Below are 60,948 nucleotides of genomic sequence, written 5' to 3'. Positions count from 1 at the left end.
CAAAAGGATATAAGCACAAGATACCCAACGAATCACAGAAAACCAGATCAACTTCAGACCATAGGCCTATCAGAAAATAATCATCTCCTCCACTATTTATGGAGTACTCTCTTCTCCATTGGCCTCGATATGGCTCTTATCCTTTAACAAACTCCGTGGGCCCAAGTGAAGAAAGTACTTCTTGTGATATGGGCCCCTGTGAGTCAAAAATGGGAATGGCCAATTATCTAGGCAGTGTGTAGACAACTTTTGAAGGTGATTATTTGTTGGCATTAGCTTCTTTGTTTGTTTCTCCCCATTGTTGCATGAAAAAACTGGTGATTGGACTTTTGATGACTGATTAGTAATGTCAAGGTCCATTTGTTCTTTGTTGCTTTAATGACTCTAATTTTTTTAACTATATTTACTAAGCTGGTATTTTTCGTTGTTGGCTCCGTATATTTTGCTTTAATTACTTGATTTTTCTCCTTTTGTTTACCCGTGCCATTTTTTTCAATAATCTGTGCCTCATCCTCCTTTTGCATCCCATCATTTTAGTCCTCCTTATAATTTGTTTTCTCATTCTGTAACACAGAAAATCTAGAAAGATTCCATATTTTCATGCATTCCTTCATCTTACCACTACCTTCGTGATTACTTCCATATTCTCCTATTTTCAAGGTTTTTTGCCACGTATTGGCTTTTGCACAATCATTCAGGGCCCATATGATTCCTCTGAGGCATCAATGACCTTTTTACCATTATCTTTTTTCGTAATTCCACTGCTACCCCCTTCTTCAACCTCTTTCTCTCCTCCTTTGTTTTCTCCATTGCTGATAGCATTGCCTTCGTTTCCATTTATACCTTGATTCTTCTCTTGGCACGTATCTTTGTCGTGTCCCACTCTTCCACAAGAAAAGCAGACTTGATGCAAACTCTCATATTCCACTGCAAGTTTCATTCTATTGATCATGTAATGAGAGATCAGTGGCTTAGCCAAATCTAATTCCACACAAATTCTTGCATATTTACCCCTAGCAACGTCAGCCGTATTGCTATCAACCTTGATGGTTCTACCAATGATGTTGCCAATTTTTTTCAAAATTGGCTGATGGTAGTATTCAATAGCAACTCTCTGCAGCCTAACCCATGCTGCAATAGTATTAATGGTAGCTAAGGCTGGATTAAACTCTGGTTTCTATAAGCGAACAGCTAAATAGTGATCAAATATTTTTCAAGGACCCTGCATAATTGCATAATCAAGGTCTTCTGAATTAAAGAAACTCACAAGAAAATAGTCATTTCCTAAGTCTATCACCACTAGATTGCCATGCTTTCCCCACATTGCCTCCAATCTTCTCCTCATCATCATCAGAGAGATCCTTCGGCCCATAAGCTTCACTATTAGAGATTCCCACTACTCTTTCCTTGGGTCCCTCTTAATGCGCTCTCCTATTACCAAGTTATACAGCCCATTCGACATTTTCTTAATAACCACTTCATCATCTTCCTCCATTTCTTCATTTTCCTCTGTTTCCTCTTGGTTTGTGTCTCCTTCCATTACCTCCTCTTCGCCCCTTCCAGTTTTTCTTTCGCTTTTTACCATGTCTGCAAAAAAGCGTGTTCTTTTCTCCTGTGTCATCTGGTTTTTCTCTGCCGCTACAGGGACCTTTTCGACGTGGGCCTCCCTCTGTACCACATTATTCTCTGCCCCTTCCTCCATCCAATTCGCTGAGCATGGGAACAGAGCTCGTATGCCGGAGAAAACATCATTTGCGTTGGTCTTCCTCCCTTTTTTCAAAGATCTCTTTTCCACCTCCTCCCTTGGTCCAGGGGGCCAAGAGGCCCCACCCCTCACAAAACCACCTCGCATTCCCCTTACCGGAAGAATGAGATGAGAACTGCACAAGATAAAATCCTAGTAGAGCAAAATTGGGAACTTTCAATAGGACTTGAAAAGTAAGCGTAAAAAAACATAGAGCGGGAGATTTATTATTGACCTTTGTTGCTTAGGCATCAAAAGGCAGTTGGCTCGTCCAGCCTATTTAATGAAAAAAAGCGCCATCCATTATGAGCTTATAATTAACGCTTAATCCTCTGACCGTGATAGTACCACATCTGAAAAGCTATTATGCACATTGCTCCTGTCAAGGGATTGTCTGAAATGACTGCTTCCTCACTCCACGCGTCAGAGCTGTGCTAAGACACATGAGCATCCATACCTATGGATGTTTTTCACTATCCCTACCAAAGACTATAGTTGTCAAAACTGAACAAATGATAAAACCGATTAAGCTATTGATTTATTAATTTATTAGTTTAACCGATGAATTATTGGTTGAATCAGTAGAACCAGTCTTATGGAAATAAAAAATATAAACTAGTCAAAAATCCAAAATTAAAATTTAAAATACATATCTTCACTAATATTTTAAAAACAATCAAGTTTAAACAAATTATAATCAATAACTTATAATTCGATTATTATTAAATAAGTATATAAAATTTTAGTATTTTTTTATAATATTTTTTTATTTTATTTTTATATTAAAGTATTTTTATATTTATTATATTATTATATATTATATATATTTATTAAAAAATAATATTAATAAATAACATATAATCATATCATAAAAAGTAATTATATTATAATTAATAAAAATATTTAATATTTTTATTCATACATGTTTAATAATATTTTTATTAATAATTATGAATAATAAAAAATATAATTAATTTAAATATAAGTGAGGATAAACTTAAAATAATATCTAAAAAATTATTGTGTAGTTTTACTATATAATTAATAATTAATATATAAAATATTAAGGAATAACATAGTGCAATGACGAAGAAAGTATGTAGTAATAAGGAGGACTTGAGTTCAAACTATATTTTCATTAATTTTAGAAATTTCTCTTAAGTAGTTTAGTTGGACCGGTTTCTACCAATTTTCGCTGACTTTGAATGGTTCACACCGATTCTTGTCGTTACACAATCTAGAGACTAAATTAGACCGATCAAAAAATCGATTCACCTATTTTTCAGTCAAATCGATCGGTCCAATTCGATTTTTATAACTATGCCAAAGACGATCCCAACCCTAAATTTTAGGGATCAATCATGAACGTTCCCAAATCAAAAGAAGTTTTTATATTAGTGATCATTGGTAGACTTAAGTACTAAAACGAATATTATTGGCTCTTCAATAGGTTAATTGCTCATATCAAATTTAGTGTGGATAATATTGAATCTATTGAAACTTTTTTAGACTAAAATGAGACATTTAAAACGTTAAAACCAAATTAAAATCTATCTTGAAAATTAAAGACCAAAATAATACTTTAACCTTTTATATAATTAGAAATGTTAGTTTATATTTTAATATCAATAAAATATTAAAGGATAAAGTATATTTTTTGTCCTTAAAATTTACTAAGTTTTAAAAATACTCCTAAATTTTATTTTGGTTAAATTATACAGTTAGTCCTTATACTTTTAGTGAATTATCCTACACTTTAAAAGTTTTTAATTGAGTCCCTAAAGAGAATTAAAATTTATAATTTAGTCTCTGTCGTTTAAAAAATATTTGATTTAATAGAATATTCTCAACATATTCGCTATTTTAAATATTCGCTATTTTAAACATGTGAACTACACATGTTTGACAATAGGGACCAATTTGTAGTTTTAGTGAAAGTATAGGAACCAAATGCGTAATTAAAAAATTTGAAAATAACGAAAAATTCTCTAAACAGCAATGGTGAGCCAAGGTGAGAGGCAGAGAGAGTGGAAGTTGTAGTGCCATTTTAGAAAATGAGAAAGCGAGAATGAGAGACAGAGACAGAGACAGAAAACGCTTTGGTTGGGGTGCCATTTTAAAAAGTGCCCTTTTTAACAATTTGAAAATGACCAAATGTTAAGACCAAATTAAAGTCTATTTTAAAAATTAAAGACTAAAATAATATTTTAACCTTTTATATACTTATACAATATTAAAGGGTAAAGTATATTTAACCTTTTAACCTTTTATATACTTATACTTTTATTTTGCTTTAATTTTAGCTAAAAAAATTTTAATTTATATCAAATATATCCGTAACAGCTAAATTTAAAAAAAAATAGAACTAATCTAGTAATAATACATACCAACTATCTCTAGTTTGTTTGTGTTGATAATTGTTCTTGTAAAATTATTACTGAATTGATCCTAAGTTTTTTTAAAAAATTAGCTGCCAGGAATATATTTGATACAAATCGAAAACTTTTAACAAAATTGAATCAAAATAAATTTTAAAAATATTTTTATAACTTTTAATAAACTTTAAGAACAAAAAATAAAATATAAGTTATCTAATATTAAAATATTATTAGTCATGTACAAATTGACATTTTTGTATTCACATGCTGTGTATCAACTTTATAGTTTCTATCCCTTGTACCCCTTGTACCATTAGAGCAACTCCAATGATAAAATAAATTGGAACCTCATTCAGACAAAGATGACACTTCTGAAGTGGTAGAAATTCAACTCAAAGAGACTTGTTTTCTTTCTACTATAACCAATAATATATAGACATGTGTTAATTAAATTAAAAGAAATTAAATAATATTTTGTTAATAAAATTAAAAATTCTTTATATACATGTATAAGATGACCGTTACATAATATGTATTAACTTTATATATATTATACTTTACGTATATAATTAATTATCATAATTATTAATAAATTAAATATGATTTAATTATTTAAATAATAATTAATTAAATAATTAAATCATAAATAATTATGCTAAATTAATATTAAATATTATTATATTAAATATTATTTAAGTAATTTTACAAATTAGAAAACTTACCAAAAGCACTTCCATCCCCACCCCTAACTTTTGTTGCTACTGTCTTGAATGTGTCATCGTTGGCGCATATCGACCGATGAGAGTGCCAGTGTCATCTCTTCATGACCGAGGAGGAAGTGAGGAACCACTGCATACTTCCCCTGAAAAGTGAAACAACCATGTCCATATTATTGTATTACGTATGATGCAATACTTTGGACTTGCCTAACCAAAATATATAGACAATTTTGAATTTTTTTTCCCTCCGCGTTGTCAGGAACACTTCCACTTTACAACAAATTTCAACCATCTCATTTATAATGAAGTAACTTAGAACACAACCTGAATCATGAAAATCAGGCTGGTTCCATTAGCGGCATACATATGGTATTACAAAAGAATGAATGATTGTTCCCTGCATGGGCAAAAGACCAAGAGATCTAACTTAACTATCCTTTGGCAATACAAGGCGGTCTTGGCCTTCGACAAGCTTTGCAGAACGAATAATATCACCAGTTTTTATCTGGGGTAGGATATCTCTCCCATTAGTCGTGTATCTGCATATTTTAATGGCATAATAAACAATGGAGGACAAATTTGACTCTGAAATTGATTATATAGCAAGGTTACAAGTAGGCGCTTACCCGAAAACCGAAAATTGTCCTTCATCAAATGATATCCCTCCCAAGCCAGCCTAGAACAAAGAAAAAACTTACACGAAATAAGGAATGAATTCAGTGGGTAAAAAAAGCAACTACATCTAGAGAAAATCTTGAGAGCCAACATTGTGCAACCAACATTTAGCTTGAAGAAGAAAACATCTGAAAATCTTGAAAACAAGAACCTCTGAAAACTCAATTAGAAGAAACATCCGAAATCCAAACTCAACAAAAATTCATTTTTAGTAGATTTAATACTGGGTTTGTTTGGCAATCCATTGTAGTATTGGCTGAAATTGGTTGTTATAGTGTTGGTTCCCTAGTGTTTACTCTTGCATCTAAGCAAAGCAATTCAACTTCCACCTTTCACTAATATCTTGACTTTTATAACAGAAGTAAGTAAATCTAACGGATGCAGGGGGGAAAACGACGGATTACTTACACTTCGTTTATCATAGAGATAGAAGAAAAACTGATAAGGCGATGAATACTCATCAGAGACTTCATTATGCGCCATAGCTACTGCCCCGTAAACAGATAGAGGAAGAACTGGAAGTTCTCCATCCTTTTGCAATATTCATATGCAAGAAAACAAATGAAATCAGTATCACAAATGCCTGTCAAGTCATGTCTGCTGCAAAAACTCTCTACCAAGATATAAAGGTTAAAATAAAATCGTACCTGCACACTCAGCGTTGTTTTGTAAAGGGGCTCGAATTGTCCAGAGGGCATTATTTCCAAGGGAACACTGAAACCACTGTTCTTATCAGCTCCATTATCTGATAGAATAGCTTGGTTGGAAGTGCTGAGCTTCACACCATCATAAGCTCCATCCATCACCTGAAGGATATATAACCACTGTGAATGCTATTTCCAGCAGATTGTACAGTCCATTAATTTAACATTTAAAACACCAAGACTTGAAGAAAGGTAATGCAATATAAAATTTCAAGTGCACAAACAGAGCTTCTAGACTCTGGTCAAAAGAAATTCAAAATTCCAAACAAAAGGACAGGTTCAGCCCATGCGAAAATTTCTGTAACATTTGCACTCCGACTTGGGTTAGGGTCTTAAAGCAAAGATTTTGGTTCATTTCCCATCTAATTATTAAAGCTAACTTTTACACTTCAAAATTATACATATAAAATCATTTATGCACTTCAACTAAATTCTACTTAAAAGTTCAAGTTTTTAGTAGAAATGGTTTATAAGATGGTATGAGACTCTATGATCAAAAAGTCTAGAGTTCAATCTTTTTTGTCCAAATTCTTCTAAACAAAAATCCAAATTTCAACATAAGATATGGGTTGGACTATGCATGGTCCACACTTCAAGCCCAAAATAGGTTTTTGCATTGAGGGACATAATAAAAACTTGAGCTTTTAAGAGAGATGATTTATGATAAGGATAAATTTTCTGCAAATTTAATACTCAAAATAAAAATAAAAATAAATAAATAATTCTGAACAAATTAAACATGGTATTCAATCGAATGCAACTTCTCCTTACACGGAAACTGTTACTAGAGCCGTGGCAAAGGTTGAGCATTTGGAAGCCACTCTTTTTCTGTTTAAACCATTAACCCCATAGACCAGGATTAAATGGATGATTTAAGAAACCTCGAGTATTTTTCTCAAGAGACATTAGCCAAAGATACAAAACTATTCAAGTAAAGAGCATTCATTACTTATTTATTGCACTCAGAACTAGAAAAACTGAATGGATTAATCATCAGAGATGACGAAAATCAAGAGTGGGAAATGTCGTCTTTGCCAAGGAATAACAATCGACAATATTGATAGGGCTGAAGTACTGCTCAACTACCTTACCAGTTTTGCAAAATTCCCTGCAGTTAATGGAGCAGAGTATCCATCAATAACAACCTGACATCAATGGTTAATCATGAAGGTTAATCATATATGAACAACTGAACCAATTTTTTAAGTATGTTGTATACGTATACCACCTCTTCTGTCAAACAGCTAACCATGGAGGAAAGCATATGGAGTGAGTTATACCTGAATGGTGGCAGTTTTTTTTGATTCACCACCAACTGGAGAAAATGTTGAACCATCTCCTTTCTCAATGGTAAACTCAACAGTTCCTCTCCCTGAAAGCCTACAACAAATTTTAGAAAATATTGATTTTCCTCGCACACTATCTAATTCCCCAAAAACATGAGCTATGAGTGAAGTGTTAGTATATCATTTTTTATGTTACTCTGTCAAATGACACAATTTATGTTGAAATTTTAAGAGGTGAAGTGCTAGAACTCACAAGCATCCACTACAAAGGATCTATATACCATATCTAGGTAGTGAAATTTCAGAAGAGATACTGACCGTGGGTATTGCACATATTGCTGTGGCAACAAGAAAGATATTCCTGGTGCCTGTTGGAACAATATCAAATTCAGATTATGGACATGCTCATACTGCTGTTGTGCATAAATGCAGCTATCTTTTAGAAAGATCAACTAAATATTGATTTCAAGATATTATCATATTAACTAGCAGGGCCTGCCTGTAATAACTCTAGCTCTGCTACAGTATCTAGTGCAGAAGCAAGGTTCACAGATACTTTATCTGCATCCTGTTCCTTTATAGATTGTAGAAGTGCTTGCAACCCACCCTGCGAAATATTCCCATCATTCAGACAGATTCTAAAAACATAGCTACCTATTTGACATGATATGTGAATTATATAACATTAAGAAGATTTCATTACCAAACAAAATGAACTGAAATCACTTGAATAGGCAAAATTTCAGAGTCTAGTGATTTAAACAAATACTTTTATTGCATCCAACAAGTTTTAGGTGCAAACACAACATGTACTGGTTTCGATGTTTCCACTTGTTATTTTCTTTGGTCTCCCTTTTCTAGTTATTAAGCTGCAGCACATTGAGATATTTACGAACCTTCTCTACACATGTCCAAACCACCTAAGGCAAGATTCTGCAATTGTTCTCACAATAAGTGATACATCAACATTTTCTGTAATACAACCTACTAGGAAATAAACCATATTCTATTGAATCCATCATGTGATTAGGGTGTGACATTGAAAAATAAGGATCTTAGGAAATAACTGAGCGATAAGTTTTTGTTCTTGAAACTATGCATCTATTGACTCTTTAATGTGTCTATATATTTCACAGCTGGCTGTCTCTGGAAAGGAACCCAAGAACGTAGGTTATTGGCCACAAATATTGTTCCACACCTTTTCCACCGCAACAATTTTCTTCAAATTCAACACATGTATTCCCATTCCCATCTTATCTGAGTGTATTCAACTATCCAACACGTCTACATCTTTGTAACATTTGATTGAATTTTATTGTGTCATCACCTAACATTTAATCACATACAATATAACCCATGTAAAGTAGTGTGGTAAAATTCTCTTTAATCATGAGTGGTACTTTTCAATCACTTAAATCACTTCTACATTTCAACTATCCAACTTGAGTTCTATAGTTTATTATGGATCCAAGATACTTAAAACATGCGACTTGTGGTATATCTTCCCCAATTTTCACTTCTAAATAGGCTTTCTACACACCATATTAAACCTACAGATTATATACGCTGCAGTACATTACTTAAACTAAAACCATCTGCCCAAATTCTGTCTACTTCTCATTTATTTCCTCTATTATAATCTTATTGGGACTATACCATCTCCAAAAACTATGCATCATGGAATCAGTTCTTAAATTCATTCACTAAGAATGTTTGAATTTCATATTTATTGTTTCATTATTTGAATCCTCTTTTGAGGTATCCAGCATGCTTTTGTCTACAGACACAAGTTATATTGGTAAACAAGGTTTATGAGAGAAGCAATAAAGGAAAAATGACCTTAGTTTCAATATATGAATTATCCTCTAGAATATATTCTTGAAGTCAATTCAACTGAAATCATACTATTTTTGGTTTTTTTCAAGAAGGGAGGCTAACAAAGGAATGCTGGTATTTGAAATGCCTAAAGTCATAAAAATATATACATACAATCATATATTCTAGAAGTTCTCCATTTTCTGAAATACCTTTCCATTTATTAGAGATGCATGTACCAAAGAACCCTTTTCCTTCAATTCTGCTGGTATACTTGCAAGTATAGACTCCTTTTGATCTACTGCTATCTGAAGCAAGGCAGACAATTACCAAAATTAGAAGCCATCGTGCAAACATTATACAGGATGAGGTTATTGTCAAACTAAATAAAATATAAAAAATACAGGGAGATATTCTAAAGCAGTAAACACTACACAAGTTCTGTATTCAACTTGTGAAGTATTCAAGTGCTTAAGCTATATACACCAAGATTTTAAAAGAACATAGGCACACCCTAATTTGGGTTTCGGTCCATTCTGTTTAACAACTAGAAAATTTAGAAAATTTAGCCAACCAATCGTACTCCTTGACCAGCACTTGTCCATCAAGCAACAAGGTTTAATATTTGACCCTAGGCAACACCAGCCAGACAGCCATGATAGCAACTAAGCAAATAGCAACACCAACAGAAGATGATGCAGTGCACCAAGCCAATCAAATTGGCAGTGGCAGGTACCATCACCAACAGAAACAAAGTAGAGCAAAATCTTCACATATTAAAGTAAAGCAGAGATGAGAATCTACTAGAAGAGGGAAACTTCCACAAGATGGTCTGGATTGGATTTGTTTAACTTATGCAAGATGGGCATGAGTCACTACTTCTAGTTCCTGCAGCTAATCGTAGATGCATATTCTAGCTGCTATCTCTTTGGTTAGGCCGACAATTAGACTACTAGAGTTTACTTCTAGCTTTCTATAGGGGTCATAAAAGATGGTAACTCGGCCTGGGCAAATCAACCAAACCACCATTTTCAAGCAAGCACGTCAATCCCAATTCTTACCTGCAATTAGAACCTGGGAGCTAAATGTATCACATCTGACAATGTGAAGTGTCAGCTCACGATTTTAATAACTTTGGTCATAATGCATATACACCAAGCCAACAATCATCATTCATCACACTCAGAAAGAAGGTAACTAGAAAAATGTTCCTTGACTATAGAGCAATTTAATAAAATAACAATTAAGTACCAGTTTCCTATACGATGACTTGATAATATGCTTGATTTAGTGACTGCAAAGCTAATTTTCCCTTAAATATTGTTAATAGGATGTCAAGAAGGACATCAAATCTAATTAGATTCCCCGATTTCTTTTATGAACCTTTTTTGTAAATAGGATTAATTGTGATATTCTTATCTTTTTAGTTTAGCTTACTTTTTAGGAAGTTTTATTATTAGAAATCTTGCCGCTATTTTGGGCTAGAATTTTCCTGTTTTCTAATTGTTCCTATCCTCTATAAAGAGGATGTATTCTATACATTCAAAAAATACACAATATTCAAACACTTCATGTAATATTCATCAAAGTGGTTATCATTAAATCAGAATTCAATTGGGAGATGAATGGAAAACATCATTCACTACAAAATTTAGGGCTCTTGAGTGCTCGGGATGCCATGAGAGCTCACTATTTCTGTGCAATTTCACGAAGATAACATATTGCTTTCCGGCAATACATTGGCAGAAAAAATTTTGTTGTTTATTTAGATGATACAATCATTTAAAGCCACAAGAAAGAAGAGCATGCATCTTACCTTGGAACGTTCTTGGAGACTCTAATGGCATAAAAGCTCTAAATTAAGTTAAGAATGAGTTCTTAAGTGATCGAGTAAATTTCTTGGGTTTTACTATCTCTTCTAATAGTATGGATGTTGATCCACACTGTCCAACAAAATGTGGAAGTTAGAAGTTTCCATGAGATGGCAAGCTTCTATAGGCCTTTCTTTGGTGAAGTGGAGAATTGGGTGAAGAGTGAAGATTCTCACTAGATTAATATAGGACATGTGCATTACACATGATCTTCCTTTTTCTTTTTTTTTTTTTTTTTTTTACCTTTACTCTTATAAAAAGAACCATACTCACTCTTCATTCAAAAACACTCTTCACCATAGTATTACCCCAATTTGTAACTTTATTGTACAGGGAGGACTTGCTGGACATTTTGGAAGAGATCTACTACTTTAATTGAAGATCGTTTATATTAGACTCTACTAATGGACAATGATGAAAAAATTAGATACAAATGTTGTATATGTTAAATTTCTGAAGAAACAAGACTCTAGTTATAATAGAGATCCAGTCACTAACATAGTTTAACTCTCACTTGAAAAGTCATTGTTTTAATGCAAGTGTCCAATAAGTCCAGAAGCCTATAAAAGTATATCTTTTGCTGTTCTTTCAACTAAAAATTAGAACTCTAATCATAACAGATTTCTATCCAAGAAAGTGGACTCCTCCAACACTAAACTTTATCTCATTTAACTACCCATTCTATTTGCATTAATACATTTTAGTATTTTACTGAATCCTTAAATGTAAATAAAGCTGTCATCTACATCCAATGAAGTAGTTATTTTTGCCAACATGGCAATAAGTAATTGAGTGCACATATAGAACTTCTTTAACTATCAGTACATCAAATTAAAATTAACAAAACAACATTCACAAAGACAACAATAACAGCAAAGCCTTATCCCACTAGGTGGGTCGGCTACATGGATCAAACTATGCCGTTGAGCCATATCATGTTAAAAATAACACTTAACAAAATAATATTCACAAAAATCCATAAAAAAAAATCATCGTCCACAAAAATCTTAAGGAATTGAATGACGTTTCTCATAAAGATTAGATAAATTAGCTGTCATCAGAAATAAAAGTAAGGAAAGAAACCTCAGAGGGAAATATTTAAACCTTTAAATACCTTCAATGCTTTCTTCACGTTCCCCTCCATTGTTCCATATGGTTTCCTCTGTGGGATCCTTAACAAGTACGAAATATCTTCCAGAGAATCCTAAAATCAGTAAAACAAAAAAATGCACATTGCTGACAATTAAAAACTATGACAAACATGTATTTAATCTTCAAAAGATGCGACAAGTATCGACCTATGTTTAGATTGATGATAATGGATAAGTAATTAAGTGCAGTGGAATAGAGTCTAAGTCTCCAAGAGAGTGAAATGAAAAGACCAACGACAATATTTTTTCAACTCTATTGTTTAAACAAAATAATAGCGTCTTTAGCAGTCTTTGGATACGAAGGAAGGGAAAAGAGGTATATACAAGATAGCAAAGAGTCGAGAAAGAAAGAGGAGATATTTGAATCGAGTTAAGTGCATTAAGGACAAAGATGGTGAGGTTTCGGTCATAGAAGAGCGTATTAACGAAAGATGAAAGGGCTACTTTCACGAGTTATTTAATCTGGCATCATTTGATTCATGTAGTCAATCCCACCTAGTGGGATAAGACTTTGTTGTTATTTGTTTTTGTATTGTTTAAAGAAAACAGGATTCTATCCCCGACATTTTGAACAAACAAGGAATAAGGGATTTTGGTGAAACTTGATAGGATCACATTCATAACTAACCATTGCATTCCCTTGGTATCATTCAACAATATAGACAATAGAGTTTCAATATATCCCTCTGAACTCTATTCCATTTCACCCAAAATCACTAATCCAATTGTATCCTTAAAGTGTGATTGACTTCAAATAGAATTCCGAAAATTTAATGTGACATTATACTAAGCAAATTTTTTCATATCAAATATGTTCTTAAAAGTAAAAAAGAAAAAAGAAAAAAAAACGTGACAGCACTTCATATAACTTTACCACAAGTGCAATTAATCAAGGGTCATTACTACTACTATATATACTCCAGTTCATTATCAACCTTTTGCTCATGCACAATATCTATAAAATTAAGATAAAAAATTTATTACTATTTTTTTAGTTTCTCAATTACAGTTCCAAAATATTGATATAATGAGGCAGTTTATCTAGTTATTAAATTTAGTTGGAGTAAATATTCAATTCCGTCCTTGAGATTACAAGCACGATTCAATTTAGTTGCTCACATTTCAGGTGTTCAATTTAGCCCGAGACCATTCTTTGTGATTCAATTTAACTCCCAATGTTATAGTTTGTATTAAATCACCAAGAACAATCTAAGAAACTAAGTTGAACATCCTGAAAAACAATCGTAACTAAACTGAAATAGACGAACACAATTTCAACGATCAAAATTGCACATTTGCTACAATCTAGTAAAAAAGAATAACCTGAATGGATTTCATGTTAGCGTTTGCAGGAATAGCCCTTCTCAAAGCAACTTCTCCGGTTCTGGGAACCTTGGTATCCGGTGAATACAGAATCGCCATTGCAGAAGGTGACAGATACGACCCTGAATAATCCCATGGTCCAACTAAAGGAAGCAAAAGAGTGATCTGAACCGACACAATTATGGCGGGAACCAAATTCTTCAACTTCAACTGCTTCACAAAACTAGCTTCTGCTGCTACTGATGCTGACGTGTCACGCTGGCCTGCCACCAGTTCCTGCAAGCACCGGAACACAAAAAGCTTCAGAGAATACGAAACAAATTTGACAATGCAAGAGAGAGAAGTGCACGTGACGGTGACCTTTGCGAGCTCGATGGCCCTCGCAAGGTGGTTCTTGGAATTGGAGAAGCACGTGATAGTGGAAGGAGAACAAGCGGGTCTGGTGCGGTAGAAGAAGGAACGGGTGGTGGTTGCTGGAGAGAAGGATGAAGAAGAAAGCTCGCGAGTGAGGGAAACGGTTAAGGAAGAAGAAGAGAAAGAGAGTGACATTGTTGAAAAGTTGCAACCTTTTGCTGTGGTGATTGCGTTTGAGCGTCTAATCCATTAGAAAGACGAGGACGACTCGTGTGTGGAAGAAGGAACACGTCCTCCTGTGGCTGTCGTCGACGTGGATGCGCAACGACGTCGTTGCCAGTTTCCTTGAAACTGAAGTATAAAATAACTAAAAAATAAATAAAATAAAGTACAAATTACTAAAATAAAATAATTGAATTTTAAATTTATCATATTGTAACTTTTTTACATGTTTGCCAGGTTCTGGAAACCGGATTGGATTGGTCGGTTCGATCGGATTAATCGAAAACCAGTTATCTGACCAGTTTAATTGATGTCTAAAATTGACCTGTAAATAATCAGTAAAAAAATTGACTGAACTAATGGTTAATCGATGAACCGGTTGAACTAGTCTGGTGTTTTAGAGAGTCAATTTTTTACTTAGGCTTCAAAACGGCATCGTTTTGATTTTTAAGAAAAAAAAAAGCCCAAACGGGCAGAAGCAAAACTCACCCCTTTCCCTTCTCTCTCACTATTCATTATTCACCAAAATCTCAAATTGAACCCTATCAGAGCAAACATCCACCAGAAGCCCTAGCCGTCACCTTCTCTCTCTCTCTCTCTCTCTCTCGTCGCTGCTCCGCTCCTCACCGTTTTTGCTGTCGCCCCCTTCTCTTCTCCTCTGATTTTAGGTAACTCTGTCTCACACACTCTGAGCTCATTCTGTCTTCGCCGTTCATCTTTTTTCCAACTAATTTTGAAGATTCTGAGTTGAGTTTATATTCTGAGTTTGAAATTTGATTATTTATTTAATTTGCTGAATGTTAAACCAAATCTACTAAAATTGTTTGAGACAAGATATTTGCGCTCTATCACAGTAAATTCTACTTATAATTCAAAATCTTTCTTTTCCTATTGTAATGCTACCAAAAAAATCTCAATTGATTTTTACTAATGTTTTATTTAATTTCTTGATGAACAAATTGGAATAGGGGCATAAGGCTTATGGTATGCCAACAATTTGCTGGAATCAATGGAATTTGTTTCCAAAATTGACACTACAGAGAGGCTGGGATTTTCTTATATATAGTTCTCACTCTTACCCTAAACTGATAACAATTATTTCGCAAATGTTATTTCTCCAATTACTTACTTGAGTGGAACATATATATAGGGGCATAATAATAAGCCAAGGTTCATGAAGCAACACCATATTATATAATAAGATGATTCTGAGTATGGATTCTGAATTCAATTTGCTTAAATTGGATTATTTAATTTGTTGAATGTTGATGTGATTCTGAGTATGGATTTTGAATTCAATTTGTTGAATATTGAATTGATTCTGAATTTAATTTTAGATAACTATGTCTCACACTCTCTGAGCTCATTCAATTACTTTTGTTGTTGATATCTTTTTAGATTAGTTTAGATTTTTGAGATGAGCACATGTTGATTAGAATTCCAAAAACAAAATATGATTATATACTTTGGCTGTCTTATATTCGACGAATTTAGGAGTTTGTAATTGAATTGAATTTTGTTTTGTGTTACGATTATATTTGAAATTTTGTCTTATATTTTTTAATTGAATTTTGTAATTGAATTGAATTGAATTTTGTCTTATATTTGAATTTTGTAATTAAACTAAAATTAGTTTAAAAATAAAAATTTGAATATTTGAAATTGTATATTGAATTTTTAATAATTTTATTGTATATTTAATTAAATCGGTTCGATTCTAGTTCAACTCTGATTTAACTATTGAACCATTGAATCAGTCACTTGACCAGTTCGGTTCTTGCAACCTTGCATGTTTGTAAACTTTTATTTATTCTATATTTATCGCTATAGCCTTGTCTACGACAGTTAGGTATAATACGAGCTTTACTCCTTCTTCAGGTCTGGTAAGGATAGGTGATTGGCTCAATAAATTTTTAAAGTTTTGAAAAACTTATTCACATTCTTGAGTCTACTGAATTTGATATCCCTTATTGAGGATTGCAAATAAGGGTAGAAATTTCAAAGTCGATCTTGCTAAGAATCTACACAAGGTGGCCAATCAACCATTTAGCTTCTGAACTTTCTTTAGACATGTCAAGCTTTTCATCTCTATGATAACCCTGTATTTCTCCGAATTGGCTTTAATGGCTGTTTGAGTGAGCATAAATTTCAAGAACTTCTCGACTTCCACTGTAAAGATGTAATTTATGGGATTTAATCGCATCCCATGCTGTCTTATCGTGTCAAATTCTTCTGCAAGGTCGGACAGTGGATTGGCTTCCTCCTTGGTCTTAACAAACATGTCATTCACGTAAACCTCAATTAATTTTCCGAAGTGAGATGAGAACACTTTGTTCATTAAGCATTGATATGTAGTCCCAATATTTTTCAACCCAAAGGGCATTACTACGTCTAGAAGCGTTATGTTTTCTCCTGGTCTGGCTTATATATCAGAATTTGATTATATCCTGAGTATGCATTCATAAAGGATAGGTATTTATAACCCGATGTTGAGTCTACCAGAGCATCAATACTAGGCAAAGGGTAAGGATCCTTGAGACAGGCTTTGTAGAGGTTGGTATAGTCAACACACATTCTTTATTTTCCGTTCTGTTTCTTCATGAGTACCACATTAGCAAGCCATAACGGATATTTTACCTCCCTTATGAACCCATCTTCTAATCGTGTCTGGACTTGCTCTTCTGCAACTTCTGCTCTTTCGAGACTGAACTTTTGTTATTTCTACTGGACAGGTCTTGAACCCGAGTAAACAACAAGCTTGTGGTCGGGATAGATTTCAGGCATGTTAGAGGCTTTTCAAACAAAGAGGTCGGAATTTTTTCATAGGAGCTTAACGAGTTCTTGTTTTAACTGCTCTTCTAGGTTAGCCCCTACGTTTGTTTCCCAACCTCGTCCCCAATATGAACCTCTTCAATTTTTCCTTCAAGTTAAGGTCTCAATTCCTCCTGAACTCGGATACCTTCGAGCTCTATGGTATTGACTTCTTTCCCTTTTGCATACCCTCGTAAATTCAAACTTTCATTGTAACACCTTCTTGCTAGTTTCTAATCTTCTTGTATAGTTTTTATTCCCTCATGAGTAGAAAACTTCATGCAAAGATGAGGAGTTGAAACTACTGTCGCAAGTCAATTTTGCGTTGACCGACCTATTAAAGCGTTGTACGCAGATGCTACGTCCACCACAATGTAGTTTATGCTTAAGGTTCTTGTTTTTAATCCCTTACCAAAGGTAATGTAGAGAGAGACAAACCCAAGAGATCGAATAGGGGTATCTCCCAGACTAAAGAGAGTATCTATATATGCTCGCAAGTCTTTTTCTCAAAACCCAGCTTATCAAAAGCTGGTTTGAATAAGATATATGTCGAGCTTCCTTAATCTATTAAAGTTTTATGGAGGTTTGCATTGGTGAGGATCATTGTGATTACCACTAGGTCATCGTGCTTGGGTATTACTCCTCGTGTGTCTTCTTTGATGAAGGCAATTGTGGGTAGGTCGGGTATTTTAGCATATTTTCTGACATAATACACTTCTTTTAGGTGCCTCTTCCGAAAATATTTTGTTATCCCCCCTTCGACAAATCCTCCAACAATCATGTGGACATGCATTTCAGGAGTTCTTGGGAGTTGATGGGTGCCAAATGTCGGTTTAGAATTTCTCAAAAAGAATCGCGTTGCAAGTATAGTTCCAAACTAACAAATTACTCATATCAAAGTTTAATTTGTTTGTCACTAAGTCAAACCAATAAAAACTGAGAGTATTAGATCTTGGGTCGTCTCTCAAAAGAATTGCAATGAGGTGTGCGTATTTTAGTTTGCAGCGAGTTGCATCCGACGCGTTAGCCAAGTACATGCAACTCTTGAAGTTATTCAGATTGGTCGTTCCATCATAAATGTCTATGTCTGAACTTTTAAAATTTCTGAAAACTTTAGCACGCATGATGAAATTCTGAGCTTATTCTTCGTCCTCCTTGATTTGTAGGGTGACTATCTCCAACAATTCCTTTCCTTTTGTTAGGTCGAGGAGGTATGACAACCGTGCAATCGTGGTTGTGTTGTTCTTCTTCATAGGCTTCCGAGTTGGAAGTCATATGTTCGTCTTCTGGGATGTCATCCGCCATCCTATGGTATTGATTACCAAGTCTCCAGCAATGGTGCCAATGTTTCGGGTGTTACCTGAAACTGTGATTTGGGGCTGAACGTGAGGTCCAGGTCCTTTTCGTGATTGTATTTGACGTCCCTGCTAATGAGGTGCCGCCGTCCAACGTCTTGATAAAGGGAGAATGGTACCTGCAAGGGACTCTGATACTTAAATTTGCAAGGATTTTAGACAAATTTTTAGTAGATTGAAATTTGAAAAATACATGAAAATGTCAATATATTTATGAATATAAGGATAAAATTAATAACCACCTTTTAAATAGTTCCATATTTGATAATAGATTACTCCCTTTTGTTATTAAGAAGGTTGTCAATATTTCTTTTTTCAAGTTAATAGAAAAGATTATAAAAGTTAATTAATAATTACTTATTTAACTAAGTATGATTAGGCTTATGTTATCATGTGCGACTTCTGTGAAATCGGGTGATAATATAAATTTGAACACTTTTTATAAAATATTGATTGAGTTTTATTTTATTCATTTTAAAACTGATTAAGTTGTGGGTCACAAATATATTGTTAATATTTTTGGTTATTATTACTAATTTTTTAATATTAAATGCACGCAGTGAAAGCAACACATAAATTAAGAGTTAATTCAAAACATTCTAATATTATATATCTAATTGTCGGTATAATAGTTTCTATACTCTTTTAGATATGGTAAAATATTGAGTATATTTGTTGAATTTTGTTACAATGTAACTTTTTCAGTGCTTTTATTTTTTTACATTTTATAAAGTATCGACATAGTATTTAATATTATTTAACAACTTACAATATTAATTAGACTAAATACATAATAGTTTAATAATAATGATTTTATTTTGTTATTTTTAATATTTGGATAAATCACTCTTTTAAATGGATTGGTTTTTAATACTATTAGATTATCCTGTTTTAAATTACGTTTCTAAAAATAAAACGATCTAAAGCAATTTATTAAGAAATTTTAATAAATCGTTTTAACTTAAATTGATATACTATTTTATCATATTTGGTTCGATCACAATTAAATCTATATAAAACTTTGAAATAATTAAATCTCTAACTCCACTAATTAAATGACCTGATCAGTTTTTATATCTTTGTAAAATAGAGTAAAAGAAATAGAGTAACAACCAAAAGTCCAAGACCGCCCTCTGCTCATTAACTACAAAAATATTTTTAAAATATTTAAAATAAAATAAAATACCAAATGTTAAAATATATTTTCAAAAAGTACTTTTAAAATTTTACTTTTATGAGAATTTTTACGAATTTAACTAAAAAAAATTATTTTTATCTTTAAAATTTAATAATTTTATATTAAAAAAATAAAAACAAAAATCTAAAAAAATTTGATCTGACATTTTATGAGTTAATACTCAAAATGGTCCCTAAAATTTGAAGACAAACTCAATTTGACTCTCGAAATTTCAATTGACTCAATTTGAACCCCCAAATTTGAATAAGTGACTCACGTTAGCCATTTTGTTAATCTCCATTAACGGCACACTCATGTGGAACGTTAAGTGACACGTGGGCTTGACAGATGGCCTTATTAAACGTTGCTGACATAGGAAAAAAAAATTTAGACTCAATTTAGCCCCCTTTTAATGAATATAAAACCCTAACAAGTGACAAATTTCCAAATTGCTATCGTTGTTTGGGTGTTGGAGAAGATGATGAGGAGCACCAGCCAAGGTTCCGGAAGCTGCAACATATCTCATTCATATAGAAGTTTGGATAGGAATCCAAATCGAGCTAGATCTAAAAAGGTTCCACACTGGTGTGGTTGTGGAATGCGTCCCGTTTTTCGTTGGTCTGGGACAGAAGCAAATCCAGACAGACCATTTTTTGGATGTCCAAACTATAATATGAGTTGTTGAATTACTTCCTTCTTGAATTTACATCTTTTTTTTGTAATACATGCATAATTTATTTTGTGGTTCTTGTTGTGATAGACTTCTGGAAATAGATGGTGTGGATTTTTTGTGTGGACAAATGGCGTGGAAGAAGACGACATGATTGGCAGACATAAAATTGCAAATAACATTGAGTATTGGGAGATGAACGTGGGCTGAAAGATAACGTGGGCTGAAAGATTAGAGCAATAGAAGCTGAAATTAGGATTTTAAAAGTATGAAATAGTATTTTGAGTTTTTTTCTTGTTTTGTTTGTAGTTGTAACCATTGGCTATGTCTTGGGTGTGGGAAAGTGATGAATAAAATTGAATTAATGTCACTACAATTATGTTTTTTTTTTTCAATACAAATCTGTTTTGTAAATTATAAGTTTTGACTAAACCTAAAAATTCAATAAGGATAAATAGGTATGATTCTGTAAATTAAAAGTTGTGACTAAACCTGTAAAAGTAAAATGGTAAGAATAAACAAGAGACTGATTACAAATCTGCAAATATCAATAATAAAGTAACTTGTAATTTATCTACCAAATCTCTAAATTGCAAAATAAATTATAATAATAAACCTTGAATCTGATTTCATAGGTCAACCATAGTCATGACAATGACCATTGTAACATATGATAAACTAAGAGTGATATCTAGAATGTCATCATTACAATCACAAAAACAAAACGGCTATTTAAGAGGTTTCAAACCAAAGCCCTATACAAGACATGACAAAGGGCATAAACAACCCTGACACAAATTTCAGCCACAAAACAGCCACAAAATAACCTCAAAACATACAACTTTGGATTACATTTATCAATTTATCCACAAAAGATAACATATATGCTTTCAAACAAGTATGTATAAGTATTTTCTGGAGGGAGAGCAAGTCCTTATGATATATTAATAAGTCACGTTTAATAGTGTAATTAAAACTCTTAAGTACTCTATAGTATATAATTAAAATAAATTAAATTTGTAAACAAGTTGTATAAAGCTCAAGTTTAAATTACCTTTTGCATGTCCGATATAAAGCTCCATTTATCTTGTTCATAGTCTCCAAGATTTTCAAGAAGCAATTCTAGAAACTACCTCCAATTTTCCTTATTCTCGACATCTACAATCGCCCAAGCAATCGGATATATATGATTGTTAGCATTCTATCCTACAGCTGAAAGTATTTGTCTCCCGAAATGCGTCTTTAAAAAAGTTCCATCTAAACTAATCAATGACCGACATCCAGCCTTGAACCCCTTTTTGCAACCATCCAGACAAATATACATTCTTTGAAATATTGGGTCGCCTTCAACCTGTGGAATCACTCCAATTTTAACTGTTGACCCTGGATTGCTTTTAAGCAATGTCTCACCATAATCTCTAAGTCTATAATACTGTGAGACTGCATCACCATACACTGCATTTTTTGCATCTGTTAAAGCTCTAGTCAAAGAGAACTTGTTCAAATTTAGGTCACATCTCCTCTTAAAATAAGCTGCTGCCTCACAATGCTTCAAGTTAGGATATTTTCTTAACTTCTTGACTAAATTCTGAGCAAGCCACTTTCTATTTGCTACCCTGTTTTTGTTCATCCTAGGACATACATGTTCATTATTGAACGTCTTTAACTGCCAGCATGTCTCCTCATGGTCCTTAGATGCATATGCAACCCATGGACATTTAATTTCTTCATTCTTCCACTTGCAAACTGCCCTCACCCTGTAGCTTTCATTTCTTTTGAATTTTATTTGCCTCCCCTTTTGAATGGTAAAGTCCCTCACAACTTCCATAAATTCTTGTTTAGTGTTAAATTTCATTCCAACTTGGAGCATCAGCTGTCTAAACCGAGCAGCTTGTGAGAATACTGGAAACATGTCATCACTTTCTTCATCACTAAGTTCATCTTCAGTATCTGGGGTTTTTAACTCTTTCGAATTATCTTTTTCGTAAACTATACTGCCATCATTCTTTGTAACAAAACTGCTTCCGTGATGATAGATAATGGTTATCAAATCACCCATTTACAAATATAATTCAAACAATTAACAAATTAACATCAACATCCAAGGCCTTTCATATCATGCATCAGATAATTCTACATTAACATGCCAATCAATATTTTTTTCAGAACAGAAAATATAAAAATTCATATATAAAATTTATCCATGTAACAACAGCTAAACAATTTTTTGTTATCCATAATTAACAGCTCCGCGTTATCACATTGACAAGCATAATCTATTTACTCATTCATGAATTTCTCATTTTATATTTTCAGAAAAAAAGCTTAGCTATTGAAATCATCTATAGACAGAAACTGGTACATAAAGAAGTGGTAGACTTCACTAATTTAGATGTCCTTTCTTCTCTGTAACACAGTTAATGTTAATCATTAGTTTTTAAAAAGAAAAAAACCCTAACAGAAAGGAATTAATAACTAAAACTATCTTCTTTCACAATGGACCCAATCCATTTGAGTATCAAATAGAGTATAAATTAATGGCCTGTAAATCCCAACCAAGAGAAGATACAAAACATAACATTTAACCCAAACATAGAATGCTTGCGTTACTAACCTTTTTTGGAGAAATAGTGGTGCACAGCTTCTTTCTCGTGCTAGCAAACAAGAACGCCTGCGACAAGCTTTGTCAGCGCCCTACACTAGCAGTGACATTGATCTTCCACAGTATGGTGCATGCGAGAGAATGAAGAAGAAGAAGAGTTTCTCTGTTTTGAGTGGTTTGATCATTGGTGGAGTTGAATTTTAACCTCCAAATGGAAAATGCTGTCGTTTGAAGAGAGATTACACGCCAAGAAAAAAAAAACGACGTCGTTTAATAAGCCCACCTGTCAAGCCCACGTGTCACTTAACATTCTAAGTAAGCGTGCCGTTAACGGAGATTAACGTGACTCACTTATTTAAATTTGGGGTTCAAATTGAGCCTGTCTTCAAATTTCAGGGGTCATTTTGAATATTAACTCGACATTTTATATATATATTTTTAAATAGTTATCCAAATACTTTTATAACATTTTGAATCAAAAGTATAAATAATTTATCGAATATAAAAATATTATTTATTTATTTATTTATCAAATTAAAAATATTTTTTAATAAAAATTATTTTAAAAAATATAAATTATAATTTATAAAAAATAATTTTTTAAATGGTGAAAACTCATATGCAATCGACTTTACGTGATGTTAATATCTGAGAGCCGTTAAATGATTTGACTGATTTGACTAAATTTTTATTTAACGACTTTAAAGTATCAACTTCAGGTGAAGTCGACTTTAACTGAGTTTTCACCCAATAGCATTCTTACCCCGGGCAAGTTTCATCGCCTTTTCCTTCTAAAGTGGGGCCCACTTCCCCTATTAAAACAGCCTGTAAAAGTTTGTTTAGCGTTACATTTTAAAGTTTAAACCTCTGACGTTGAACTTATTCTTCCTTTTTCCCCTGAAAAAAAGGAAAATGTTTCTATCACTGTCACTAATAACTAATTGGTTTCATGTATTCTTAAACTGGGATTTAAGATTTTCCCTCTTATTATCTTCATAAACGGTTCTACATTATTGCTCCCCTTAAGGTTATAAGACTCTTACACCAACAGAACTCAACTCTTTGCTTTTGTGCTTCTTGTTACATTGGAAACTGCGTAATTTGTCTTTTCTTGTATAACACCTATGTCTGTTTCTGTGCATTGGTTCTGATAGATCCAGGTTTTCTGCAGGTTCTGTGTTTTTCTTTTTTCCGATCCAGAACTTTCAGCATTTTTTTTCCTTTTTTCTTTTCGGGAAGTGGAATAGTTTATTGAACTTGTGAAGAAGCTACAATGGGGAACAAGTGAAGATGGTGGTTGTGAAAAGGATTCCAAGTGGTTTTGCTCTTCTTGTTGTTTTCTTAGTGGTTTTGGTTAATGGCACATTTGGTTCGTACACTTTTACTGATAACTATCTTATTGCTTGTGGTTCTTCGAAGAATATTACATTCCAAGGTCGCAATTTTGTTCCTGACTCACAGCATTCGAAACTCACTTTGAAAACTCAGAACTCGGTTGTTGCGGGTTCAAATTCCAGTGCCCCTTTTCCAGTTTACAAATCAGCTAGGGTTTTCACTGAGGCAGCTTCTTATAAATTTGAAATTGGGCAGCAAGGTAGGCACTGGCTCCGGCTATACTTTTCGCCTCTTTTGAATTCCGGTCGCAATTTGAGTTCTGCTTCAATGACTGTTGTTACTGATAATTTTGTCCTTTTGAGTAATTTTACCTTTAAGAATCGGCCCCATGGTTCTTGTGTGTTCAAGGAGTATGCAATCAACGTTACTGATAATACCTTGACTCTTAGTTTCATTCCGTCCAATGATTCGGTAGCCTTTATTAATGCAATTGAAGTTGTGTCAATGCCGGATGAATTGTTTGTTGATCAAGCATTGGGTCTTAACCCGACTGCGCCGGTCAGCGGACTCTCTGGGGTTGCTTTGGAAACTGTTTATCGCCTCAACATTGGGGGTCCTTCAATTACAGCTCAGAATGACACATTGGGAAGGACTTGGGTGAATGATCAGAAATACCTTCATGTGAACAATTCGGTTGTTAATGTGTCTGTCAATCCTTCGAGCATTAAGTATCCAGTGGGTGTTACGCCCGAGACTGCTCCAAATTTGGTCTATGCCACTGCAGAAGCAATGGGGGATCCAAATGTAGGCAGTCCGAATTTCAACATCACTTGGGTCTTCAATGTTGATCCAAATTTCTCGTATTTTATTCGGGTGCATTTTTGTGATATCATGAGCAAGTCTCTCAACACTCTGGTCTTCAATTTGTTTATAAATACTGACTTAGGTATTGGAAGTCTTGATCTGTCATCCATAACTAATGATTTGTCTGTTCCTTACTTCAAGGACTTTGTTTCCAATGCCTCGGCGGGCTCAAACACTTTGACAGTAAGTGTTGGTCCGGATAAAATGGCTGACTTCCCAAATGCCACTATGAACGGGCTGGAGATAATGAAGATCAGCAATGCATTGCGGAGTTTGGATGGGCTTTCTTCAGTTGGCAGTCTCCTTCCTGGCTCATTGTCAAAGAAGAACAAGATAGCAATTATAGTTGGTTCTGCTGTTGGGGCTTTGGTTGTCGTAGCATTGGTTGGTTTGTGTTGTTGCTGCTTAATAGGGCGCAAGTCGAAGTCTACTGAACGGGGTAATTCATGGCTACCTTTACCCATCTATGGAAACTCGCTGACCTTGACGAAAATGTCAACAACTTCACAGAAGAGTGGAACAGCAAGCTGCAAATCTTTAACATCGTCGAATCTCGGACGATTCTTCAGTTTCCAAGAAATCCTAGATGCAACCAACAAATTTGATGAGAACCTACTTCTTGGTGTTGGTGGTTTCGGTAGAGTTTATAAGGGAACACTTGAAGATGGGACTAATGTAGCTGTTAAAAGAGGCAACCGAAGATCTGAACAAGGTCTTGCTGAATTCCGAACAGAAATTGAAATGTTATCAAAGCTTCGTCATCGTCATCTTGTGTCGCTCATTGGTTATTGTGATGAGAGGTCGGAAATGATTCTTGTTTATGAATACATGGCTAATGGACCCCTTAGGAGTCATTTGTATGGAACAGACTTGCCACCTCTATCATGGAAGCAGCGACTTGAAATTTGCATCGGAGCTGCAAGGGGCCTTCATTATCTCCACACCGGTGCCGCTCAAAGCATAATTCACCGAGATGTGAAGACAACAAATATTCTCTTAGATGAGAACTTTGTTGCTAAAGTTGCGGATTTTGGCCTTTCCAAAGCTGGTCCTTCTCTTGATCAAACCCATGTGAGCACTGCTGTTAAAGGTAGTTTCGGTTATCTCGATCCTGAGTACTTTAGAAGGCAACAACTAACCGAGAAATCTGATGTTTATTCATTCGGAGTAGTGTTAATGGAGGTGTTATGCACAAGGCCAGCCTTGAACCCTGTCCTTCCTAGGGACCAGGTTAATATAGCCGAATGGGCAATGATGTGGCAGAAAAAAGGGATGCTTGATCAAATCATGGACCAAAATCTTGTGGGGAAGGTGAGCGTTGCTTCTCTTAATAAGTTTGGGGAGACAGCAGAGAAGTGCTTGGCTGAGTATGGTGTGGACCGTCCGTCTATGGGAGATGTCTTGTGGAATCTTGAATATGCTCTTCAGCTTCAAGAAACCTCGTCGAGCCTCACAGAACCAGAAGACAACAGCACAAACCACATTACTGGAATTCAGTTGACTCCCCTTGAACACTTTGATAACAGTGTTACTATGATTGATGAGATAAACTCTTGCACATATGACAATATAGAAGATGCAGCTACAAGCACAGTGTTCTCACAATTGGTAAATCCTCGCGGAAGATGAGTTCCTCTTGTATTCACCATTCTAGCCATGCCATTAATTGCCGCGGCTATTCTTGCCTAGGAACTAGTCTGAAACCTCATGTTTGGCGGATGGTTATGCCTTATTTAATTACTGCTTCATGATCCATTTTTCGTTCATAAGCAAGTTTATACATAATGTACTTCAGTGATAGTGATGATTGCCAATGAGGATAGGAATTTTATGTATGGTACTCCTAATATTCTGTTGTACTTCATACAAACCAATCAGGAATTCAGTCTTCCTGATAATTCTTACACATTAAAATCATAAATAGGACACCACAGGTTGCTTGATCCATGTAACCAGTCTCAATTAGTGGAATAAGACTTGGTTGTTGTTACAACATATATGTGGGTTAGAAATTCCTTCTTCAGAGCTCAGGCAATAATAAGCTAAATCGCTTTCCATTTTCACTTGTCCAAAATCCTTGGTAAGCTGTTATTTATGGCTGCTAAAACACACTCATTTCAAAGTTATAATGATTTTTATAGAGTATTGTGCAATCAATGTGGAACTTCAATAAGCTAAATGTTGTTTTGAGATTATCGTTTAAGATATGAACTGTTATTTTGTCATATAGAGATTATAATGTAATTTCTTTTGTAGCTGAAAGGAAACCAATTTTGCAGGCATGTGAAGATGTTTTGTACTTGACAGGTAGAATCTATCCATTCTAGTATGAATATACTATGTGTCCAAAATTCTCTTGAGGTGTTCGCATATCTTTTGGTTGCAATAAATGAATCTTTGGCATGATTTTATAAGGGGTATGAATGAGAGAATCTTGCATTTAATCACACTGTTTGAAAAATTTCTTAATTAACAGACAAAATATCACAATTTTTATTTTTCCACTAAACAAAAATGATTACAATTTTTTATTCAGCATGAAATCTGGTAGAATAAGAGTTTTACCAACACAATAAACATGAAAACAATTAAAACTTTCTTGCAACAGCTTTGTGGATTCAGAATTTATCTCCTGCAAACTATACCATTCCCACTTTTTGCAACACCAGTGCAATCCAGCAAACCATACTCCAGCACAGAGGTCTTCCTTTCTGAAGGCTGTTTTGGAGAAAATACACAAGCACCACAATCCGGAGAAAGAAGCGATGAGGTTCTATACCTGTCTTCTCCTCCAACAACTGCCATTGCTACACCCGGCTTTGCCGGATTCTTGAAATCAGGCTGATAAGTCCTGCCAAGAACTCCTTCAACTTTGTGGGACAGGCCGTAGAATTTGAACTGAACCTCCAAGTGAGCAAAGCAATCATCATCAGGGATTTGATAGTTGTGGATTCTACTATCCTCCTTGGTTACAGGTACCACGTTGACTGATATCTCGGCAACTTCTGGTAGAGTAAACATGACACTGTTTTTGCTTGATGTTCTCTCCACTTTAAGCTGATTCTCTGTGGACTGCCATGTGGAGAGGTGACCTTCTGGGATCACAAGCTCCTCTCCGTTGTATGAGAGTTTCAAGTGGTCGACTTCTTTGTCCCAAATTGCTGAACGGGTGGCCTCGATAGAAAAGTTGTGGAAGTCAAATAGGATTCCCAATGCTTGAATCCAAGTATAATCCCTTTTCCTTCCTTCTGGCCTAAGGCCAATGAAACGTGCATTGACCTGAAGGTTCTCATCAGACACTAAGCTGAAATGCTCATCCCGCCTTCCATGGAAGTAGAAAACAATTCCATCTGCACCGACAAAACGAGGGTCCAAGCATGCCGATCCTCGACCATTACAATTCGGTTTGCGAGCTGTTATCACCAAACACAGAGTAAAAGCTTAGCATAGGTACGCTCCCATAAAAAGGTAAATGAAATTACGATGGCAAAAGCAAAAAGAATAGCGATGTTAGAGTTTTATGTGGACCAAGAATAAATGCACATAGGAATTAGCTTAACCATATACGAATTAGTTCTTTTGGAAGTTTAGCATTACCATTTATTTTATTCTCTGATGAACTAGTAGTATAAATTGGTTATGGATTGTATCAAATATCAGATACAATTCACTTAATATATATTATCAGTTTACCATTCTCTCTACTCTCTATTTCTATATCTACACCATGAATTCTAATATTCCAGAGCAGTTACCTTGAATCTTTGGTTAAATGAAGAAACATGGAGTTGTTATACATTTTGTAAAGTCATGTAAAGGATCTTACTTTTGCACTGAGCTTTGCATATGGGAGATTCACAGTCAATGTAGCAGACTTTGGCTTTTGGATCCTTTGGCGACGTAAAAGGGCACTCCGGCGGGCATGCTATACGCCTTAGAAAGCACGGGCTCCTGCGCTGCACGCAGGTGCGAGTTTCTGCACTTATTTGCATTACATAGCAAGCAAATAGCAGCAGCATCACAAACACTAGGCCATTGCTTCTTGAGATGGCCATGGTTTTTCTCTTGTTATACACACACACACAAAGGATCAATGTGATTCCTTGCTTTATATGCTCTCTTGGGTTTTGGAGTGTTCATAAAGAAAGTAGAAACTCAGCATGTGCTCGTTTTCTAATCTTCTTTGACTTGGTATAACCATTGTTACTTGAAGTTTCATCTATGCTTTGCAAATGGTAAGCCAGTGCATCGAATGTGTTTGGGTGGAATTCCTTGTGAATGCATTAACATACCTTCATTTCAACACATCTCATTGATCTAATCACTTTAAAAGGCTTTGGTGCAAAGGCTATAGCACCAATACTTTTATTAAAATTTAGTCAGCACTTAACTAGTAAAAAAAAGTGAGTAATTTTACATTACTAAAAATATTAATGATGACTACAAATCATAAAATTTACTAACCCTTAACACTCTTTTTTTTGTTGGTGACTAAAGTTTTGATGTTGTAGAGTATTTTATATTTCTAATAATAAGGTATTATTAATCTTATTTTTCAATAATACTATTAATTTACCTATAAAATTACAGGTAATAGTACATTTATAATGTATGTGGTTAAAAAATTAACATGTGTCATTGTGTCTCATTAACTAAAACAAACTATTTTTAAAATTAATGTAAAAAAAACTTAAAAAATAAAATTCAAAACCATTAATGAAATCTTCGATTTTTTTTATTTTGGTATTGCAGTGTGAAACATACATGTTGGATAGAATGGTGTTTAACAGAAAGTTGGAAATTGATAATTTGTCCCCCCAACAGATTGACAATATTCTTCCAGTAGATTATACTTTTACGAATAAAAAAAGAAATATTTTCCCATATAATATGTCCCTAGTGGATTGATAATACACTCCTGAAAAAATAACAATACGCTCTTGTTGGATTGTACTTTTATAACTAAAAGATATATATATATATATATATATATATATATATATATATATATATATATATATATATATTTTACAATACGTCTCTGGCGGATTAATTGTGTCACAGACGGCACCAGAAGTTTGTTAAACATTAAATTACCTAATATTTGAGTGATTCACCAACAATACAATACGTACAAAAAATTAGCCACCAATATCCTTATATAAAAAGGGTATCATAGCAATCTGTGAATTTTCATGGTTAACCAAGAGCAACTTCTTACTCTTTCCGTTTCAATATATATAACTTAAAAAAAAAATTAAAAGTACAAAATAAAAAATAATCAGATTTTTTTTATTTAAATTAAATAAATATAATAATTATGAAAATAAATATAATAAAAAATTACCAAAATACACTACTGGTCATATCTCGTATACAAAAAGAGAAAACATATTAAATACACAAATTAAAAACTCTATATCCGGGATAAAAAAAAATCAGATGCATCTGAGATAAGGCACAATGATGCAATCAGATGGACATAATATAAAAAACTTGTGGTAGATCCACGATATAACTAACGGGACACAACTGACAATGTTCATAGTATTACGTCGGATAGCGCTGCAAAGTGGATGATATGTGTGCAATAGCAATGTGGAGCCCCAAGACAACTGCCTACAAGTTTCAAATTCCTCTAGGAGGGGCAACCATCTAAGGGGGACGAAATTGGCCGACTTGTCCATAAAAAAAAAAAAAAAAACCGTACTAATGGAGGGTATATGCGTTTGCCCTCGACGAAATGTGGGTCATCCTGTTTCTAAGCCAAGTCATACTGATCTTAAAAACATGCTTCTTCTCTTTTAGCTGGGATGGAGGCCTATCACTCAACAAGTCCTCAATCCACTACTTGATAGGACGTCTGTGGAACTGCTGAAAATTTCTGGTGCATCCGCCTATTAGGTCATCGTCTGTGCACAAACTAAGATGGTATGCCACATCTTGGAGTGTGATAGTGATCTCGTTTCACGGTTCTACAAATGAAAAGAGTAGAACATTATTGAAGATAAAATCTCTCAATTGTACTGCATGTCCAAAATCTACCTCCCTGATATACGGTAGTAGCACGTCAGGCGATGGAATACTCAACATCACCTGACGTGGCAAGAGAAGCTTAGGTACCTGTTTAGAAACCATTCGTTAATCTTTTCAAAATTATTATTCTACTATTTTAAAACATGTTATATAAGTAATCTATTATATTATTTAACTCAACAATGTAAGCACGACAAATAATTAAATAAAACTAAGTATACTAATATTACACTATTTTACCATATTTTATAAATAGTTCAATTCAACTATAAATTACTCAAGTCAGAATACCACAAATTATCAAGTAAGTAAATACTTAAAATAATAGATAGACAGATTAACCTCAGAATTTTATTTATTTAAATTAAATAAATATAATAATTAATCAACTCATTATGTTCTACCATTTCAAAACATGTTATATATATAATATAATACAATTAATTAAATAAACAATGTAAGCACAAGAAATAATTAATTAACACTAGGTTAACTAATGTTACACTATTTTACTATATTTTCTAACTAGTTCAATTCAATTATAAATTACACAAGTCAAAATATCATAAATTATAAACTAATTAAGTATTTAAAAGAATAGATAGGTGAACTAATTTCAAAGTCTAATGTCCCTGCTACATGTCATATTGCATTCAACTTATTGATGTATGTAACCTTCTAGTGGAACCATCTATACTTTTTAAACTTGTAAGACTTAAAAAACTAACAAGTAACTGTTCACATCTCGAGTGCACTTCATATATAGGCATCCAATATATCTCGAGTACACGTTATGCACGTATTTTAGATACATTATATTCGATTTCAACCAATCTTTCATATATCGGATGTAACCAGAATGTGTATTTAATATATTTTTTTTCTGCTGTACCCGCAATATGATTGGTATTTTATTTTCGTACTTTTTTTATTAAATGCATTTTATAATTATTATATTTGTTTAATTTAAATAAAAAAATCCGTCAATGTTTACAATATTATACATGCTCGAAAAGTATTTATGTATGTACATATGTTGATTGAAACGAAGAGTAGAGTCTGTTTTTTCTTAGTTTATAAGTTCTTTAATTATTATTATTATTATTATTATTATTATTATTATTATTATTATTATTATTATTATTATTAGGGTCATTTTAGTATGATTATAGTGTTTTAAAAAGTGTAACTAAAATTAAAATAATATTTTTTAATTGTTAAATAATATTTTTTTAAAAGTATTACTAAAATAAATATTATCAAAATATAAAAAATATCATTTTTTAATTTTAATAATACTTATATAATCACCATCACTATTAGGTAGCGTTTGGTGGAGAGACAGAGACAGAAAGACTGAGACTGAGAGACAGAGACTGAGAGACAAGGATTGAAACAAATCTCAGTATTCTTTTTGGTGCAAAACGGGAGACAGAAATTGAAACAAGAATGAAACTCTAATTTAATTTGCACAAAAGGTAAAATTGGAATTAACTAATTGAAATGAAAGTATTTAAGGTATAAAATATTATTAAAGTTTCAGTCTCCATCTTTAAAAATTTCAGTCCCCTGTGTCCCTACTTTTTGGAGGTATTGAAATACTGAAATTTTGGAGACAGAGACAGAAATTTTAGTACCAGTCTCTGAACTAACAAACACAATACTGAATCTCAGTCTCTCAGTCTCTGTCTCAGTACCTGAAAACAAACGCTACCTTATAGTACAGCTATACTAGAATTTACCTTATTAAGTTATTATTATTATTATTATTATTATTATTATTATTATTAAAAAGATGAGTAAAAATGAGGAAGGAAAAGTGATAGTTGACCTTTGTGGCTTCCAGATATGGCAAAGGCTTCATGAGCTGGCTGTATTGAGAAAGGGTAGATTGATGCCCCGCTAAGTTTGGTGTGGCCACGAGAAATGGACTAAACTGGAAAATTGACCTTTGATGAATTGATTAAAACTGTCATTATCGAATAAACGGAGAACAGAACGGACATAAAAAAAAAGGGTTTCTTAGTTTTTGTGGTGTCTGAAAAATGATATCATCTCATTCCTATTATTTCACGCTAATAATTGGTTTGTTTAGTTGAATTTTTGTGAAAAGTTTTTTTTTTTAAATAATTTATTTTAAAAAATTTTTAAAAAACAAAAATAATTTTATGTTTAAATAATTTATGTAAAAATATTTTTTATTTAATAATTATATTTAGATATATTAATATAAAAATATTTATTTATTTATTTATTATATTAAAAAAAATTTTAAGTAAATTTTTTTTAAAAAATATAATTATAATTTCTAAGATAAGATATATATTTTTCTAATACTTTTATTTTTATTATTTAAATTTTGTCCAACACATTAAAAAAACTTTATTAAAAAATATTTTTTTAATAATTTAATGACATCCAAATAACCTAAATATTTTGTTGACAAATAATTTTCTCAAACCAATTAGGCAAGCAATTAGGGAGATATGAAGGATGGGCATACGATAGATTATACGAATTTTAATCTTTAAAAAAGTATTTTTAAATAAATTATAATAATATTTTAATATTTTCGTGATATTAATTAATATTTTAAATATTTTGATATTTTTTAATTATATAAAATGTTTAAAACAATTTTTTATTTAAATAAATAATAATGTATATTATTTTAAATTTATTGATCCGTAATGATATTTAAGTATGTCAAAGTATGTTTAGTGAAGACTTTTTATTTGTTACTAAGATAGTTGGATATAAAAAAATATGAGTATTATATTTAAAATGTGTCTAATATGCAGACCTTAGCAAAATATCTTACTTGATAGATTAGGAGAAATAAACCATAAGATTCAATAATATTCAAGTTATATGAGCCATATCTCGTTATTACAAGATTAACAAGAGAAACCAACAAAAAAAGCTCTTGATAAAAAAAAGAATATAGGGACTGCATGATTTGAGGCCGATAGTCCAACTAAATTCCAAAATAAAACATATTTGATAATGTTTGATATGAAAATAATGAAGTTACCTATCAACAAGCAATATGCATCGAAAAGTGAGAAAGTAACTAGTTAATTGAAAAAGTTTGCTGTTGTGGACTCCCCTAACATCCCTAACGGCTCCACGGTCCAACGAGAATTAAGCCCAACTTCCCTCTTTCGGTCTCAGGATCTCGGATAATTTAACGGAGATCACTAAGATTCGATTACAGAGATAAATTTAACATTATCTAAATTAAAAGATTAAAAGAGAAGAACGAAGTACATATAAAAAAGAGTCTTACACTCTTTAATTATGACATATAAACAATCCTAAACCTCAATTTCTAAAATTGATTTTGACTTCGGTATCAGAATGTCTTTACAGGTCCTTTCTCTATCTTCGTCCAAGGATCTAAAAGCCGTGAAATTCGTCAACCGCATTAGATCATAGATCTCATCATTCCATGTCAATCTTGAACATTGGTGCTGTGCTGACAAAAAAGTCCAATGGCATTTAGGTCAATAGATAACTATAATCTGATAAAAAATTACGAAAAATACAACCTCCTGAAAAATTGTAACACCCTGTTATTCTAAATTTTATTCTGCAATAATGTATGAGTCCAACTTCGAATGATCCTGAGAAATGGTGGCTCTAATACAGGTATGGCTACCATTGTATCATTTAATCTCCCAACAATACTTTTTTTGCAACATGTTAACTCTAATAAGCCAATCACAACTTTGTCCATATTGCACACATTTTGCATAAAATGTTGTCGGCTTAGACTCATAAACCAGATAATCAATACTTCTGTGAATGGTATAATCTTCAACTGTATTTATTACATTCTCTCTAGAATTAAATTCTATCTCTATAACAAACTCGCCATCTACGACCATAGGTGGATATGCAATAACACCGTAAAAACATATTTAGACAGAGTAATATCTTAATATACGAATATAATATTCAAATTACTAATTTAAATATGGTGCTTGTAACTACAAACCTGTATTGACATACTCTGGAAACTCTGGAGCATTTATGGCATCAAGATCCAATGCGCACATGAAAGATGGCTCTTTGAATGGATGCTCACTTGTTAGTGCATTAGCCGCGTCCTCTACGTCTGACTTAACGGTTCAGTCCGCTTATTCCTCATCTGCTTTGGATCAATGAAATTGTTGTTGCTTTCATATTCCTCTTTGCTTTCATTGTTATAACTTTTCTAATCGAAATCATGATCAGGTTCTTCGATCGTATTAGGTAATTGTTCGAACTTCACATACATCTCAATTATAGACATATGTGATTGGGTTTGATAGTAGATTGAGAACATCTCTTACAGAATTGTATCATCATTGATGCACATCGCTAAAATTGAATGAACCCATCAATACTAATATAGGTTGTTTATATAAAATATTTTGCCACTTTTTTGGTATATAAGGATCTATATTTTAATAAATATAACTCTTAAATTCTTCGAACGACTCTATAAAAAAAAAACAAATATACATGAATTATTATACATAAATATCACACCTTTAGATATTTTTAATAAAATTTAATCATTAAAATAAATTTTAAAACTAATATTATTATTATATTTTGATTACGAAAATCAAAATTTCATTTTAATAAATAAAAGTATAAGACGAATTAACTAAATATCATAAAAAGAAATAACCATGTAACTAAAATAAAAAAAATAACAACACATGAAAAGAAGAGAAATTAGCAAAAAAAAAAAAAAGTATCAAGAGGAGAAGAGATAGACAATTACAAGAAATTATTTTCACACGAATTTTTTGTTATATACAGAGGAGATTTCAAAAATCGTTACTCATGCTTATACATTAAAAAAATTTCAAATTTTAAAAAAGAAACCAAGATTACTAATTTTATGGTGACAGAGATTCTAAAAAAAATGGTCCAACTTCAAATTATTAATCACATTTTGGTATTTTTTTTTCTCTTCTTAAAATTATTAATCACGAATTTTTGTCACATTGATAACTTTTATATCAATATATTATATTAAATTAGTATAATACCACAGCATTATTTTTTAAAAAAAATGAATTCTCTCTATTTTTTATTAAAAAGAATAAAGTGTGATCTCTTATCTTTAATTTTATAAATAAAACTAAAAATAAAAAAATAATTAAATTAAACACTAAATACTATCCAATTTTTTTCTATTAAAAAAAATCCACTCCCCCCTTCTCATTTTATAATACCCAACAAAATTAGCCCAAATGATCACCGTGCTTGATGAGTTATCATCACATGAAAATATGAAATTGCGCTGCATGTGGTCTATGGGTACTTTTTTATTTTTATTATTGAGATTGTGGTGGTGTTTTTAAATAATGTGGAGAGGTGGTATATTCTTTTTTTGTATGAATAATCATAAAATTGAGGCACAATTTTGTGTATTTTAATTTTCTTTGTTATACTACAAATTTGAAGGTCAGATTTATGGTTTATCATTTTTTTCACAAAACTGACCCACTGATTTGTTTATTCTTTAAAAAAATTTTCAGCTCACACAAATTTGAGACTCAGATTTCTCTATTACCCTAAATCTGACCCTAAGTTTTGTTTTCAAAAATAAAACTGAGCCTCCGATTTGTGAGTTTCAATTTAAAAAAAAAAATTCTCTATATCTATAAAAAACACACCATTTTTTCATAATTAAGCATAACACATTTTAAACTTTTATAACTAAAAAAATTAGCCGTCGAAGGGGGCCATCTCAAATTCTCAATAAAGGCATTAGACATATCAGGAGGAGTGGATTCTCTTAAGTGGAAAAAAAAACTGAATAATATCTAGTAGAAGATTTCACTCTTCATTATATTCTCTCTCTCATTTATTTTTGATCTCACTTGTAAAATTAAAAGTAAAAAATTACATTTTATTTTTTTTAATAACAAAAAAAATAAAAAAGATCCATTTCCCATATCAGACTACACGACAACGTTTAAATTATCTTCAATAGTAGAATTTGAATTTGAGACTCTTGAAAATGTGAAGCTCTCTTCTGAATACGAGCCTAATGTATAATAGGATTTAGTAAATTTGTGTTTTAAATATATATTTTAAAAATATAATAATTTTAATTTTTTATATATTTAATATAATATATTAAAAATATAAAAAAATCAGTTTTTAATAAATTTTAATAAAGTATTTGTGTAATATTTTTAAAAAAAATGTCTTTAAGATTCCCGTTACAAGACTCGTATAATAAAGAATCCATTCTATGCATGCTTTAATTTATCCTTTGTTGTTAGGTCCCCTAGAGAAGCATCTCTTGAATTAATGATGCTTTAGATATTATTCTCGGTCAATTTGGCCTGTGCTTTGCGTTGTGTGCCCCTTCATAAATGCTTTTAATATTTCGAGAAAGATAAAATTAAATATATGTAACCAATTCTATATACAATTAATTATATAATTTAACAGTCAATTTTTTAAATATTTAATTTTAAAATTGTAAAAAATTAGATTTGTCCTCAAAACACGTTAGAAACTCATCACGTCGTGCCCTCCTCCTCCAACTCGTCTTGTCGCACAATGTTACCCTCCTCGTCGAATTCCTCTCGCCGCGACGCACCGTACCCTCCTCCTTCAACTCTTCTCGTCGCAACGTCGCACTATCGTCCTCTAATTAATTCTTTTTGTTATAACACCACGTTTTTCGTGTGTAATTCCGATTTTCTTATCATGACACCTTCTAATTCTTTGGCGTCTCCCTTTTTTCATTCACGTCTCTTCTTCTTTGTCTTCATTCTTCCATCTACGTGTAACATCTTATTACACAAAACTTTATATTTAAGATGTAAAATAGAGGTAACGAGACGCTACGACATCTAAAAATAAAAATATATGTATATAACAATGATAATATATCTGAAAGCCTTGAAAGAAAAGGAGAACGACGAAAACAAAATTGAAGGTACGACACTCACGAAAAACGGAAATATGGAGAACTTATATAAAAAACCAAAAGACAGATATAAAAAAAGTAGAATTCCAAATAATAGTTATATCATCAAGATCTACACTCGACCTACGAATCAAAGGTCGGCTAGAATATAAATATATACAACCCCAAAAAATAAACCAACAGATAAATATAAATCATGTTTTTTCAAGTCAATCTCAAAGGCAGACAAAACATAATTTATACAAGATAGATAATTCATACACATATATAAACATAAACCAAATACAAACACCAACTCTCCTAAGATAGTTCTTCACTTCCAAGAGTCTCCAGTGCGGTGCCTCGCGTCATGCATATGAAAACCACAATATATGTATGGAATGAAAATAGAGGATTCTCAATATGGTAAAGGTGCCCACGTACATAAGATATAAGGTCACGGAAAAGTCAGAGGCGATCCTAGAACTCCGACACTCAGGTTTAAATCTTAAAGTTTATAAATTGAAAGCTATAAATAGGGTATGTTATCTAAGATTCTTATTTCTAATTCTTTTCTAGCTTAAGCCCTAATTTCTGCCTTCTTCCAGTCCTCCAAAATTTCGGTGCACAGACAAATAATACAGACAAAGTAAACACAAGTAGGATATAGATACAACAGGTAGCAAATATAGCAGGTAAGCATAATAATCACATAGCAAAGTCTAATTAATGCACGATAAGCAAAACACACATATGCATATGATGTATGCCTCCCATATAGCTGATGATATCATCTGTCAGTTATATAGTCAACCCCGACATGTTCTAATAGCTAACCGTGGACAGAAACATCTTTCGCGGAGCAAGCGGAGCTGAGCCACAACCCCCTTTTGTTACTACTCACTCAACCTAGAGCAAGTGGAATAAACACTACTATTGCTACTACTCAGGTGGGTGTTTATAAGCTCAACCTGGAGCAAGCAGGACGAACCACAATCCTTGCTACTGCCCAGGTATCACAAACATACATTCATTCAATCTTAATCGATAAACTATTCTTTCATCCAAATTAACTAATACAAAACTTTCCAAAAATTTTTATAAAATTTCGACAGTACATCTCCTAAAACTCGGACTTTGTCACTCTTCTTGGGTCCCATCTAAACCACTCAATCATCCACAAATACACACGTATATATATTCAACGATTCTCGACAACATATCCTCCTCATTATTTACTAGCAATATTATTGATCACATTCATTATTCCTTTCAAAGCTCATTATTATAATTCAATATCATTCATCAATCATTAATCATTCTCATCATCATTATTCACAATCATTAATAATAAATCATCATTCATTTTAACCACCCACTCAATAATTTCTAACAATGAGTCACAAAACCTCAACCTTCTATATCATATAACTTATCCTATGGTCATCTAGCCTATATCTTTATAAAGCATTATATATTATCTACGAGAAAGTAAAACCATACCTTGGCCGATTCTTCCTTGAGCTCGGAACTCCTCAAAAATCTCTCATTTCACAAGCTCCAAGCTTCTAAACATCAATTCCTCAAGTTTAATCACCCGAATTTCATTCCAAACCGCCCAATTGAACTCCAAATCAACAAGAACACAATCTAATTCAAACAATATCACTATAATCATCATAAGGTTTACTAATTCGATGATTCACAAGGGTCTAACAGTTTCTTACCTTATCCACGGATCAATTGGACAGAACCCGGTGATTATCCACCGCTAAAGTATCCCTAAACCATGAAAATCACAAAATCTCTCAATTTCAAAACCAAAATCACGAAAATGAAAGGGAAGAACTGAGAAGAAAATCTCAAATTTCTTACCAAATTATTGGGTAGATTTTGTAGAGAATTCCGAGAAGAACGCGTGACCGCTGACGACTTGTCAACCGGAGCTACAGATTGAAAGTTACGGAAGATTAAAGTCTTGGATGGGGTTAGGGTTCTCCTTCCCGTTTTTCCCCTTTCAATGTGATTCTAACGTAATGGAGAAGAGAGGGCTGGAGTTAAGTTTATATAAGCGGGCCTTGGACCCGATTTGGATCCGGTCCAACCGATTTGATCCGTTGGCTCGGTTCTGAATCAAAATTTTTAAAATTAATACCAAAATTCATATTTTAATTATTTCAACTTCATTAAACTATAAAACTTAATTTTCTAATTTCATTGATTAATAATTAATTTATTAGTTAATTATTTACTAATTACCTAGGTTTTACACCACGTCTCTTCTTCTTCTTCTTCGTTTTAGGTTTTGAATGATTCTTTTTTAATAGTTTTGGATATTTTTTTCTAGGTTTTAAATATGTCGTTTTTATAGGTCTTAAATTTTTTTTAATGTTTTGGATATTTCTTCTTTTATAGATTTTGAATGATTCTTTTTAATAGTTTTATATTTTTTTAAATTTTAATTTTTTTATGTTTTGGATGTTTCATTGTGTTATCTAAAGCCTCTAAAATTTAAACATTCAAAATTTGAATATAAAAAATCTTTGAAATAATATCTTTTTTTTAATAATTTTCTTTTATTTATTTTTATTATACATTCTCAGAAAAAATATCTGCTGGTAGAAGACGATGACTGAGCGATCGACGGTGATAGACAATGCGATACATCGGCATGATTATGGTATGACATAATGGCTGAGATAGTTGGTAGTAATACTAAAGGGATAAGTATGATTTTGGTCCCCAACGTAGAGGCTGAAAATTTATTTCGTCTCCGGTCTTTTTTTGCTAAAAAATGGTCCCAAAGATTTCAGTTTGTTTTAAAATCGTCCTTTTTACCAATTTTACCTTTTTATTACCAAATTACCCCTCATTGAAAAAATTATAAAATAAAATAAATATAAAATAAATAAAAAAAAGAAAGAAAGGGATACAGAGAAGGGGTGGGGAGAGAAAGAAAGGGGGAGGCACGAGAAAGGGGGGAGGGGGAGGGGGAGAGAAGGGGACCACCATACCGCCGCGCTGCCGTCTTGCTGCACCGCACCGCACCACTATCATCATCATCTTCTTCTTCTGCCCTGCTGCACCGCACTGCATCACCGCACCACCATCTTCTTCTTCTTCTTCTTCTTTTGTAAAAGAGATTTTTTGTGAAATTTCTGAAATTTAATTTTTTTATGATTTGGCTTGAATTTGAAATATTATTGTTGTTGAATTTGTTGATTATTGTTCAAAGTGCATTTTGCTTGAATTTGGGTCCTGGTGTTGATGATGATGGTGGGGGTAGTGGTGGGTTATGTTTTGAGTTTTGTTGTTCTTCTGATGATGATGACCATGATGATAATGGTGGTGGTGGTGGTGGATTCTTGTTGATTTAGATTAATTTTGAAAAAAAATTCTAATGATGATGATGATGACTATGATGATACTGGTGGTGGTGGTGATGGTTCAGGTTGGGCGTAGGCTTCTGTTCTGGTGGTGGTGGTGGTGATGGTGGTTGATTTTTGTTGATTTTGGGGTAAAGGGAAAAAGATATTTTTGTTTGAAGGACAATTTTAAAGCGAATTGAAATTTTGGGGACCATTTTGGAGCGAAAAAAAGTCAGAGACGAAATCAATTTTCGACCTCTATGTTAGAGACCAAAATCATACTTATTCCTAATACTAAATGATGTAACTAAAGGACGAAGGAGAAAAGATAAAAGATTTTGTTTTTTTTTTATTGTAAATAAGAGTAAAAATGAGATTAAAATTACCGTTAATTATTTAAGATTGTGACTTTTTTTTGTTGAGCTTTTTTTAGTTTATATATTAGTTGGTTACTGTTTACAAACGTCCTAATTGATTACCTCTATAATACATACATTTAAGATATTCCCTAAAAAATGATAATATAACTATATTTTTAATAATGTTACTCATCCCTTATTTTTTTATTTTATATTTATATGAAATATGAAAAAGAAATAACATTTATCAAAATATAGAGAACGTTATTATTTCTTATACTTCCTTTGACTTTGACAAGGAAAATACGTGTATGCATATTATATCTAGAAAATATTTTGCGTAAAATTTAAGAAGATAAATATTCAGAAATAAATATATTTTTTTTATATTCGAGTCAATAAAACTTCTTATTTCTTTTTACTAAGTATTGGCTTCTTATATTTTATAATTTATAGTTTCAGCTTTTGTCAAATTTTTAATTAATTTTTTAAAATTAAAAAATTTGTAATTATATTTTTATTTTAAAATTTTTTTAGTTAGATTTTTACTCAAAATTATGTTTTAGGAAAAATATAATAATATCAAAATATTGATATAAAAATCAAACAAAAATCGGTATATTATTGATGTATATGAAAAGTGAGTATAATATATTGAATCATCAATTATAGTGTTGGTTAAAAAAAAGAGTAAACACTCAATTCGGTTTTTGTCCATTTTTATAAAAGACAAAGCGATTTTTATTCAGAAAAAAGGGATACTTCGACACTCAACTTTTTTATTTTGGGACAATACGATCCCTTTGTTAAAAAATCCGTTAAATAATAATAAAAATTAGTTTTGTGGTGGTTTTATTTGTATTTTGTAGGGGTTTTAAACCTCCACAAACTATTAATAAGTTTGTTTTTGAAAAATTTCTTCACCAATGGTGGTTAAATAAAGAAAAACCATTGATGAAAATAATTCGACAAAAAAAAGTAATTATAGTACAAATACCTTTTAAAGGAAAAAAATAACATCGAATAAGAAATGAAAGAAGATAACTTTAATGTTAATAATATTGGTATTGGTGATGATGACAGTAGAGGAGATAATGATGATGATAAAATATGGTTACACAATAAAATAATAGAAGTAGGAGTGATAATAATGAGGATGAAGAAAGTAGTGGTAGTAATTGGTTAATTGTTGAAAAAATTTTGTGGGGGATTAAAACCCCACAAAATACAAATAAAACCCCACACAATTATTTTTTGTTATTATTTAATAATTTTTTTAACAGAGAGATTGTATTGTCCCAAAATAAAAAGGTTGAGGATCGAAGTGTCCATTTTTTGGACAGAAATCGCGTTGTCTTTCATGAAAATGGACAAGGATCGGATTGGGTCTTTACTCTAAAAAAAATTGTACGAATTACTATTGTATTACAAGAATGGATAAAAATTGAAAAAATAGAAGTGAAGACAATGACCTGCACAATAGAGTAAAGATAGAATAAGAGAAAAACAATAAGACAGGAAAACTTCAAAGAAGAATCCAGAGAAAAAGAGACACTATTTACAATGCTCAATGTCTCTTTTCAAATCTTTTTCAGCTATTTGATGCTTTTCTCAACATACTTTTTTTCTGTGGGAGTCAGTTAAATTCACTTGAATCTTTATATTCTTTCTGTCGCACAATTCTACTAACTATTCTTTATTTTCTACTTATATCAATATCCCCTCCATGAAAACAAATTTTGCCTTCAAAGTCGACAGTAAGATATTGAGTCTTCATGTCTTTATATAACTCCTATGTAACTTTCTCTTCATATGAGTTTTGCCACTGAATCAGAACCTCTTCGATTCACTTGTCATCCTTTTTAATTATTCTATGCTGTATAACTATCCGTGACTGTAAGTGGCAACCCTTTTTATCACTATAAGAAAATAACTATATTGCCACGCTTTTAAAGTGTGGTAAAAAATTGAAAAAAGCGTGATGATAACTTTTTGCCACACTTGTTGAGCTACCGCCACGCTTTTGCATCCACTAACAACAGCAAAAAATTGTTGTTGCTGGAGAAAGTGCACCTTCACATTTCTTCAACAATAAAATGTGAAAGGCCGGACGAATCCTAGCTGATCTTTGTCAATACAGAGAAAGGACCAAAGTATAGTGCATAGACAACTTTTGATTCTTCCCTAAAGCTACTAATCTTTGTTGATATACTGCAATTTTACGTAGACAAAGTCTCCCACATTGAATTCAAGCTCTGTGTATTTGCTGTCATCCCGAGCCTTCATTCGTGCTTGGACTTTTTGTAAATTGCGTTTCATATAATAACCCAACTTTTAGCACGTCATGATTGTACTAAAAATAAGGTGTTACTGACCTGTTTTCCTTTATTATCTATTTAATGTTAAACCTTTATGACATTAATACGTTCCCAGTTTTAGGAAAAATCTAGTCAATTCTGTTTTTATTCATTAAAAATCATTCAACAAAGACTTCCATAAAAAATAATCACATAATTACTAGTAATACATTATAGTTATTCAAATGAATAATAAATACTAGCCTACCCTTCCGAATAAAACTTCAACTAACAAGGCGAGGAAAAATAAATAAATTCTAACAAATACTCAATTCGCAAACAAACTCCTCCATGCATCTGTAGCTTCACAATAAACCTTCGCACCTGTAGCTGAAAGGGTGGAAAAGAGGGGATAAAAATTGGAGAGTCCTTAGTAGGGTTAGGGTAGTTAGTTAGGTTCATTTTATGTTATACTTAGCCAACAACAACAATCACAGGATACATACAAACTTTAACAATCAAAGACACAAAGAAACAATTAATCAAAAAGCACATACACATGAATCATAGAAACATATAACAAAAAAATATGCACAAACAAGTATGATGCATGTCTATTCCTAGTGCAGATAATGAGCTCATCTGTCAGTTTCTACCCTTTCCCGACATAAGCTAACAACCTTTGTCTGGGTATGACTTTCAGTGGCATGACCTCTATAAGAACCTCTGTCTTATAGGCACTACTCTCCAGTTGAAGCATGTAAGATTTTACTTTTGGAAGCTACTCTAGGTAAGCCTACTACCATATATCTACTGTACCTCTAGCAGCAGATAGACATTCAACAAGTTCTTATTGTTTTTCTTTTCTTTTTTTTTTAATTATTCTTTTAATTTATTTCTTCTAATATCTCAAATTATCTTTGCATTATTCTCTCGTCTTTTCCTAAATATTTTATAAAAGGGAAAAATCATACAATCTTGAGTTTAGATTGTCTTTTTAAAGCTTTTAGGAAAACTTGTTTGTTTATCACTTTTAGTTATATTATATCTTTTATTATAAAGATAATTATTCAAATAAAAATAATAATAAAATTTATTATAATATTTTTCAGTTAATAATATTTAATTTCTCAAAATTTTTAAAAATTTATTTTGACTCTCAAATTTTTAAAAATTTTACTTTAACCACTTAACTTTTAAAAATTTCGTTTTAAACTCTAAACTTTTTTAATTAATTTTCATTCCCAAAACTTTTTTTAATTAAAATTTGGCCACAAAATAATTAAAACATGAGGGTTTCATGTTCTTCAAGGAACCAAAGCAAAATCATAAAAAATTCATCAAATTTTATTCAATTTTTAACTAATTTTTCAATATTTTCGGTAATCGATTTTTCTCAATATTTAAAATAAATTCCCAGTCACTAAAACACATTATTTTTATTATGATTCTAGATTATATTTATCATTAATTATGACTATTCAGTTCGGTTTTTCAGTAGTTTTTGAAACTTAATTATTTCATCAAACTTTCAACATAACAACACTCAAATTCAAGCATAAATTTACAATCCAGCAATCACAGAATATTAATATATTTATTTATCACAAAAATTTTCTAACCCTACCTTGTTGCAGCCACCAACACCAAAACACCAAGAAAGTTTTCTGACCGAGAAATCTAAGAAGAAAACGTAAAAAATCGGCTATTTCACCTTGGTTGCCAACTTGGTGATGATACGTCACCTTAAGCAATTTTTAGGGTTCTTTTATATTCATTTTCTTAGGAGTTTAATTAAATTTCTTATGTTTTCTAATGGAATTTCATAAATAATAAAATATTTGGAGTTGGGATAGTGTTCTTGTGTTTTCAAAAATTTTCGGCTAAAAAACAAACAGAAATTAAAGCTTTTTATAAGAAAAACATAAATACAGTTTAAGGGTAGAAAAACCGTGCCCTAAGGAATGAAATCATGCCCAAAAGGAAGAAACTGGAGCCCAAAACACAAAATTGCATGCAAGCCCGGCAGGCATGCTTACAACTCGGCGTGCATGTCCCCAATCCTGACCTCTTAATACTCAAGTAGTCATAACTTGAGCTACAGAGGTCCAAATGAGGTAGATTTAGTTGCGTTATAAAACTAACGTCCAGAGCTTCAGAATGATATGCATATGTTTATAGTGGACATTTAGTTTGTGGAACGCGCCACCCTCATCTTTGGGACACAAAAAATAGTGTCCCAGACTTCTCAACATCCATACCCAAGGGACAGCCCACACGCCCGGCGGACAGCCCATATGCTCGGCAGATATCCCACACACCTGACGGGCCTTCCTCCTTCATTCCCACACACCTGACGGGCCTTCCTCACACACCAGTGAACCCTGTCTTCTCCCTTCATCCGTCGGGCGTCCATTAAAGCCTCCAAGACACACACCCGGTGTGTGTGCCTCCTAAGAAGTGTATTTTGGGCTTACACCCAAATTCCTTTAAAACAAGCCCGACGTAAAGACAATTCCAACTCTCAAGGTGCAATAGTTAAGGCCTAATCTCAATTATACACATCATTAAAAGTCTTAATCATATCCAAAACATTCAAGATTCCAAAAGATTTGTTATTAATTCTTTCTAAAAAATTAAAGATTTAGTTGTTAGGATTTGATTTTGAATTATTATTTTGATTTGAATTTGAAGTAAGTTAGTTACCTTTCTTCCTTTTCGAAAGATAAGATTATGATAGTTTTTGAATTTGAATTTGATCTCTAGAATTAGGATAAGTGAACCTTGTTTACAAAAGATCGACATCCAGGAGGAGGAGGATCGTTGGATTCAAATCCGAATATTCATTTCTTCAGCATAGTTTTCTTCTCATTTTCTTTTACTTTTTCATGGGTAACTAATCCTTTGTCAAAGGGTTTGGAGCTCTATTTATATTTCTATGGATTATTAATCTAAGTTTATTTTATTTTAAGGTTTTGCATTGATCTGTTTCATGGTTGAGTTATTCATTCTTCATTAGGATTAATGGTATCGAAAAGTATGCTAATATCTTTTGAATTCTTTTATTATAATTAGAAAATTTAATCTTTGAATTCAATCTTCAAAACTCTTTCACTTGACTCTTTGAATTCGGATAGGAATAGTAGTTCAATTAGTTTGCGACACATACATGATTTTCAAGACAAGATTTTGCTTCACCCCCTTTTGTCCTGTGTCTTCGTTCGCGGAGGTGTGTTTCGTGCCTCTGCCCCTTATGTGTTCCCGTGATGAAGAATCTAAGCTATGGATATGATTTTGGGAAGGGTCGACGGCAGGGAGAGAAGGGTGGATCGGCAGCCATGCGACTCCATGGTGACACAGTGGGGCACGATGGAGCAGGGAAGAGTTTCGCGCGCTCTGCACTCTCTTTTGGCGGGTTCCTCAGTTTTTTATTTTGGATATTCTAAATTGAATTTGGGTAAAATCATCACTAGATGGATTGGGGTTAGCAGCGGACTTCGTGGGTTCGACACTAAATCAGTGCGATTCGGCGTCGGTAGTTTGATTTGGGAAGGGATCGTAGCTATCCACCCTGAATTGCTACTGTTGGTGACACCACAGGCAATTTGCTGCCGCCATCCCCCACATCTGTTGCAGTGTTTAAGTGACATATAATTCGGATTAGAACAACTTTTAGAAATTGTGTTTTCTTCTAAAGTTTAACTGGACAAGACTAGCTTGAATAATAACACATCATTCGACTTAAGGACTACTTTTAAATCTTATTAGAATTTAAATCAGTTTTTTGTGCTTAACCTCTTTAATTAATTAACGAACAACTAGTTGATTATTGAGAAACTAAGGAACCAACAAATTGAAAATCAGTTACTAAAGATTTGTCGTGAAAGTTCTTTGCATACTTTAAGATAAGTAAACAAGGTTTGATTTCCCTAAGAGCATAAACATCTCCGAATCCCTTGACTCTCACCATCATTGTCTTCTTTCAATCAATATTCACATCACTATATCTCAAGCACTTAAGAATCCAAGTAAGATACAAGTTTTTGCCTTCATCAATCCATGTTTTATTGATCTAATTAGGTGTTTAATTTGATATTTGCTTGCTCAGTCCTTTAATCCTCATGAGAACGATATCCACTCACTATGATATTACTTGAATGATCCGGTGTATTTGCCGATATCCGTGGGCTTTAATTTTCGTTCATCACTTGGCCGAACCATGCTTGCAGGGGCAACAACATCATCATCATCATCATCATCATCATCATCTTTTTTTTCTTAGTTAAATATCATACAATTGGTTTAACGATAACAACAACACATCATTTAGTTATAAATGACACAGAAAATTTGGGTAAATGACACCAAAATCTTTGATGAATGACAAAAATTACTCAAAGGACTACAAGTTCAAAACTAATTCACTCAACTAAAAAAAATATTGAAATGTATTTCAGATTCAAAAGACACACCATAAATTTACACAAATGGACAAAAATGATTAAATCTCTTATATATTATAAATGTCACAGAAAATTTTAGTAAATAATACAAATTTTTTTTGAAAAATCACATGTCCAAATCTAAATCCTTAACTCACTTATCTAACAAAATACATTCAAATATATTTAAAAAAACATCAATTTGTTGTAAATGACACAGAAATGGTTAAATCTCTTATATATGAATTCAATAACGTCCAACTAGTTCAATGATAAGAAAAATACACCTTTAGTTAGAAATGACACTGTTAAGAAATTTTGGTATCAAAATTAAGAAATTTTTTGTGTTATAGTTGAAAAATTTCGGTGCTATTTTATAATAAATTCTGCATAACTCAAAACTCTTCCTTCTTTTCTTCTTTTTTATGGTCATCATTTTCTTCTTCTTTTCTTGTTCATCTTCTCCTTCTTGTTTGACCTTTTCATAATTCTTTTTATTTTACTCTCTTAACAAGAATAAAAACAAGAAAAAATTAAACAAAGAAAAAGAAAACATACGTAATGCTGCAAAACTACTAGGAAGAAGATGAGCAAAAGATAGAAAAACGAAGCAATAAAAGAATGATGACGAGGAGGAAACATGCGAAGAAGAAGAAGGAACGCGAAGAAAAAGTATGTGATTCACACGCTCGTTGTGAGTTATTTTTGTTGGGTTTGGATGAATTTGGTTAGATTTGGTTGACAAAAATACTTGAATTTACAGCAGCACCTTTTTTTTTCTACAGTTTTTCTCATCATCTCGGCAGACCTTAAAGACAATAATATTTTTTTTGTACGGTATTTCTCAATTCGACAGATCGATAACTAATTCACTGCGGAATAAAGCTCATTTAAGGGTCTGTTTCTAATCAACGAGTCACTCCACACACAAAGTAATTTGCTTAAGTGAATAAGTGAAATAACTACTCAACCAACTCAAATTTTGATTAAAATACATATTAATTATTTTTAATATTTTTAAATAAAAATAATTAAATTTTAATTTTAATTATAACTTTATAAAATATTTATAGTGATAATTATTATATATATTTTTATTTAATTTCTTTTATAAAAAATTATATATTTTCATATATTATCTTCTGCCACAGCATATATACTAATTTTTCGATAAACGTCCAAAACTAAAAAAACAAAAAATAATTTACTCAATGAATGGTTTCTTCCGTATTTTTTAATTTGACTTGACTAATGTGTTTGGCATCCGCGAATTTGATCGGATGGATGTAGGACACATATAATTATAGTTTAACAAACATGTAAAGTAGAGTACAAGATAATATTGTTATCAATAGAACTTTTAAATTTTCATTTTAATAAATATACTATAATTATATTAAAAACTAAACTTTACATATTTTTTTATAAAATTTTAATTTTTTATCAATAACTTTAATTTATGTTTTTAAAATATATATTAACTAAACCCATATAATTATTCAATATTCAATTTTCTTTGTGCATTAATTCCTGGGATTCCATGTATCTTGTTGCTTTAGGCACGCATTTGTATATATAGAAAAATCTTAAATCTTTCCATAAAAAACAAAAGGCATCTTGCAGAGGTGGGGGACTATTTGACCTTTCTTACATTTAAAAAGATTCCCTAAATTTAAATTGTTATGCAACTATATGCCTATATATATCTCAATAATATCATCATCTATCCTCCATGAAAGCATATACTAATTAAGAAGCTATGGTAAAGGAATTCATTACACAAGCAGAGGTTGGTGTAGGGTTAGAAACCCTGTGGACAGCTTTGGCAAAGGATTTTCCAAACATAGTTCCGAAAGCTCTCCCAGATATTGTGAAAGATGTGCAGCTGACCGAAGGCAATGGAGGAATTGGAACAATCCTCATCTTTAATTTTTTGCCTGGTGAGTGTGCTTCTGGATGGCAAGATTTTCATCAATGTGCTTTATGTGAAATATTACCTTTCAATTTCATATCCCAAATTGTTTATTCTACTTTTACTTTTTAATAATAAAATATAAAAAATACGCCTCAAACTCAACTCATTTTTAAACGTTTTTTATTAAGGAGTGTTATATATATTTTTTGTTAATTATTAAATAAATTTTATTTAATCTATTTATTTATTATATTTTATATCAATAATTTATATTTAGTGTTAAAAATTTAAGATTTAGAATTTAAAATTTAAAATATAGAATTTAATATTCAGAATTTTAATGTTTAATTTAGAATTTAAAGTTAAAAAATTAGCAATGCACTCCTTACCTTTTTTTTTGGAAGTGCATTAGTATTTGCAATCAAACTCATATATATCAAACCAATTTGGATTGGTCGATTGGTCAGCTCACTTGTCTGCTTAAATAAGTATCGGGAGTTTGAATCTCGCTTAATCAAATTCATATATATCAAACCTAATTTTCTGATTTGTCTAACTCTGCTAATCGTTAATTACATTATTTTGTTAATGAACTAAGATGCAAGAAGTGTAACTCATTACCAGAGGGAGAAGATCACAGAATTTGATGAAGTTAACCATGAAATTGGGCTGCAAGTGATTGAAGGGGGTTATCTGAATCAAGGTTTAACATACTACAAGACTACTTTTCAACTTTCTTCAATAGAAGATCATCGGACTTTGGTCAACGTGAAAATCTCCTATGACCATGAATCATCATCAGAGGTAGAAGAAAGTGTCAAGACATCGAAGACATCGCAGTCCACTTTATTCTTTCTTAAGAGCCTAGAAAAATATCTGTTGAATGAGGCTTGATGAAGTATTGTCATCTTTACTAGTACCAATAAAGGGTTGAAGCAAAACTTTAGTTTTACTGCTAGCCCTGTTCAAAGAATTTATGTTATATGCAAATAAAATATCATTCAATAATGAAATATTTATATAAAATATATATTAAAATATGGGTATTTTAAAATATGCAAAGCAATACATTCAAATTAAATATACAAAAAAGTAACATACCGGCACATAGTTTTAATTTTGATGTGTATAAATTAAAACAATTTTGTAAAAATAGTTTCTATTTAAGTATATTTTGATATTTTAGTTATAATTTCAGGATAAAAATATTTTCCTTTTTTAATAAGTACCCTATTGATGTTTACATTTTTTTAAAAGTCTAAATTATTGGTCAAATTAGAGAACTAATATTTTTAAATTAATAATCAATTGATAAAAGTACAACATAACTTAGCCAATATACTTACTCTCCGATATGCAAATGGCTATATTTTTAAATCCTATAATAAAGAATAATAATGCAAGAATAGAGTAGATAGCTCGATGTATCGATAATATTGCAGGAGCTGTCAATCGACTGTTGGTACCACCAATAGGTGGAATGTATAGTAATAATCCTCTCCGAGTGTTAAATAGAGGGGATGGTCCAAATGAAATCTTGAATGAGGCAAGAGCAAACAATGCTGTTCAAGCCTATGGTCAGGATATAACCTAAGCGGTTGAACAAATCTTGAATAGAGCATAGTTAAATATAGGAGTGACAAATCAACCCTATTTCATATTTCCCTTTTCAGATTATGTGTTTCAAGTTGAACTTCTGCGTGAGAGGGGGTGGGGCGAGGGGGGAGGATTTTCAAAACTCCCAAATCTCTCACCAAGTTTGCAGAGAAAGTGAAAAATCGATGGTCAAGCACGTAGCTTGATATACAATCGAAATCGGTGAGTTGGCTAACAATAAGTATTTGAAAATGAGATATTTTTCTTCTTCACTTACGAAAAATGTCTTTACTTGGTTTTTAAATTTGCAACCTAACACGATTCATAGTTGGGTTCAATTAGAAAGGAGCTTTCACGATCAATTTTTTAGAGGAGAAATGAAAGTGGCTTTATCAAATTTATTTATAGTAAAAAGAGAAAAAATTGAGTTGATTGATGACTACCTAATACGATTCAATGATATGAGAAACAAGTGTTTCACTTATATTCCTGAACATGTGGTAGTTAAGATGGCCATTAATGGTCTTGATTTCAATATTCGAAAGAAGTTAGTAAACCAATAATTTTTAGACTTGGCTCAATTAGCGGATAAGATACAACAAATTGAAAAACTGAACAAAGAAAAAGAAGAACTTAAGTCAATAAAAAGGTAAATTATATCGACTGTATGAGTGAAGAAGAGTTGAACAATGAGTCTATTTTTGCTGCAGAATTAAAAGATGGGCCTCCATATGTGTGTCGATCTCTTAATCCAATAAAAGACAAAACTCCTTTGTCAAGGGGAAGAAGTTATTCTTTTGACTTAACGAAAGCTGAACAAATTTTTGACATGTTATTAAAAGATAAACAACTTGTACTCCCTAAAGGGAAAAGAATGTCATCTGTTTCTGAAATTAGAAATAAAAAGGTTTGTAAATTTCATCAAGCCTCTGGCATTATACTAACAATTGTATACGTTTCAGGGACTTGATACAAAAAGATATTGAAAATGGTCTACTGAAGTTTGCAGAAAAACCTGAAATGAAAGTGGATTCTGATCATTTCCTGGTCACGTCTTGCTGAAACAAAGGAGATGACTTTCTCGATCAATATGGCCTCTGTCGAGCCTATGAAAAAATATGATCAATTTGAACTTGATATGTTCAAAACAGAAAGGCCTATCTATCCAAAGGCAGGAGAGGACTTGTTGGATTTTTTGCTAAGACAAAGAGAAAAAGAGGAAAACGTTGCCATATGCCCCCGATGCAGTGCTCTGTTCGACTCATCAACTTCTAAGGCTTTCGATTCTTAAAAAAGAGTAGAGAGCAGATTTTCCAAAAAAAAATGAGGCAAGCTCGATTAAAGTAGGGGAAAGAATTGAGACACTTCCAATGCTCCTGTCAAACAACAGATGTGCACTATCGTCACAATCAATCAGAAATCTGAAGGAGTGTCTAATCAAACTAGAGTTCTCCCTTCTAATGTGTCGAATAATAAATGGGTACAGAACAATGCTCCCAACTACTCAAGGAATTATAATTTCAGCATTTCAAGAGGAGGATTTGGGCATTAGGATGAAAACCATAAAAGAGGTGTTTCTCGGTGAGAAAGAAGTAGAAGAGGTGGTGGTTGAGCTCGATGTAATGATCAGGATAAAACTCTTTTCATTCCAAGAGTTGTGGCTCAAGCACAGGGTGCTTATGTCGACACAGAGGGTCCATATCCAGAATTAAGCAAAGAGAGAAAGTCCCTTAGAAGCAAGAACAAAAGGGGGATAATGCATCAATGGTTAGCTAGAAGTCAAACAATGAGTCGAAAGAAACATATTAACCAAGCTGGTGCCCAAAGGGAAAGAAGATGATGAATCATTGACAGAAACTTTCAAATTTGGATTTGAGGATGACTTAGACGTCATGTTTGGTAAAACTGGTTTTGGGTATATGGCCACAGTGTCTGTTCTCCCTTTCGATTTTCAGGGCAACCCTGAAGGCCCTTGGAGTTGTCTTGAAGAAGATTATGATGATGCCATTCCAATAGACAAATGTAGATTTATTGAGATGGGCTGATTAAAGAAGGTTTATTTAAAAATCTTGATGAGATAAGCAAGGGTCACCTTCGACCTTTGCATATTAAGGCTAAGGTCAAGGGATTGGTGATCAATCGCATCCTGGTTGATAGAGGAGCAGCAATTAACTTGCTTCTTGAGAGCATGCTCCCATTATTCCATAAAATGATAAAAATTTTGATTAAGACAAATTTGGCTGTTATTGGATTCAATGGTAAGTCGACAACAGCCCTGAGAATGATCCAACTCAGGGCTAAAGTAGGAAGTATCAAACAACCCATGGTATTTATAGTGGTGCCTACTAAGGCAACCTTTAATATGATACTAGAAAGAGATTGAATCGATGGAATAGGGCAACACCCTCGACCCTACTTCAAAAGCTAGTGCTATGGATTGAGGACGAAAGAATTGAAGAGATCGAAGCTGACGACATCCCCTGCTATGTCGAATAGATGAATGTCAGCCTTAAGGAGTATCATACTAGTGTTTGACTACTAGACATTGATATGAGCACTACTCTCATCAAAGGTTGCTATGTTGGGACCCATAGTATGAAGTTGGTCCCTAAGGCCAAGAAAAGCTTGACCACAGAATCCACTTAATGTTTATATCGAGCCATTGGGCTCGACTCTCAGCCTACATGGCTGAGAAAAAGGAGTGCACATGTGAGTGTGCACTAGATTGTATATATGATCTCAACTTCTTAAGATTTGAGAAGTCAGATTTGTTTTCAAAAGATTTGTATAATAAAAAAGTTGAAGTACAAGATCCTCTCGATGAAGTCGAATTGGAGGTAGCCCAAATGGCAAGGCAAGTAGAACGCATTGATTGAGGGTAAGCCACTGGAGGTGTTCCAAGCCTATGCGTTGAACACATGGTGTCGCAAGTAGAACACAAATGCATGCGTTAGATGCAGGAGAGTGCAAGTTAAACGTAAAGAGAGATGGTTGGCCACTGAAAGGTTTGCTGGCCCATGCGTTAGATGTGTCATTCTTCACATTAGACGCGTGGTGTTGGCTTTGGCTCCTGGAGGTGCTTCTGCATGGCACGTTGAACATAGGGGGCTGTGCGTTGAACGCACGGCTCCCTGTCTTCTCTAGAGGCTTCTCTGTTTGCTTGTTGTGATGTCGAAAGGCTTCTCTGTCTGTCTTTCTTCTTTCTTGTTCTTAGTGTTTCTCTTGCTTGCTTCTTTTCATTCTTGTTCTTTCTACACATACCAAAACTCAAAGAAAATTCAAGAAATATTGATTAAAACACTAAAATCTCAATTAAGAATAAGAAAATCACTAACTTCATTCAAAGAAATAATAAATAAAACAACTAAAGATGCTTATGCATCACAACACCAAACTTAAGATCTTGCTTGTCCCCAAACAAAAAAAAACTATGCACAAAGAAATTTCTCTAAATGAAGTGAGTTGAAGACTTGCTTGTGATATCTCAATGAGTAAAGTGATCAAGTGACAGTGGGATAAACTCCGAATTGTGTGATCATGTATGGATTCCAATGCTTGCTAGGCTTACAATTGAAAGTCTTAGAACTTAGGAATTCCATTCGGATGATATTATAAAGGTCTCTTTATAAATTTTCACCTTGAAGATAGTTTTTTCCATTCTTTCTATTGTTGTGATCATTTGTTTCTTTTCTTAGCAATACTTCTTTTCTTTTCTTAGCTCTTTTTGGGGTAATTGCACTTGGATTTGACTGTTAATGTTCTATCTTAAGGTGACTTTTTAAGATGATTTTTCAATTGGCACTCCCGAACAGTTAGTTCAAGGTATCGGGTGTTGAAGCACTTCCTGGATTTACTTGCTCAAGTCTCTCTCTTTGACACAGTCACACCACAAGCACTTAATTAGGAAAATAACTGTTTGAGCTTTATTTCTTTTTAACCTTCCTAGCCATTGGTGCTCAAAGCTTTGAGCATTGATCTTTGCTTTTCTTTTTCTTTTCTTGTTGCTTCTTGGTTTTATAGATTTTTTAGAACCTCTATAATACATTTCTAAATTTCATTCCATGTCTTAGAGCTCGCCATGCAAGTTTTCATAATACATTGCTAATCTCATGACATACTCACATTGTCAGAACCTCCACTTTTCTTAATCTTAATTGTCCCAAATGTGAAAAATTTTCTTCAACTTTTTCCATTCAAAAGCTATTTGTTGCATGCTTAAAGATATTGGGTACAAGCAATTTTAAAAATAAGGTGAAATAAAGAGGAATGAATCATGATTATCAACTAAGAACAGAAACAAATGCAAGATATAAGAAATAAAAGCTCAAAGATAGAGTTACCCCCTCTTCTTCATCTTCTAGGCTATGTTTTACATAGCCTCCAACACCAAACTTAGAGTGGTTACTTCTCCTCAAGCAACAAAAAAAAACAATGGTGATGGAATTTTGAATAATCATGATTATCAAGTGAAAGTACATAAGTGATGCAAAAACTTATTCAAATAAAACAAATGAAATTAAAAAACAAAATAAAAGGTTACTGATGGTTGGGTTGCCTCCCAACAAGCGCTCTTTTAACGTCACTAGCTTGACAATTAATACTTGCTAAGGTGGATGTTGATCATAATGCTTCAACTCCTCCCCTCTCACTATGAATATTCTCCCTGTGTCTTCATCTATGAGCTCAATGTGTTCAAAAGAGAGAATCTTGTTTACTGTGTAAGAGCCATGCCACTTGTTGTTGAATCTTGCTGACCATATCCCTGATGGTAGAGGGACTTGTGGTACTTTCTGCGCAAGTCAGAAATCACTTGTGTGTATCTTCTTGTTCTTCCAACCTTTGGTCTTCTTTCTGGGCACTTTCTTTTCTTCATTTGATGATGCACTCCCAACACCAAACTTAGATTTGATGTCAGAGATTTTTGGAGGCTTGGATCACTTGATTTAACCTTCGTGCAATTTTTTTCTCACTTGAATGATGCATGACTTTGAAAACATGAAAAACTAAGTGCTCATCATGCACCCTCAACATTAATTCACCCATTTTCTACATCAATGAGAGCTCTCCTAGTGGTTAGGAATGGTCTTCCTAGAATGATGAAGGCATTTTCATTTTTCTTCATGTCAAGGATCACAAAAACCGCTGAGAGAAAAAACTTTTCCACTTTGACCAAGACATTCTCAACTATTCCATGTGCATACTTCATTGATTTGTCTGTCATTTATAGAGCTATCCTTGTTGGTTACTCCTCTTTGATTTGTAGCTTCTTCATCATAGACAATGACATTAAATTTATACTTTTCCCTAAATCACACAATACTTTTTTAAAGGTTGCACTTCCAATGGTGCATAAAATTTGGAAGCTCTCTGTATCTTCCAATGGAGCCCAAAAACTTCTGAAAACACAAAAATACTATCCCAACTCCAAATATTTGATTATTATGAAATTCCATTAGAAAATATAAAAAATTGATTAAAATCGAAGAAAATGAATGAAAAAAACCCTAAAAGTCGCTTAAGATGACGTGTCATCAGGCTCCTATAGGTTGGTTTTGTTTTTTTGCTGCTTGCTGCCTCATTTTTCTCCATGTCGGACTGCCTCCTTTTTTGCCTCTGTTCTGCTTCTCTTTGACTGCTGGTTTCACTCTCCTCTCTTGGTTCCAAATTGGATTTACTGAGTTTCCTTGATTCTTCTTCCTTTGTCGTTGCTCCTCTTCCATGATAGGAGGTTCTGGCTTGCGAAACTCCTTCTTAGCTAATAGTACACCGTTATTTCTTCTTCTACCTAAGTTTTGTAGTTTGGCTGGAGTTTTCCATTTTTCCTTTTATTTGAGACTCTTTTCTCCAACTCGAAGTACTATTTCGTGCATCTCATTTCTCAACCATTTACTAGAGTATATCTAGCGTGATAATCGATGACAAGATTAATCACCATAAATCTAAGACCTCATAATTCATAAAACCAAGACCGCGGCATGTTCAGTAATTTCATCATTTCAAATATCAATTAATATATTCTAATATTAATACAAAATTCAAATTCAGTCATGAGAGTTCCTTTTCACATGTCTTATTAATAAAACTCATCACTACTTCAATCGCATAAAAGTTCATTCTCTCTCATACACACATATACACACATGTTCACTGTCAAGGATATCGAAAACGTGAAAAAATGATTTGTTTTATTTTTACTAATAGGGTATGAAAAACAGAAAAATAATTTTATCTCGTTTTCGTTTATTATATCTGCATTACCTTTTAAAAATTATTTTTGCATTCGTTGACAGTGAAAGTATACTAAATATACAAATTAGTAAATTTTTGTATTCTGAATTAAATTGGCAAATAAAATTTTTTATTTAAATAAAAAATCTCTATTTCAATTAACATGCATTATCATGTAATAGTAGATAAAAGAAAATTATTTTTTAGTTGTTGAAAAGAGAGGGACGATATTTATTTCGATAAATATTTTTTAAATTATTTATTTTAGTAATTATTATAATTATTTTATTTACTAAAATAAAAAATCTGGTATTTTAAATGGTGATTAAAATGAACCATATACATTCTATTCACGTTTTGTCATATATTTATATTGCTGAATTCTAGGATAACTATAATTTGCTGTCTAATCTATTTTATGAAAAATTCTAAATATTTAAAATATTTATTTATTTTTATATTTTTAAAATTAAATATTAATTTTTTAACTCTTTTTAGTAAATTAAACAAACACTTTTAAATACTATAACCATCACGATTTAAATTTTGTTAATTAATTCATTTAATTGGTTTGCTTTTCATTAAGCACTTATCATCTATGTAGGGTAAAATGATGTCATCTCTTGATAATCACTACCGTATATAGATCATTATCATTCTCTAATTTGATATTGAGAAAGTTAGTCGCCTATTGTTAATTATTATTAGTTTTAAATGCATATTGTGAAAGAGCCTATCAGCAAAAACAAGACAAATATCCAACACAAAAAATATAAAAGTACTCACAACACAATATGGCAGTAACTATAATAAGTAAATATAGCAAGTAAAATAATAAAAAAAACACACCAAGATTTTAACATGAAAAACTCCCTCAATGTGAGAGGTAAAAATCATGAGTCGTCCAAACCAATGAAATAGCTCCACTATAATCAAATGAGGTACAAAAGAGTCTCAAACAAAGCGCAAAAATGTGCATATAACCAGTCAAAACATTAAAGTATCAAAGCTTATAAACGAGAAGCAAGAAGATAAAAAATACCTAAAAAAATAAAGCTATTGTTCGAAGCCTATTTCTCCCTCTGTAGACCTCCAATTAAAATCTCCACTGTTCCAATGAAAAATAAGATGAGAAAAATCTGCAGTCCAAATTTACGTCGATCTAACGGTGAAAGAATCAGAAAATATTGTTCAAAGATTGTTGCTTTGTGTAAAAATGGAAAACCTATTTTCTCTCTTGTGAAGCCAATTTCTCCCACTGCAGACTTCCAATCAACATCTCCACTGTTCAGAATGAAGAACAAGATGAGGAAAACACACAGTTCAAATTTCAAGTCGATCCAATGGTGACCAAATGAGAAACTGCTATTTGACATTTACTGTTTTGCATAAAAATGAAAATTCTATTTTTCCTCTTCTCTCTCACTTTGTGGCTACTCTTTGACACTCTCAAAAGACCCCAAAAAATCTGATTAGGGTAGAGACACTAGGGTACAAGAATACACCCCCAAAAAATTGGGCTTGGGCCTCACAAAGGAGAGAAAAAAATCCAACAAATCTCCCCCTTCTCGACTAGGTGGAGGCTCTCGCCATTTCGGCGATCAAACAATATGTTTCAAGCTTATCTCTTGACAATGCTTTTGTCATTATATCAGCACCATTGTCATCAGTGTGAACTTTCTCAAGTCCCAACAACTTGGAATCTAGCACATCCTGTACCTAGTGATACCTAATATCAATATGTTTAGATCTTGCATGAATAGTAGAATTCTTGACAAGATGAATAGCACTTTGACTATCACACAACAACACATAATGGTCTTGCTTAAAACCAAGTGCTACAAGAAACTTCTTCATCCACAACAACTCTTTACATGCTTCCGTTGCTGCAATAAACTCTGCCTCTGTGGTAGAAAGTGCAACACACTTCTGTAACCTTGACTGCCATGAAATAGCTCCCCCTGCAAACTTGACCAAATAACCTGAAGTAGACTTTTGAGAATCAATATCTCCTGCCATGTCTGTATCAGTAAATCCAACTAACAAAGATTTCTCACCACCAAAACTCAAACTCAAGTTAGTTGTACCTTTGAGATATCTCATAATATATTTAATAGCATTCCAATGTTCTTTACCTGGATTAGAGAGAAAACAACTCACAGTACCAACCACATGAGCAATATCTGGTCTAGTACACACCATAGCATACATCAAGCTTCCAACAGCTGAGGCATAAGGAATTTCATCCATTGCTTGTTTCTCCTCATCAGTGGTTGGACACTGATGATTGGATTTTTGACGGTTTAGAATTTCACTAATGAAATCTCGTTGTAAAGTATAGTTTCTAAACCAAACAATAATCCTTTCATACAAAAGATTGTTTGTCACAAGTAACAAACCCCTAATTTTATAAACCGAAGTATTTAAACATCGGGTCGTTCTCCCTAGGAATTACAATAAAGTGTCTTGTTATTGGTTGTGAGTTATTTTGGGGTTTTGATAAGAGGCATGGAAGATAAATGGCAAGAAAGTAAACTAATAACTATAAAAGGCTCTTGGCAAGGTGTGAGAACTAGAAGTCCTATCCTAGTTATCCTTCTCAATTGTGATAAGAATTGTTCATTGCTACCACTTAGTTAACCCTTACTAAATAAAGGAAAGTAAAGTGGATGAATTGACTTGAGCCACAAGTCCTAGCCAACTCCCAAGGAAAGAATAGCTTT

The 60,948-nt window shown here is 32.6% G+C and overlaps 4 protein-coding genes and 3 long non-coding RNA genes across 12 annotated transcripts; 4 read left to right on the top strand and 3 right to left on the bottom strand.

The window, feature by feature from the left end:
* Positions 1-1,159: 1,159 nt before the first annotated feature.
* Positions 1,160-14,360, bottom strand: LOC112790025 (peptidyl-prolyl cis-trans isomerase CYP37, chloroplastic). 6 transcript variants are annotated; one of them, XR_011879660.1, is made up of 14 exons: positions 14,027-14,360; positions 13,667-13,942; positions 12,307-12,396; positions 9,534-9,629; positions 8,006-8,113; positions 7,825-7,874; positions 7,501-7,600; positions 7,312-7,365; positions 6,164-6,322; positions 5,925-6,047; positions 5,468-5,517; positions 5,166-5,380; positions 4,845-4,984; positions 1,160-2,223 (listed from the first exon to the last, which is right to left on the bottom strand). XR_011879660.1 is itself a non-coding variant. In XM_025832235.3 (12 exons), exons 1-12 carry the CDS (start codon positions 14,213-14,215, stop codon positions 5,269-5,271), a joined length of 1,407 nt encoding a protein of 468 aa, XP_025688020.1. In that variant the 5' UTR covers positions 14,216-14,360; the 3' UTR covers positions 5,113-5,268. The 6 variants fall into 6 exon arrangements, 1 of the variants encoding a protein (XP_025688020.1); XR_011879662.1 differs by lacking the exon at positions 5,166-5,380 and having other exon boundaries at positions 1,160-1,897; positions 1,980-2,223; positions 14,027-14,350; XR_011879663.1 differs by lacking the exon at positions 5,166-5,380 and having other exon boundaries at positions 1,160-1,880; positions 1,980-2,223; positions 14,027-14,350.
* Positions 14,361-14,718: 358 nt separating this feature from the next.
* On the top strand, positions 14,719-15,616 carry LOC112790023 (uncharacterized). The gene is made up of 2 exons (XR_003196468.3): positions 14,719-14,910; positions 15,211-15,616. It is a non-coding gene; the product is annotated as an uncharacterized lncRNA (long non-coding RNA).
* Positions 15,617-20,857: 5,241 nt separating this feature from the next.
* LOC140183753 (uncharacterized) lies at positions 20,858-23,039 on the bottom strand. Its single transcript, XR_011879659.1, has 2 exons — positions 22,870-23,039; positions 20,858-22,273 (listed from the first exon to the last, which is right to left on the bottom strand). It is a non-coding gene; the product is annotated as an uncharacterized lncRNA (long non-coding RNA).
* A 706-nt stretch (positions 23,040-23,745) lies between these two features.
* On the top strand, positions 23,746-27,130 carry LOC112790021 (receptor-like protein kinase THESEUS 1). The gene is made up of 2 exons (XM_025832233.3): positions 23,746-23,884; positions 24,029-27,130. The coding sequence occupies exon 2, from the start codon at positions 24,148-24,150 to the stop codon at positions 26,683-26,685; it is 2,538 nt and encodes an 845-aa protein (XP_025688018.1). The 5' UTR covers positions 23,746-23,884; positions 24,029-24,147; the 3' UTR covers positions 26,686-27,130.
* A 102-nt stretch (positions 27,131-27,232) lies between these two features.
* LOC140183752 (uncharacterized) lies at positions 27,233-28,760 on the top strand. The gene is made up of 2 exons (XR_011879658.1): positions 27,233-27,363; positions 27,665-28,760. It is a non-coding gene; the product is annotated as an uncharacterized lncRNA (long non-coding RNA).
* LOC112790022 (uncharacterized) lies at positions 27,526-29,149 on the bottom strand. The gene is made up of 2 exons (XM_025832234.3): positions 28,883-29,149; positions 27,526-28,469 (listed from the first exon to the last, which is right to left on the bottom strand). Exons 1-2 carry the CDS (start codon positions 29,109-29,111, stop codon positions 27,682-27,684), a joined length of 1,017 nt encoding a protein of 338 aa, XP_025688019.1. The 5' UTR covers positions 29,112-29,149; the 3' UTR covers positions 27,526-27,681.
* Positions 29,150-50,176: 21,027 nt separating this feature from the next.
* On the top strand, positions 50,177-51,439 carry LOC112790020 (phytohormone-binding protein CSBP). Its single transcript, XM_025832232.2, has 2 exons — positions 50,177-50,426; positions 51,000-51,439. The coding sequence occupies exons 1-2, from the start codon at positions 50,246-50,248 to the stop codon at positions 51,293-51,295; spliced, it is 477 nt and encodes a 158-aa protein (XP_025688017.1). The 5' UTR covers positions 50,177-50,245; the 3' UTR covers positions 51,296-51,439.
* The last annotated feature ends 9,509 nt before the right edge of the window (positions 51,440-60,948 follow it).

This window comes from Arachis hypogaea, chromosome 3 (genome assembly GCF_003086295.3).
Source record: "Arachis hypogaea cultivar Tifrunner chromosome 3, arahy.Tifrunner.gnm2.J5K5, whole genome shotgun sequence".
In the NCBI taxonomy this organism is placed as follows: Eukaryota; Viridiplantae; Streptophyta; class Magnoliopsida; order Fabales; family Fabaceae; genus Arachis; species Arachis hypogaea.
Note: the sequence above shows the minus strand (reverse complement) of the source record. Positions and strands in the feature narration are given on the sequence as shown.

Coding starts and splice junctions, on each gene's coding strand:
- LOC112790020 (XM_025832232.2), top strand. CDS start 50,246: ATGGTAAAGGAATTCATTACACAAGCAGAGGTTGGTGTAGGGTTAGAA. Junction 50,427..50,999: donor CATCTTTAATTTTTTGCCTG/GTGAGTGTGCTT, acceptor TAATGAACTAAG/ATGCAAGAAGTGTAACTCAT.
- LOC112790022 (XM_025832234.3), bottom strand. CDS start 29,111: ATGGCCATCTCAAGAAGCAATGGCCTAGTGTTTGTGATGCTGCTGCTA. Junction 28,470..28,882: donor ATGCAAAGCTCAGTGCAAAA/GTAAGATCCTTT, acceptor TGGTGATAACAG/CTCGCAAACCGAATTGTAAT.
- LOC112790021 (XM_025832233.3), top strand. CDS start 24,148: ATGGTGGTTGTGAAAAGGATTCCAAGTGGTTTTGCTCTTCTTGTTGTT.
- LOC112790025 (XM_025832235.3), bottom strand. CDS start 14,215: ATGTCACTCTCTTTCTCTTCTTCTTCCTTAACCGTTTCCCTCACTCGC. Junction 7,875..8,005: donor CAGAGCTAGAGTTATTACAG/GCAGGCCCTGCT, acceptor TTGTTCCAACAG/GCACCAGGAATATCTTTCTT. Junction 5,518..5,924: donor ATCTCTATGATAAACGAAGT/GTAAGTAATCCG, acceptor TCTTTGTTCTAG/GCTGGCTTGGGAGGGATATC.